This window comes from Misgurnus anguillicaudatus, chromosome 17 (assembly GCF_027580225.2).
Source record: "Misgurnus anguillicaudatus chromosome 17, ASM2758022v2, whole genome shotgun sequence".
NCBI lineage: Eukaryota > Metazoa > Chordata > Actinopteri > Cypriniformes > Cobitidae > Misgurnus > Misgurnus anguillicaudatus.
The window spans coordinates 32,588,470-32,649,417 of record NC_073353.2 but is presented as its reverse complement, the minus strand read 5'-3'; the positions used below and the strand labels follow the sequence as shown (position 1 = coordinate 32,649,417).

The window sequence follows — 60,948 nt, the reverse complement described above, 5'->3', positions numbered from 1 at the left end:
CATACAGTACGCATACACAAAATTGTGTCACACTCATTGTACACGGATCCTATACTTTTGCCTTTAGTTAAATGTAATGTGTGCGGAAAGCTTAGACGAAAAGATTAAATGGCACTCGTGCTCTTGTGAAATATACGAACAGTGTTGAAGACGTGTAAGCAAGTAATGAAAACTAGTTGTTGAAAATGATAAAACCTTTCAAGAATATGGCACCCCGACTAAAAACAAAAATTACAGTAAGCATTACAGTGCTACAGTAAAAATTACAGTAGTGATCATTTTACGACCATTATGATTATATTTCTTTTTTCCATCCCTAATTCTTGTTACTGTAATGCCAACAAAAAATTACAGTAATGAAAATCGTAATTGAGAATGAGAGGAATGGGAAAAAAATGGGGATGGAAGTGTCAAGATGGATTTGAGTACCATTTGGTGCAGTATACTTTTGAATCTTAAAAATACTGCAACGCAAAAAAACGGTGCTTAAACCAAGCTTCATTTTGTTTGTGCAAAAAATCTGCTTTTGAGTTAGGAACCGGACATGATTTTCTGAACTTTATCCTACTATGAACTCATCACAGAGATCAAAATGTGTCCTCGGTAAAATTGATTCGCTCTGATTCTGCCAATCGTCTTGTTTTGTTTGTGCACACTATGTGTTTGAGTCCCCGTGTGTCTTAGGTCGTCCAGCAGCCGCAGTTTTCCAAAGCGATTGTGCAGTCATAAGTGTGCACGTCTCATTTGCGTCCCCACTTGTGGCTCCGGAGGATATCCTACGACGTCTGACCGTTGAGGCATTCCCGCCGCAAGCACTGCGCAGGTTTCCACCAGTCTCCGCTATGGCATCGACAGATGGTGCAGTCGTCCACCTTCACTTCGATGCCAGCTGGGATGATCGTCGTTCCGGCAAAGCAATTTGGACCTGTCACATGGGGAAAAAGAAGAAGTTTTTACGGGAAGGAGAAATGAGAGCGCTCTCGGGAGCCACTTTTGGAGGAGGTGCTGAAGTGACTCAAGGCTCAAGGGAGTTTTGAGAGCGGAACAGACGCGTGGATGTTTTTCACGGTCATGCACCGATGGGCTTGTTTTTGTAACACTAAAGCTCTTTTGCTCCTCATTCTGCCTCTACTTTTTGGTTTCTCTAATTCCCTCTCTCTCTCTCTCGCCCATCCTCTCACTGGGATGTTTTGCATTCTAATGTGCTACAGTCTTGCTGGCAGTATGCATGATCTAAATGCACTGTTCTGTGTGTTGTATTAAGGCTTTTCATAGCCTGGACCAAGTTTGATTTCAATCTTTGACATGACCTTATGCAATCAATATTAAGATGTCATTGTGTTATATTATAGAGTATATAGTAGAGAGTGTCCCCCAAAAATAACAACCTCATAGGTCTTTTGTGCAAGCACCTTATTACGACGTAAAGTGACGTATTAAGGGATTGGTGTCTTCTAGCGGCAATAGCATACAACCTGTTGTTATGTTTTAAGGTTTTTGCCTTATCCATCAGATTAGACACATTTAATTTCATGAATTTGTAAATGTAGAAACGGTTTCATAAACATTATTGGTTTTAAAGATATTTTGGAGCATCTAACCCCACCCAAACTTACCCTAAACTCAACCACTTCTCAATCATATAAACCACAACACACAAGTAAAAGTACAGTCGCGGGTATTGCATAAACCAGTTTTTAAAGTATTACAAACCATTTGCGTGGCAAACCTTGCGAACTAAAGCCATAAGATTACTTTATATGAAGAACTTAAAATGCAGAGTCAGATCTCATTCAAACATAAACCAGCATGACGTAGTCGGTCACAAGAGCCAATAGCACTTCACATTCTAAGCTAACGTAATGATGCAATCGGTCACGAGACACATGAGAGCCAATGCCTCTTCACAATCATAGATGACATATCATAATTTCTTCTGGTGGCAGTTTTTGAATCAGTGTACTTCAGATCTGATATTTACAGCGGATTGTCATCACTTTTGCATCTTTTCTTCAAATAAATCGATCTTTTGACCTCGGTACATTTTGAATATTTAAAGTACATTTTCAAAAAGTTGTGACTGTTTTGTATGCTGTGTTTATATCATACACTGTAAAAAATTTGCTGTAAATATGCAGCTGGTTGGCAGTAACTTACTGTAGATGATAAAGACTGAAAATGTCTCATGTTCATTTAACTTTTAACAAACTGTTGCCCATAAATAACATAAATGTAAAATCTACAGTAAGTTACTGGCAGCTAGTTGCCAGTAATACCCAGTAATACTGTAATTTCTACAGACATTTTTTACAGTAAATAAATGGGTATGTTATTTGCCCTAAATGCCGGAATAGTGTAATGTGTAATAAAATACAATTAATCCTGGCTGTTCAAATTAAAAATCTTATCCCAGTACATGTCATCATAGCAAAATTATACCCCAAAATTTCATTTTATACCCCAATTTTATTAAGTTTCACCTGCTGCCGGTAGAGGCACAAATTTAGTAAAATGTATTTGGTAAAATGGACAAACGACCAAAGCAATCGTATGGGTTGAAGAATTGGTTGTTATATTATTATAATTTCTGCAATTCTAATTTGTGAGACCGCTGGCACATAAATTAAACACCTTTATATAATATACCCTTTATATTATTGAAATTTGCTTGATGTTCATGAGGCTAGTACTAACTTCCCTGTTTAACTAAACCATCAAAAACATTATTTTGCACTTGTAAGATTTTCTTACACCCAGCGCAATGCACGACGCAAGTGTCTTTTGCTAGTTTCCACCCTGCGCAATTAAAATTTTCACATTTAGGGCCGCGTTGTTTAAATAGCAAATGCATTTGCGCCCCCTTTTGCGCCTATGGGCGTTCGGGTCTGAAAACGAGGTGTGTTCAGGTGCATTGTTGGCACGTTGCTATTTTGAGGCAACTAAAATAGACTACGCCATTGACCAACAAAAACCCGCTCTAAAGTCAATGGCGCAATATATTTTTTGTTATTTAAAGAGCGCATTAGTAATATGCGCCTATAAACGGGACGACAACACAGGTTTGCTTATCACATACATGAATGCGCAGCAGCACAAAAACGCTTTTAAATATGAAAAATTAAAGGATTTAATGTAAAAGATTATTATTGAGTCTCTTGGACATAAATGAGCACCGATTATGAGATGTTAGAAGACGCAAAGAGCTGCTTCACCTGTAGCCTGGTAAGTAAATAAATGCTTTGCTTTAAACAAATGCATATTTTTAAATGGTACCTCACAGATTTATTGTATATGATGACTCTGTACCTGTGGATATGGTGAGATGAGAAACATTTTTAAGTAATGCTTAAAAAAACGTGTGACGCTGTCCAAGTGCTGAAACGTGCGGATAGCCGTTTCATTTTTCCCGTCGTTAAATTAGCAAAAGTGGATTCGGACACGCCCATTTAGACGTTGCGCTGTGCGCTTTAGACAATGCGCTTAGATCGTTAAAATAGGTCCCTTTATCCCAGCTCTCATCTATGACAACAGCTTTGTTTTATGTTCAGATCCGTTTTGAACAAAGCCCCCCCCCCCAATATACAAACAACATGCTGCTGTAGATGAATCCCAAAGCATTCGGTTAGATTGCTTAGCAACTATATTTCCATATTTAAATGATCTGAATCAAACCAAAGGTTGAATATACAGGGTTAATGTATAGGAATGTACAGTGTTACAATAACATCCCTGGGATGACTTTATGGGACTGTAATGCCTTTTCAACCATAAAATGAAAAGCTGAGGGCAGGCACATTTGTCTGAACGATTCTGCTGTGCCTTGCAAGCAACTGACATAAACACATCGCCATGGGATTTCTGACAACACTCATTAGCATTTTAAACAGATTATCATTAAATATGTGTAGAACGACATTTTTATAGTGTTAACCCAAACTATATCTTATGGTGAGAGACTTGGTGGTAAGTATAGACTGACATCAGGATATGCTGGCTATGATCTAGTTTGTATGTGTAGGTTGTGGGTTTGATTGCAGAACCAATTGTATATATATAAATTAGATGTAATTGTATAAATTGTATATAAATTATTTTGTAATTATTTATGATTACATCTCTTATATGAAACTTATGTTTCTTTTCAGCTGACATATGAATACATCCCTCCATCCAAGATAATGGCCACTTTTACATTTTACAGTCACTGGGTGATAAACACACTTTTGTTCTCGTCAAATTTTTTTCAGGCAAAGTGGGTCAAAAAATCACTTAAAGTAGACCTTAAGTGCACTAATTTGCCATGTTGTAACAACCCCATGCTGCAATTTTTTTAAAGGCTAGGTTGTTTCAACCCATGGTTGGGTTAAATTTGGAAACACCTAACTGTTGGGTTGAAGTAACCTAGAACATTTTATTTTAATTCAACCCAGAGGTTAGGTTTGTCCCTATTTGACCCAACCATTGCAAGCAGCATTTTAAAGAGCGTATCTAGGCAACAGATATGTAAGAACAAAAATGGTTTGTTCACATTATGTTAGGTTAGCAATTAAATCAGACAATGATAGTATCAGAAATTTTGCTTTTTTAGTTCGAACATCAGTAAAAACGTCAACATCCAGCTGATGTGTAAAAGTGCCTCTATCAAAGGCAATTTGCAGTTTTCTTTAGCCGCTTTACTGATTTCTCCTAAGTGGTCCATCTCTTCATGTCTTTGGTAAAAGCACTTGACCTTAGATGACACGAGAGGACTAGATATTATACAAAAATCCACAACGATGAGCAAGGTCATGTAGCATTCACTGTTTCAATCAACATAATCTTAACACTTATGCCAGAGGTTTATTCTTATTGATCTCATGTTAAAGATAAAATGTTACAAAAGTTACCAAAATGCTCTGAATTTATCCAGTTGTTAATTCAAGTTTCACCATAAGCAAACGATCAAGATCCATTGGATGAAATGGGAGTCTGGAGTGTCTGGACTAAGGTGATGGTAAAGTTGTCATGTACAGTTCTTATTTTTATATGTAATATTGTAGTGTTTATTATAAATGATTTATCTGTGCACTTCATTATTTAAAAAAAATTCATATGCCCTCATAATCTCATCCCCTCCCTGAAACGAAATTTCTTTACTTCCTGTCATAGGGTGACCAGACGTCCCGAAAAATTCGGGACAGTCCCGAAATCTAAGCTAGTGTCCCGAATCCCGAATCCTGCTCTAATTGTCCCGAAAATCATACTGAAGCAAAATCTTAATCCCGAATCCCGCTTTAATTTCCCCGAAAATTATACTAAAGCAAAATCTTGAGTAGTAGTTGTCTGATAAAACATGAGCGAGGAGGTTAAGTCATCCTGCAGCCAGCCCCAGCCGGCTGCTCATTGGCTGCAGCCAGCCGCCGCCAGCTGCTCATTGGTTGCAGCCAGCCGCCGCCGGCTGCTCATTGGCTGCAGCATCTTGTTTTTATACTGTAGGCTCTCATTGTGCTGGCAGCAGTTAAAACCTCCGCGAAATATGCTGACGTTGTATTGTTTCTATTAATTTATCTAATTCATCTATATGCACAAAGACAATAGGACCTTTTTGTTTTATAGAGTTGATTAAGAGACCGAAAGTTGCAGCAACCGCGAGGACAGTTGAAAGTGCAGGCAGTGACAGTCAGTCGCGTGAAGGAGTCAGATTGGTCGAGGGCATGCAAAGCACTTTGTTAAAAAATACTTCTTTACATATTATATATATTTATACGCATATGTACTTATATTAATAAAAATATGATTAGTTCAGTAACTTCAGTTTGAAATTCCTTGTTTTTATTATTAAGTGAAATAAAGAAAACTATTATTGTATGAACTATTATTGTATAAAGTATAAAATACTATACGTATTATATCAATTTAATTAAAAGCATATGTACTTATATTAATATGATTGATTCAGTTTGAAATTCATTGTCTTTTATTATTAAATAAAATTAATAAATAAAACTATTATTGGATGAACCCCCCCCCCCCGTTACGTCTGCCCCCCCCCTGTCCCGAATTTCAGCCAATCTCATCTGGTCACCCTATCCTGTCACGAGGGCGGGGCTATCGAAGACTTGTTTCCGCCCAGGAAAATATTGCAGCAATTAGCAACGTGGCCTAACTTCCAACGATCCAATCAGTTGATTGACTAAATCAAGTCCAGCTCTACTTGATTAAGTGTACTTGAATATACAACCTGTCAGAAAAAAGGTGATACTCTCAAAGGTTAATTTTTGTACCTTTATGGGTTACAACACATCGAAATGTTGTACCTTAAAGGGTTCTTGGTAGCGATGCCATAAAAGAAAATCTTTAGTTTTCTTACAAACCTTTTGAGTGAAAAATAACCTTTTCTTTTTTTACACTTTTATAACCTGAAAAGCAACAGAAAGGTTATGTGAATGTAAAATGTCCTTTATGGAACCATACACCTTATAAATGTCTAGGGTTGGGTCAAGTGCCCCCTGGGCTATGCTGGGTGGTTACAACTCAATGACCCAATGTTGTGTTGAAAGTAACCCAGCATTTTAGTGTGTACAGAGCAACAAAGACTATTTTAGGAACCTTTATTTTGTTCTTGTTTATGATTTATTTGATTTGTGGTAGAACATCAGCAGTGAAGAAGTGTGTTTTAAACTTTGAACCCTATACAAATTGAACATTTACATTAATATTTCATCACATACGTAGGACTGTTCTCAAAGACAAACTCCTTGAAGAGGACTGTGGCAGTATTTCTTGAAATATGATTCTTAATCAGTGTCAGTAAAAGTCAGTGGGGCTTCACATTCAGAGAGTTCAAGCATCGTGACCTCTCTCTACTGTGGAAAACAACCAGATTGGTATTTAAAGACATCGTGACATGCTAATAGACTTGAACAGGGCGGCTGGGTTAGCAGTGCACAAATTGTTTTACAGTCAAGAATATTTTAGAGACCTCAAGGAGCCTGACACGCTCCGGAATATTTGATTTCCATCAGTAAAAATTATAAGCACTTGGCAAAAGTTAGAAAGTCAAAGAAGGGAGGAGATTACAATAGATGTCTGACTACAAGCCAAAAGCTGTAGTTCATCATCCAATTGAATATACTGTTGCATTACTAGCTCAAGGACACCCTGGCCAAGTGTACACGTTTAGTATGGATTCCCGGACAGGATTTAGATTAATCCAGGACTAGGCTCATGAATCCATCTTTAATGTACCAATTTTTCAGAATATTGACTGTTAGGGATGCTCCGATCAGGATTTTTGCAGCCGATACAGATTACAGATTTATTATCTTCTTGATCGGCCGATACCGATTCCCATTTTTTCAGCTGATATGATGACTGTAACTGTTACATTTTTTTTCTAAATAAAGTAATACCACAAATGTTGCCTTAGTTATATTACCTGCAATAATTAGGTATATTATTGTGTTAATAGAGAATCAAATAAATAAGCACAACAAATGTTTCTTCTGCAAAGAGATAATATCTCTTTAAAAAGGTTTATGTCTTTTAAAAGTAATGAAAATTAAAAATTTCACAGTCTTTGGGTCATTGTACAAAAAAGGTGAAAATGCTTGTCCCTTGCTTTTGCAGACCCCTTAATCATTTAATTTGACCCAATAATCCCATAATGATATATATTTAATAAATATAGACTGTCCTTAAAATGATGAGAGAGTTTAGTTATTACATTTTCTTTTTTTCCCTTTTTTAAACTTTTTTTTTTAAATGTCTGGTCCTGAAAATTGCCATGTCCCTTTGATCATACACGGAAGTTTAACTGTGTACTTATTATTTAAAACCATGTTTTTTATAAAACAAATCTAATTTACATTTACCTGTAACTCTGTATGAATTTACTACTACACTGAAATGGTAAATATACACTATTAATATGAATAATATCAAATAAATATTTGTCCCCCAAATTTATGTCATTGTTACCCTACCCAAAGCACTTTTATTTTGAAACAATGCATCAGCTCTTTGAAGTTTTTCAAGGGTCAAGAGGTCAGTGAAAGAAGTGCAGTGGAGGAAGGCAAAAGTTTTGTGAGATGTCTTACCTTATTTGTCTAAAATATCATGATATATCTAAGAATTTTGAGACAAGATTTTTTGGATGTCATTTTTGTATGTTACTCTTTTTTTTTATAGCTGGGAGTGTTAAGATCTTTACATCAAAATACATTATACTGAATAAGTATGTGATTGTTACATCTCTCATGAAATAGCACATGGCTAATGGCAGCCATTTTGTTAAAATATAATTTTTTCTGTAAATTGTCATTGGTGTTACCATCATTGGTGTTACCGTCATTAGTGTTACTCCTCTAATGAGTACTTCCTAAGCACTATTCCTTTAACTGACCAACATAAAAGCATAAAAACAAAACAAGATGTAAAATTTTATGAAAGTTTATAAGTTGTATCATATTCATTATCTATTATTATATTCTAATTTTGTCATTGGTGTTAAACCAAGTTTTGGTGTTATGAATGTATTTTCTTGTACTTTCTAGTAATATTTTGTTGTTAATAGGGGATGTAAGACATTGTTGATATTTCAGTCTTTGCATCAAATACTTTTTGGTTGAATATTTTTGTTTTTGTTGGTTTTAAAGAAAAAAGTCAAACTGAGAGTCAAATAATTTCATGCAATGCTGGGTAAAGATGAAGAATTTAACTAAACAAATTAATAATCAATTATTTTTCTTGCTGTTATCATTCCTCTACTCAACCTTTAACTAAATACACAAGCTGTAATGAGAAAAAATATTTTGTATCAACGTTAATGTTGTTTAAATCACAGGTAACACCAATGACAAATAAATGCTCACGGATTCTTTATTAAAATGTATTAAAAAGTTAAAAATAGATTAAGCTCCCCGTTTTGCGGATTCATTGATTTGACAAGTTAATTAATGCTATTAAAGAAGTTTTGGGTATGTTGAAAGAAGTTCATTTAAGCAAATTTCCATCACCCGAATTCCACCTTTTCTGTAGAATGAATTTATATACATACTTTATGAATTAAATATACACACATTTGAATGAAGTATAACAGTTCCTTAGTCAAGAGCAGAGAGTGATTTTATTGAGATAAATAAGGTTACTGTAGCTTTAAGACGTGAGAGAGATCGCTCTGTTCACATGCACTGATGACAGGCTGCTGTGTGTGTGCGCGCGTCGGATGGACGCAGACAAAAGCTGCTGTGAGGAAAAAGAAAGTTTAACGGTCAAAACTTTAAAATGCATGCAAATAATTAACTTTTGGCATGAGAATGCAATTGTCCTCGATAAATATGTGTTATATACGCTGTTTGATGGGGATGTGAAGATGCGTCACACTATTGACCGGAGCACGTCCTCATAGACAATACGCATATCTCTGTAAAGGCAAAAAGAGAAATCCAAATCTGCACGTCGCACGTAAGCAACGTTTTATAAAAATGCTTGCTCTACGTAAAAAATTGTCTCTAATTGCATCCGCATTCAGGAGCCCTATGACAAAAGTTAACAGAAAGATCGGTTCACGAGATCGGCAAATTTAGCGAGTACCAATCGAGTCATTTAATGCCATTATCAGCCGATAGCCTACCGATCGGCGGCCGATCGATCGGATCCTTATTGACTGCACACATTTTTCAAACCAGCGTTGGGTCAAAAAGGGACGAACCTATCCGTTTGGGAAATTAAACCCAGAAAATGTTCACGTTTGACACAAGAATCAGTTAAAACAACCCATTTTGGGTTGTAAGAACAATAGGATAAATTACATCCCAACAGTTTGGGTTTGTCCATTTCTGTGCTGGGTTGAAAATAACCCAGTCATTTTTTTAACAGAACCACAGTATTCGACTACAGAGACCAAAAATTATGCTGCATTGGTTGGGTCAAAAATGGACCAACCCAATTGTTGGGTTCTATTTTCAACCCATGTTTGGGTCAAATATAGACATTATATGTTAATTTAACCCAGCGGTTGGTTTGTTCTTTTCTGACCCCACCATAAAATAACCCAGCATGCTTTATACGACTAGACTTGTGAAGTGTGCTGTGAATACATCCTACATATTTATTTAATCAAATCACATTTGTAGTTTAATTATCGCATTAGGCCATACTGCACGTTTTTATTAAAAATAACCGTGCCCTAAAGTCAACTGTTCGCTTCTCACTAGTTGCAGATCATAGGCGTCAACATAATAAATCTGTTGCTTTGAAGGCCCACATCATTGCCCTCATAGTAGCCGGCAACCCACAAGCATCCAATTACTATGGTAACCACTAAAGCTACTGAGAGATGATTGCCCACGATTGGCTCACCCACATAGAAACACGGCCAATTGTCTTTCCAACGTTGCTTAAACTGAGATCAGTATTGCTGTATTAGTCCACATTAAAAGTCTGTCTCAAGTGCCACGCTGTAAGTTTAAGTGATAATTTAGTAATTAGCAGTCAGTAGATGTTAGCTATTAAGCCTGGACCTCACTTTCTTTATAATGTTAAGGTTTTTGACTTAAAAAACCCCCACAAAAGCACAAAATAGGCACAAAAGCCCTGTATTACTGCAAGGTTTATTAAAGTGACTGTTCACCCAAAACATTTTGTTCTTTATTTCCTCATGTTGTTGTAAACCCCTTTATTTCTTCTATAAAACATAAAGGAATGTTTAAGTATGTTAAAGAAATTAAATCCTGTCATCATTTATCCACCCTAATCTTGTTCTAAACCTGTATGAGTTTATTTTGATAAATGACAGTAAATACACACCCCAATTTTTTTTGGTTATTTTCAACCCCAATTTGGGTCAAAAATGGATTTGCGTTGGGTTAAGTTAACCCAGAAAATGTTTAAATTTGAGCCAATAATGGGTTAAAACTAGGGCCAGGACTCGATTAAAAAAAGTAATCTAATTAATTACATTTTAATCACATATAAATATTTGACCTGAGAAATATTTTTTCACATGGATTTTTAGTATACCATGAATAATGACTGAATACATAAGCTTAAGCAACAAATTATTGTTTATTTTTGTTCAACCAAGTCGTTGTACTCGGAGTCGGGCTAATGTCCACGCTAGCTGCTATATGTTTTGCATTGAGATGATACTTGAGGCTCTATGTGCTGCGGTGATATGTGAATTCCTTGTTGCATAGCTTACACACAACCATGCTCTTATCGACGCTTCCATCCATTCGTTTTTTATAAAAAAAATTCCCATCCATGGGACCAACCAAAGCGATCTCGTCATCTTTTTCGTTCATGTTCACTGTGGTTTGTTGTTGTCTGAAGTCAAGTTGATGAATGCTAGTTGGTGCTCCAGTATAATCGGTCCACCGAAACTCATCCAATGAGAAATGTTCCGCGGTGCAAAAATAAGTGCGATTAAAATGCGTTAAAAATGTTTAACCCTAGTTAAAATCAACGCTATCTCACCAGAATTTGTACATATTTTACGAGTTTGGCTAATTCGTATTAATTCATACTGTACGACCACATTCGTAAGTTTTGGTACGATTTGCCTTGACCCCTGTGACGTTGGGGTTAGGTGCGGGGTTAGCGGTTTGGTTTTCGTACGTTTTTGCAAGATTAATTTCATATGAATTCTTACGAATTAGCCAACTCGTAAAAAACGTACGAATTCTTGTGAGATCAAGCTGGTTAAAACAACCCAGCATACGTTAAATTACAACCCAATGGTTCTTGACCCAGTGCTGTGTTGAAAATAACAAAAAAAATTAGGGTGTATTCTTTTGTGGTACCCACTGGCTTCCATAGTAGTTATTATGTCCAGCGGCGGCTCGTGACTGCTCTTCCGAGGGGCGCAAATTCAAAATAAGTGTTGTGTGTTGCTCGTGTTTCAAAATATGTGTTTGTTGCGTCATATGAGCCATGTGCATCACTTGTTTTGTCAAAATAAGTGCCTGCTGCGGATGGGTCAAAACCGTTTATGATAAAAGAGACGCTCACGTTCACAAAATACATGCAAGACACTCCCTTAACAGTAAACTCTGATTACGCTTGAACAGGGCTTGACATTAACTTTTTTGCTCACCAGCCAAAGTGGCTAGTTGTTTTCCAAAGTTACTAGCCACTCAGCATTTTCACTGGAGTATGCACGCACTTTAAATCTCTTCAATCACTTCCATGCAATTGTTTTATCTTTCCCAAAGTGTACGTGTATGCGCTCAGGCGGCGTCCTGTACATTCACAAATCCATTTTGCTCTCGCGCTCTCTCTGGTAAAAAGGTGGCGCTTTGGTCTGCAACGCGAGCCTCCGATGATTGCACTCATCTCAACAAACGGTCTCAGTACGTTGCGCTGGGTGCAGAGAGTTCTCATGGGAGTTGTAGTTTTCCAGTGTCATTGTGCATTGTTTATTATTTCGCATAACTTTTAAGAAAACTACAATAAAAAAAGAGGGATTGGCTGAAATCTACCCGCATTTGACGGGTGTTAATGTCAAGCCCTTGAGATTATGCGAGTATCTGCCAAACGCGAGCGTCTCTTTAATCATAAACCCTTTAGATGCATCTGCAGCAGGCACTTATTTTGACAAAACACGTAATGCGCACAGGTTCACTCGGCGCACCAAACACATATTTTGAAATTACGAACTGAATACATGACGGGCTACATACATGTTGTGACGAACTTCACATCATGTTCCTCACCGGCCGCCACTGGGTATGTCTACTATGGAACTCAATATGTACAGTCCACTATGTGATTACCATCATACAGTAGTATAACTCTGCAAATTTATTTCGTTAACACTTTACAATAAGGTTGTATTTGTTAACATAACATTAATTCATGTATTGGCCAAATAAACTAACAATGAATAATATTTAATCTTTTTTTCCTAATGTTAAAAAATATAACTTTATTGTGCAGTGGAATTGTTATTTCTTCTTAAAATTATAGAAGGTCCCTTATTTACAAAATGGCTTTTTGATTATTTTAATTTACTCATAATCATTTATTGATAATGGTATCTGCTTTTATTTTTACTTTACAGGTGAACTTTCTGAACACATACAATAGTCAAATGAGGCTACAGGTAGAAGTGTTATTGCATTCGGCTTTTCAATTTCAAAATGTTCACTGTCACATTTTTGCTTTGGTTTCACGGATACCGGCAGTATTGCATCTTGTGGGTAAGTACAGAAAAACAACAGCTTTTCAATAATTACTCGGATTTGACTAGGGAGGATGTTTTGAGTTTTGAAAGTTACAGTATGTTTTTAAAGTACATTGAACTTTTTAATATAAAAAGATCAAGGGAAATTTGATTCTTCAGGATATGACCCCTTTACTGATGTATGAAGCAGACTCGGCTATATCCTTCAGGGGATGGACTCTTGCGCAGCCTCCCTGAAATGCCACCACCACGAGCTCATCACGACACCCTGTCTGTCTGGATTAGTTCTCTTTTAGCCTGTAGGGCACGCTTGTGTATCTGCGTGTATAAGGATAAAGGCACAACGAGTCTCTGTTTAGCATCTATACCTTACACCACCGTTCTGATTGTAATGTGGATCCTGAAGAATGTAGGTCAATGTGTGCCAAAAGGGTACCAGACGGGGATTTCATAGGTTTAAAAGTTGCAGTTAGAAGATTAGATGTGATTTTTCTTTACTTTAAAGCATGTCTTTGGAGGCTGGCTGAAGTCTAGCAGGATTTCTGTTTAAGACTGAAACTTTGCTGCAGTCTGTAGAAGTTTCATTTCATTGGCGAATCCATCACGCCAACGATAAGGTTGTTTATCGGTCACGGTCATTCATTTACTTTTCTTGTGCAAGAATGGTTTTCTAAATCAACTCTTCATCAACTGACCCAGTCTGTGAAAACCTAGATGAAGTCATTTTTTTGATTTACTGTTTTCTATAAAATCATCTTACATAACATTCTTTGAAAATACAACCTTCATATCTTTAATTATCTTAAATAAATCAGTGATTGAAATCAAACTTTTATGCTCCTAATCTCATTATTAGATTATCAGACTTTAGGCTGGATTTCGCAGACATGGTCACATCTCAAACACATTCTCCTGGCCATACTGTACATACCTATTTTACGAGCTGGCTAATTCATATTTATTTGTTTGATCTCAGTTCCACCTGCTTTCACCCGTGTGGCTTTGGGGTTAGGGACAGGGGTTCATGGCATGCTTTTTTTTAAATAATCAAGTTTTATTGCAATTCACATTGTACAAATTCATATAAAATCACTGCAATGTGAAATGTGTATTTCCTGTGAGATCAGGTTGAATATATCAGTTAAGAAAAAGGATGTTTTCACAATGAAAATGAAAAAGTTAACATTTGCATTTCTAGTACTGTACCTGCCAGGTACAAGATTAATAAATACATTTGCAATGACTTATTTGCAATTCATCTGAATAATTAACAGGACTATTGCATAATTATTTAAAAGCACTCATCAAAATATATTATTAATTAATTGATCTGTAATATTCATTTTTGGTTTAAAAAACAAACGTTAAACACTTTTCCACTACAAAGATCATTTTTTGAAACAGAAAACTTGGATGTTAAAAGTTCTTTATGAAACTATACAGCCAAAAATGGTTTTTCTACATGTAGCCAAACATATTTTACCCAAGATGTATCACTGCCATCTGCTTAAGTCAAGTCTGACATCACATGCCACAACTTCCGGGTCCAAACCATAGACTGTAAAAAAGATGGATGTAGTGTCTGTGATGTCACCCATAGTTTTCTGAAGATCGTTTTTTTAAGCTTGAAGTAGGCGGAGCCTACCATCGCCACACTAAAAAAACAACTTGTAAAATTTACTTTAAAAAATCCTCTAATTTGCACAAACTTTTTAAAAGTAAAATCTACTGATTTTTTAAGTACAACTACTAAAATCTTAATAATATATTATATTCATGCACTATAAATATAAATAATGCATTATTTATCAATAATGCATTATAATTATTTTTTTAGAATTTAGATTTATTTTGATCAGTTAGGTAAAGTTTTTTGTTGTTGTTGAAAATTGAAGCACTGCTGTCCTAAAAATATTGAATAATCGTATTTACTGTTTGTTATTTTCTTTAACATAGTTCTATGGACTTAGTTATTTTTAGTGTTATAAATGGCATTCTAACACAAAATTCATGACTATAAGTCAGTCATTGAATAAACTTGATTCTGAACGGAAATGCACACAAACTGCGTTTTTGACACGCATTGTCAGCACTGTGGAGAGTAATACAATATTAATGTTTTGAACAGGGTTCATGTAAAGAAACACTGATCACCTGAACGGTGACTTCACAAAATTATCATTTACAACAAAACAACAGCAATAATATAAGAGTTTAAACCTTTATGACATTTTATTAACAAATATTTAAGTAGTTAAAGTTCTTATCCGTTCTTATTCTGTGATAAAGCTTAAAAAAATTAAAATATTCAGGCGCAAAGAATTGTGGGTATTCCTTACAACATGTGCAAATAAATTTAAGTTAATTTTACTTAGATTTTTTTAGTTTAATAGATTTAATATTCTTAAGTTAAATTAACTACGATGTTTTACTTGAATCTGCTAAAGATTTTGATTAAATTTACTTAATTGTTTTAGGACTATGTGCAGTGACTATAAAACAGTTAAAGTACTATTACTATTCCCACACAGTTCATTTTGAACATGAATTAATTGTGTATTTATCATCATTTTACTTGGGAAAATCTAATTCTCAACAAATGTTAATATTACTATTTAGAAATTATGAGGGTTAATCTAATATATATATTACTACACCAAAAAGTTAATTTTTTCAGTGCATCTTGGCCGCGCTCGCGGATATCCAAAAATGGGTAAAGAGGCGGGACGTGGGTGAAGCTGAGGTGACTAGTTGCTGAAACCACGCTCGCCTAGGTCTACTCCAGTGACAGCAGTGGCTGTTCAACCATCAATCAAGTGACCACACCCTTAATTATGCAGAACTTTAAAGCTTAATATAATTTAAACGGATGAGTTACAAAAAAAATCACCCCTCTCACAGTTGTCATGAAGGGCAAAATTAGCTACTGTAGACCAAAAACACTTTTTGTACCACGCTGTAAACATATTATTTTCTACTGTTAACTTGGCCATTTTGACATGGAGGTCTATAGGGGTTGACTCCCTTTTGGAGCAGGCCCCAGCGGCCAGTTGATGAAATGCAGTTTAAATCCCTTACGTATTGGCTTCATCAGAGGCATCAGAAGGTTGCCGCTCTGTCCAAATGCTCCCTCAGATGCCTTAAAGGAATATTCCATTTTCCTAAAAGAAAAATCCAGACAATCCACTCACCACCATGTCACCCAAAATGTTGATGTCTTTCTTTGTTCAGTCGAGAAGAAATTATGTTTTTTTGGGGGGAAAACATTGCAGGATTTTTCTCATTTTAATGGACTTTAATAGAGCCCAACATTTAATACTTAACTCAACACGTAACAGTTTTTTCAACCGAGTTTCAAAGGACTATAAACAATCCCAAACGAGGCATAAGGGTCTTGTCTGGTGAAACGATTGTCATTTTTGACAAGAAAAATAGAGATTATCCACTTTTAAAGCACAACTTCTCGTCTAGATCCGGTTCTGATGCGCCAGCGTGACCTCACGCAATATGTCATGATGTCAAGAGGTCACAGAAGACGAACGCGAAACTCCACCCCAGTGTTTACAAGTGTGGAGAAAGAGGACCGCTCCGACGTTGTTGTATGTCAACTGATACTAATTAACGTCTTTGTGTCAGTTTATTGTTTAAAATGGTCCGCAAATGTGCGTTTTATATATGTAACACGTGACCTCCCTACGTCACTACGCATTTACGTTAGGTCGCGCTGGACCGGACCTAGATGAAAAGTTGTGGTTTAAAAGAGCATATTTTTTTATTTTTCTTGTCAAAAATGACAATCGTTTCGCTAGACAAGACCCCCACGCCTCGCCTGGGATCGTCCACAGTCCTTCGAAACTCCGCCGAAAAAAACTGTTACGTGTTAAGTATTAAATGCTGGGCTCCACCAAAGTCCATTAAAATGAGAAAAATCATCAAAAAACATAATTTCTTCTCGACTGAACAAAGAAATACATCAACATCCTGGATGACATGGTGGTGAGCAAATTATCAGGATCTTTCTTTTAAGAAAATGGAATATTCCTTTAAGCAACAACAAACATTACTAATACACTCACGGTGCAGTGTAAAACTACAGAAAAATCGCTATCCTAACCTTTATCTCCATACTGAAATCCCTGATGGCAAGAACGTAATAAATCTTTTATGAACTGTTAAAGTTTTGTTTTCTGGAATGTTGTGAACTTGGAAAATGTACTCTATACTGCAAGTATATATAGATTACATTTGTGATAAATAGAGCGGCTGTTGAGATTGTAGTTTCATATGAAGCGAGTGGAGGCTTGGACTCAGAATCCTTACATCACGACTTAAGATTGCTAAGAATGGAGGAGATGGCAGCGGTCAATATTGCTGCTATAAAAAGGAAGTTCCGCCTTCCAGTAAAAAGATCCAATCATCAACCATTAAAGAGTGACGTCCTATAGGTAACGACTCTGTACAGCCTCGCCCGTTCTTTGCGTCAGTCTCTGCCGTTGGATGCCAACCGCCAATAAAAGTTAAAGAAGAAGAAGCCTTTGCCAATTGTTTGTGCATGCACAGTAGATCTGACAGGACTTGCAAACATGGTGGTGCATTGACGCGACTTCCTTAAAAAGACTTTGATTTAGCACCTTTATTTTTAAGAGTATATAACCAAAATGCCGATCAGCATTCTCTTCGATTGACTGGTTCCCTGAGCTTGTGTTTGTGAGAGGGAAACATGCCTCCGTGTCAGGCTGACTCAGGGACATCTTCTGCCCTTGGCCATCTAGTGAGCCATCGGAATCCAATAATTGTAATTTTGGGATCGGGCCTTGCTGACTACCGCATGAACACACGAGAGAGAGAGAGAGGTGTCCCCACTGGCCAATTAATCCATCTTAGCATGGTCTTAATCAAGGGGACGCTGTTTATTTGAACCAAATTTCCCTTGTAATTGAGCGGAGAATTAGTAACCAGAGCTTGTTAGTAAGAGATTCTCGCATTTAATGGAAAGATTTAGTGGATTTAAAATAGCCTGTTTGTCAAATTTTCAGTTTATTGTTATTTTAAACATACAGTAGATGCAATTTTTGCTAAAATTTCAGCTTTTGTAAAATAAATATGTCGTGCTTTTTAATTAATTTTTAACATTTTTGCGTGGCTTGAAGTACAAATGCCTGTGTGATCTAATTGTTTAAAGTTAAAAAGAAAGATAAAGAAAATGTTTGCATGCGAGTTTGGCATAATCTCTTATAAGTGCTTCTTAAGCAGAGAAGCAATTAAAAAAGTAAAACCTGATTGATTTAAGTAATGATTTGTTGAAGTAAAGTGAAATAACCCTAAGAAAACTTTATGATGTTCATGACTCAAAGATTTATGATATTTATGAAAAGCATTTTTTACCTTGAAAAAATAATAATATGAAGTCAAGTACACTTTGCTTAAGTGTTTTACTTCCTTTAACTTGATGATTGCAGCACTTATACATTTACATTAATGAATCTGGCAGACGCTTTTATTCAAAGTGACTTTGCAATTGCTATAGATATTTATGTTTGTACTTTAGGAATCAAACCCATGGCTTTTTAATGCAATGATCTACCAATTGAGCTGCAGGAACCCTTATTATGTTGGACATCCATAAATGTCATTGACCCTTGTGTCAAAACTATTACACCCATCTCACGGCTATGTCATGAACACTGATGTGTGCCAGGCAGCAGAACAACAAGCTTTCTTCTGGGAATATGAGGCAAGTACTTCAAAATACACCTGAAGCTATTTTTGTCTTCTCTATAAACCTATAAAAAGATAAAGGTCGATCTTACCGTTTTTACAGATGGGGCAGCATTGCTCTGGCTCGTACACCGGGTTGACACACTCAGGTACTGCACAGTCAGCAACCACGCAGTGTACTTCGTTATTTGGCTCGCAGCGACACCATTCACAGGGCGAGGGCTGGAAGACAAAAATACTGTTAGATACCATAAGAGACACTACATAAAATCAAAATACAGTTTACGTCTGTAATGCACATTTGCATTGTTTCTAAAAGAATTTTTGTTCTTTAAATATTTGTAATCTATAATATGTAAAGCTTGCTCTGCCTCTTAAACTGATTTCCTTTTAGGCCAATGTTATGAATCCCTTTTATAACCACAACCTTCTGACCTCCTTCATCTATTTTTGTATCACTTACTTTTACTGCAATGTCACAGAAAATGGTTAAAATATGTACTGTACCCCAGCTGTCCTTGGGGTAGTACCCCTCTAAAAAGTACAGCTTTGCACCTAAAGAGTACATATTAGTTTTTTAAAATATTTTTATTTCAACCTGAAATAACATGAAATAATTTTATTTCATTTCTTACAGAAAGTTGTGTTATAGTCACGCAAAGTTGTATCATTTATTCGTGTTCATGGCACAAAATCCAGCTTTTTGTGCCTTGAGCATGAATGTCTTTTGCACAAATTTCCTTAAATAGTTTTTCGTGTCATTTTACGTATTGTTTTTTTATTTTTCCCCCTATTTTTAAATCACCGTCGCTTGGGATTGGGGTTAGATTTTATATGTTTTTCTTCCTTTTTAAAACTATTCTCACCTTGAGTTGGGGTTTGGGTTAGGATGTCTAAAAATGTAGCAGAAAGTAATTCTAACCCCAGCCCCAAGCGACAATGGTAAGAAAAAAGAAAAAAACAATGAGAAAAAAATACATAAAATGAAACGAAAAAGAAAGTCGTGCCACGGACACGAGAAACCCCCTATAGAAAGAGTGTCACGAAAAAGACATCCGCGCTCCAGTCATGAAAAAAAGCTGAATTTTGTGTCATGGAAATAAATGAACAAAATAACACGACTTTCCATGAGATCAGGCTGTTTTATTTATGAAAATAAATTATGAACCACAGGCTTATATTTATTATTCAGGGTATTAAGCTATTTATGGTAACTGTTGGAAAATATATGTATAGCAATATAACCAGTCCTACTTGAGTGAAATTCAAACCGTTCTGGGGTCTCATTTATAGTGCATAGGATCCTTACTAAAAGTCTACGTACGCACAAAAGCCAAAAATGGCATATGCCAAAAAATATTAAGACTTATAAAACAAAGCAATGTTCCTTTTATAAATCAAAGATCACCTGCAAGTGTGCCTACATTAGGGATGCAAAATATATATCGGCCGACATATCGTTATCGGCCGATAACTGCTTATTTTTAATATTATCGGTTATCAGTCTGATAGCAAAATTAGGCAGATAAATGAAAGCCGATAAATGATAGATTATTTTGGTTTGTTGAACCACTTCACTTGCTCATTGCTGGCCATGTGGAGTTTTGATTGGTGCTTTCTGTGACATAGCACGAAGATGACACGTGTTGCGGGCTTAAGAAGAGTATGCTAGTCTAGCGCAAAGACAAGATGCCCGCGGTCTGGGAGTTTTTCATTGTGAAAATAATATAAATATTTATCGGCCTATATATATCGGTTATCGCCCCCCAAATATAAAGAATTATCGGTTATCGGTATCTGCCAAAATTTCCATATCGGTGCATCCCTAGCGTACATGAATCATCCACAGATCCCACCTTGCAAGCTCATTCTCCCATTAAGTTTATAGATCACAACCTTTGCATGGAAACTGCCGTACGCACGTTTCCAGCCCCGTTTTGTGCGTACGTGCACTTTATAAATAAGACCCCTGGTCTGGCATGAGAGTCTGATGCTCTAACAATGAGGCTATGAGCTTTAAGGTCTGTCGCTAGAGCACTTCTTGAGGTTGGCGAGTGAGGTTTACTTTTACTGACTAGCTGGCCTCTGTTACAAAAACTTATACAGAACCTGAACTGTACATTCCAGAATGCATTCCTTCTCTATGCTTTGTGCCAGACATGCAAAACACTTGATTATAGTCATAATATTTAATACAGAAAAAAGCAATGCACAACGTACTCTCAATATAACAATAAATAGGCTATATGCCTTAGTCAAGACATCAGACGAAAACATTGCATGGTAGTGTTTTTACTTATATTATCTTTCTTTTACGCCATTTATATGGCCGTTTGATGACCATTAATCATGGCGGGGTAAATTTTGTCCTCACCGGGGATAAAATAATTCATCAGAGGCAGGGATATAAAGACCAGAGGGGGATAATCTCCCTATTCCCCCAGCAAATCGCACCCTGCTAATGGTACATATTCAAGTCCCATCTCGCATTAATTTTCTTGCTGAAAATCCTGTTTTACACCATGATTCAGGCACTTTTGTTAGCTCTAACAAAACTTTTATTAGCAATATTCAGTGGAATCTTAGCAAACATAACATAACAAACACATGTTAAGCCCAATTCATAGTCGTGCGTAAGCTCTACACCGCAGCTTTTCCGTAGCCTCTGCAAAGCTCTGCGTGCACCTCGCAAAATTTTTAACAGCGTGTCAGTTCTACACGGACCACAGGCGCTGTGATTGGTCCACCAGAACCCCTCCCGTCAGGTAAAAAAAAACTGTGTCATAGGTATTTCCGTTTTGTGATGGTAAAAACAAAGATGAGCCAAGTTGAGGAGTGATTTAACTCAAACTGCAACAAAAGTTGTTGTTTATTTACTTCTATTATTGCTGGTCTTCTCAAATCATATACAAGTTGCTGTTTCTTTTTCGTTTGCGGGTTAACTTGCCAAGCTGCTTCTTCATTGATGGTCGCGCTGCTACTGTGGTTACACGCGTGGATACTGCCTACCAGCGGTCTGCGTGTATGTTTGCACGTGAACGCGGACGACGACGCAAAAGTATAAATGAAAACCTTCATGAAAAACTTCAAAAGTGTTTTCTGTGGCATAAATACTCTACAAACTGTCAGAAAAAATTGTCCCAGTCTTTTACTGGTGCAGTAGCCCTAAAAAAAGGTCCTAACATGTACTATTTAGCTATAGATATGTACTGAATACATTTGCTATCAATATGTATCTCTCTTTAGCTGCAAACCCTACTGAAAAGTCTGGCTAAGACCAGCATGAGCTGGTAGCTGGTTTAAGATGGTCCTTCCAGCATGGCAAAGCTTGTGGGTCCAGCTAGACCAGTTACTACACCAGCAAGACCAGCTAAAACCAGCTCACCAGCTTATGCTGGTCCTAGCTGGATTTTTCAGTAGGGAAGGTGTATTTTATCAAGGGGTATCACCCCAGTGACAGCTAGTCAGCTAGTTATATTGTATCCATTGGCAAACCCCCAATCTTAGCTTCTTTGTAAGTACTGTGTCCAGATAATCAGTACTGTACTGAGGTCCTATTAGGTTTACTAGTACAGCCTCACTTCATCCTGAGCTACTTAACTCTGTATAGCTCCTTCAAAGTGATCGATAGCCTCTCTGCAGCTTCTCTCACAGGTCTGCCTTTTGCTCACACAGAGAGTTTTGAGAGACGACCTTTTAGGGAAGCATCTGGGAGGTTTGATGTAGCTTTCACTTCCTGATAATTGAACCAGCGTAGCCTACTGGGACATCCAACCCTCAGGTAACATTTCATACCTTTCTTCTAATGTATGTATTTGTAGTAACTTTTACTCCACCAATTCTGGAAAGTTCTCAAAGTCTTTATTTTCACAGCAGTGTTGTACAATAAAGATCCCTTAACTGTGGGGCTTCTGTTCTGAGTCATTTAATGATTCACAGGTAATGGCCAACTGTAGGGGAATTGAGTCCTTGTTACAATTGTTTCCCATCTGGGCAAAGTTAGAACTTATGCTACACGAGTAGCATAGATCATTTTATAAATCCCAGCATGAGAATATGTTGATAGAATTGGCTAAGAGGCTTAATACTTATGTGACACTGTATGATATAAAACAGCAAAAAGGCATCAAGTTATATTCAGCCACGATATATGGCACCTATAGACGGTTTCATCAGACGCACGCACATTGTCTTGGTTATACGCCTGAACCGAAGTTAACTTCCAGTATGTAATTATTTATTAGTCTCGCTAGTGGCTATACTGATCTCTGAAACAAATACCTTTAAAAATTTAAGGACACCGTAGCTAACATTTACATACATTTTACACAATAACATTAGCTCAATGTACACTAACCTAAATGATTATTAGGAACACCTGTTTAATTTCTCATTAATGCAATTATCTAATTAACTAATCACATGGCAGTTGCTTCAATGCATTTAGGGGTGTCGTCCTGGTCAAGTCAATCTCCTGAACTTCAAACTGAATGTCAGAATGGAAAGAAAGGTGAATTAAGCAATTTTGAGTGTGGCATGGTTGTTGGTGCCAGACGGGCCAGTCTGAGTATCTCACAATCTGCTCAGTTACTGGGATTTTCACGCACAACCATTTCTAGGGTTTACAAAGAATGGTGTGAAAAGGGAAAAACATCCAGTATGTGGCAGTCTTGTGGGCGAAAATGCCTTGTTGATGCTAGAGGTCAGAGGAGAATGGGCCGACTGATTCAAGTTGATTGAAGAGCAACTTTGAGTAAAATAACCACTTGTTACAACCGAGGTATGCAGCAAAGCATTTGTGAAGCCACAACAGGACAACCTTGAGGCGGATGGGCTAAAACAGCAGAAGACCCCACAGGGTTCCACTCATGTCCACTACAAATCGGAAAAAGAGGCTACAATTTGCACAAGCTCACCAAAATTGGCCAGTTGAAAACTGGAAAAATGTTGTTTGGTCTCGATTTCTGTTGAGACATTTAGATGGTAGAGTCAGAATTTGGCATAAACAGAATGAGAAAATGGATCCATCATGCCTTGTTACCACTATGCAGGCTGGTGGTGGTGGTATAATAGTGTGGGGGATGTTTTCTTGGCACACTTTAGGCCCCTTAGTGCCAATTGGGCATCGTTTTAATGCCACGGCCTACCTGAGCATTGTTTCTGACCATGTCCATCCCTTTATGACCACCATGTACACATCCTCTGATCCTCAGGATAATGCACCATGTCACAAAGCTTGAATAATTGGTTTCTTGAACATGACAATGAGTTCACTGTACTAAAATGGCCCCCACAGTCACCAGATCTCAACCTAATAGAGCATCTTTGGGATGTGGTGGAACGGGATATATATATAGTGCTATCAAATAAGCATGTGTATCATCACATGCATCATGTGATATTCATGATATTCCAATAGAAAAAGATATAGGGTGGGACTTGACTCTTCCTAGTGGGATTTGATTGTATAGTTCAAATCTGTCTGTGCATACCATGTTCAAGTTTAAAACGATGCACAACGTTTTGCTACAGTTTCCCAGTTGAACGACATGTTTCCTGGAAGCAGTTTTGAGATACATTTTCTCTTGTTTGGTGAGTGTGTCAGAACTGCAGTCCAATCAGCAGCAACATGTAAATAAACCATGTGGTACTAAAGAGTTACAATAAGTTCAACTTGGAATGTTTTCTTTCATTCTGGATGGCAAGGGCAGTGACCGTAACATTAAGCGTATTTTACAGTATTAAACATGTATTTATAAGGAATTCATCAGGCTCCAGAAACATTTAAAAAAGAACACAAAGCATGGCCTTCTCAGCTACCGTAGTTGCAACTCTTGCGTCATCACAACGGGGTGTTCAACGCATCACCGTTTCTGTTTAAAAAATGTTGTGCAACATTTTGTTGGGGCTGAACGCAGCCCAGAATAGAGCAGAGTAAAGTGTTTGGAGGAATTGAAATATCCCCTTGTTTGACGTCATGCACCGCTTCCGTGTCCAATCAATCTCAAATGCCATAGGGAAACAACAACAAAAAATCATGCTAATATACACTCGTATCATTATGCAAAACTACCAAAAAACACCCGATCCTTATCTTTATCTCCATAACAAAATTCGAGATGAACAGACATGGACTCATGGACATGGATTTTTTATGAATTATTAATATAGACCAGTTCAAATGATGTAAACAACACTGGTCCAGAAACACTTCCTGTTACAGTTTGTGACAGTTATTTTTTATTTTACATATATTATTATCTTTAAGATGTTTGTTTAACTTCAGTTAATTCAGGTTTATATGTTCTGTTGGTTTATTTTATCCCAACGTTTATCTAGTGTTAAAAAACGGAAACAGGAAGTGCTTCTGGACCAGTGTTGTTTACATATTTTGAACTGGTCCATATTGCTGTCTGTGATTCTTGTGAGCTTGGAGATTTCTGTGAACGCTGTAAGTTTATAAAATCTTCACTTAAATGTGTAATATGAATAAAAAGTGCTCATAAACTGTTGTTTAAATAATATCCTCTATTGAAATGAATGGAGTCTTGGACCCTGAAACAGTATTCCTTACGTCATAACAAGCGGATTGTTTCAATAATGTTTCTTTTTGTTTTTAATTAGAAAATTACAATCTCAATTGCACTAAATAAGAAGTTAATTGTAATGCCATGTTGACAGCAAATCATCTGGATTCAATCAGATTTGCTCAATGATGTTTGTATGGCTGTCACTTTGTGTGCAGCAGGCGTCTTCTAAATAGGGTGAGTAGTTCACATCATTATTTAATTTTCCTTCGTAAAAGCCTATGTTGCAAAAGATCGAATTGATAAACGGTTTTCCGGTGCATTTTTTCTGCTGACTTCAGCATGTGAAAACCCTACTCGCTCAGCCTGTCAGTTTGAATGCTGAAGCGGTGTAAAACCGTTCCTATATGGTAGCACATTGAAAACTTCCTTGAAATCCATTTAAAAACAAATATAACTTGTTTAATTCATTTATTTCAATTATTTAAAGAGGTGACATGCCGGCATGGGTCAAGCACGAAAGTCTCGGGGATCAGACCACATCCTGACATTGTCACAACAAAATTTATGCAATAATTTCAGAGTGATAAAGAGCAATTTGATAGAGATTGCAATTTTCTTGACTGATTTCAGATTTTTCTGTAGGTGTAACCTGCCCATACCGTTTTTTTGGCTTTTAACTGGCTGCATGTGTGATAAGTAGGGATGGGCACAAGTGGGTCATTCTACAGAAAAGGTGGAATTCGGGTGATGGAAATCTGCTTAAATGAACTTCTTTCAAAACACCCAAAACTATAATAGCATTAATTAACTTGTCAAATCGATGAATCCGCAAAACGGGGAGCTTAATCTATGTTTAATTTTTAATACATTTTAATAAAGAATCCATGACGTTGTATCTTCAATACCTGACAAAATGAGAATATAATAAAACATAATGAATATGATAAAACTTATAAACTCAACATTTTTTCCATCTTGTTTTGTTTGTATGCTTTTATGTTGGTCAGTTAAAGGAATAGTGCTTAGGAAGTACTCATTAGAGAAGACGGTAACACCAATGACAATTTACAGAAAAAACAAACATTTTAGCAAAATGGCTGCTATTAGCCATATGCTATTTCATCAGAGATGTAACAATCACATACTTATTCAGTATAATGTATTTTTATGTAAAGATCTTAACACTCCCAGCTATAAAAAAGAGTAACACTAATGACATCCAAAAAAATCTTATATCAAAATTCTTAGATATATCATGATATTTCAGACAAATAAGGTAAGACATCTCACAAACCTTTTGCCTTCCTCCACTGTACTTCTTTCACTGACCTCTTGCCCCAAGAAAAACTTCAAAGAGCTGATGCATTGTTTCAAAATAAAGGTGCTTTGGGTAGGGTAACACCAATGACATAAATTTGGAGGACAAATATTTATTTGATATTATTCATATTAATAGTGTATTTTTTACCATTTCAGTGTTGTAGTAAATTCATACAGGTTTAAAGGTAAATGTAAATTAGATTTGTTTGATAAAAAACATGGTTTTAAATAATAAATACACAGTTCAACTTCCATGTATGATCAAAGGGACAGGGCAAATTTTCAGGACCAGACATTAAAAAAAAGTTTAAGGAAAAAAAAAAGAAAATTACATAAATTAACTCTCTCATCATGTTAAGGACAGTCTATATTTATTAAATATATATCATTATGGGATTATTATTGGGTCAAATTAAATGATTAAGGGGTCTGCAAAAGCAAGGGACAAGCATTTCCACCTTTTTTGTAGAATGACCCAAGTACTGTACTCTGGCACTCAAACTTGGGATCAACGATCGACCACGAAAATAGTTATGGCGCCATCAGTACCATAATTCAAAAGCAAGCGGAGAACTCCAGGCCGGGTCTGCGCAACGCTTCACACCTCAAATATCAGTCTTGATACAACATAAGTATATTATACACTGTGCATCTATTTGCACAACATGCAAGAATTCAAGAATTAGTAAACTAATGATGTTTCACCTGCAAGTGTGTATGTGGCTGTGACGTTATTGCTTGCGCCAATGGCAACAAAAGGAATGAGAATGCCGTGAGACCGACTGGGCGGTTTCCGGTCCGACTGAACAAGCGTCAAACGGTGCATCTCTACAATTTGCTTAAAAAAAGTTTATATAGCTGCAGTGTTAACAAAGTCTGGCTTCGCCCCTGTGGTTATGCCCTTTAGTTTCTGCACGCTGTTTGTAAGAGGATCGGAACACTAATAATCTTTTGTTCTTCGTTTATGGCAGCATCCTTTCCAGTGGGAACAACAGAGCTTGTAAACTTGCTCATTTCAATCATCTGTAAATGTGCCAGATTCACTGTAGGAGCAGACAAAGAAAGATACAATGCAACAGTGAGCAAGTGTCTGTGTTTCACAGCTTATACTATAGACTAGAGATTGCGGAGATTAACATTTTTGCTTAGGAATGGAAACTTAGCTTAAAACCTGTTAGAGAGCACCTGAATAATAGATTATTATGAGATTTAAAGTGTTATACTGTACCTGCACTAATACTGAAAATTTATCTATACAAGCATTCATTACATTTATTGAGTACAGGGCAAGTGCTGCATATGTTGTACCGCTGGGAAGACTCTATGTATCTACTTCTTAATCTACATCTCTGTTATAATAAAGGTTTTACCTTTTTTTAGATTTACTCTTTTTAATCGATTCATTGTGTTAAATAGTGACAGTATACTCTTAATATAAAGGTGCTATGAAAGGTCCTTCACAGCAATATGCCATTGAAGAGCCATTTTTTATAATAAAATAATAAGTAACATATACATGCTTGTAAGAAGACATACTTCCCATGTACTCTCAAAACAATTGTCAGTGCTGTATAATGAAATATGTGACATATTTTTTATATAGTGGAAATTATTTAAACGGGATGATGGCGGGATAGAATGGTAAAATATGGGAAAACCCGGGACAACAGGAGTGTTGACAGGTATGCTATAAACACAAATTTACTAAAAGCCATTACAAAAGTGAGGTAAACCATGAGCTACAGATATTTTCTGCAGCTAAGCGTAACCAAAGCCAAAGATATTGGATGAAACAAGACTAAGCACTCGTATTACTGTGAATATGGACAATGCATCGCTCAATATGGCTACTCTGGCACAGGAAGTCCTGCCTTCCAGTTTAAAGAACCAATCATCAATCGATTAAGACTGATGATTCTCTGATAGAGGGGCTCTATACCAACCTGTGCACATGAGCTGTAGCTGAAACGACGCCAAAAAATATGTTTTAGTGCAATTTGAGCTTAAGAAACTAAAGTTATGTCAGGTTTAACTGTTGGTCAGACATGTTGTTTAGTTGTGATTTAACGTCTTTAGAGACATTTGTCTTTCTCTATTCAAGTAGATAGGACTTTAGTTTTGCATGACTGAAATAACTCCCGGAGGCGTTGCAAACTTGGCAGCCTAATGGAGTGACTTCCCTAAAGGGACTTTGTTGTAACTAAAGTTCATGCATGTTCTTTTCTGTCCAGTTTTATTGATTACTGCATGGTTGATGCGGTTTAAAACACACGCCTCTAGTATTAGGAAGAGTCGGTTAATTTTACACCTGACCAGTTACATTGTTTTGTAGACCCTGTATGGGTCAGTATAACGCTAATGGTTTGTGCATGATTCTGTCGTTATGTGAAGAACAGAGACCATTTTCCTTGTTTTATTCAGAGCAGTTTTGTTTTCATATCACTGCTTAAATAAACTTTGATGAGCTTTATGAAGTGCTTTTTAAATGGCCCTGATGAAGCATTTTAACGTTGGTGACAAAGATGGAGCGCTATGCAGAAATGCTTCATTTGTGGGGCAATTTGCAGCCATTGAGCAACAGTTTCCCATTTCTGTCAAGCAAATTACAGAACAGTCAGTATTTCTGAGTATATTGTACTTGGTATACGTGACTTCATTTCAATGTGAAGCTGGAATGAGTGTAAAGCCTGATTTCATTTTTTTTACGGTAAAGGACTAAATACTACAGCATGCTAGTCATTTCAGAGTCTTCCATCATAATACGTTTTAAAGGAACAGTTCACGTAAAAATGAAAATGTGATAAATAAAGAATTCTTAGAAACTTTTAGCTCTATGTATGTTTTACATACAGTACACTCTTAAAAATAAAGGTGCTTCACAATGCCATAGAAAAAAAGAAAAAAATTTCTGGCTAAATGGTTCCTGATTATAAAAAGGTATAAAAAAATGGTTCTTCTTGATTGTAAAGGACACTACACTTTAAAAAAAATATTATTTTCCAGCTACCCTAGAGTTAAACATTTGATTTTTACCGTTTTGGAATCCATTCAGCTGATCTCCAGGTCTGGTGGTACCACTTTTAGCATAGCTTAGCATAATCCATTGAATCTGATTAGACCATTAGCATTGCACTAAAAAATGACCAAAGAGTTTAGATTTTTTTCCTATTTAAAACTTGACTCTTCTGTAGTTACATCGTGTACTAAGACTGACGGAAAAATAAAAGTTGCGATTTTCTAGGCCGATGTGGCTAGGAACTACACTCTCATTCTGGTGTAAAAATCAAGGCTTTGCTGCCGTAACATGGGTGCAGGAGGCGCAATAATATTACGCAGCAGCCAAAAATAGTCCCCTGCTATTGAAAGTAACCTTGCTAAAAGTGTTACCGCCAGATCGGGAGATTGGCAGATTCCAAATAAGTAAAAATCAAATGTTAATGGCCCAATCCCATTTCTCTGTCTTCCCCCTTCCCCCTACCCCTTAGTTTTGCACGTTCACGTGGAGCTGGAAAAGGAGCATATTTTCAAAAAAAGTGGAGTGTCCCTTTAATGGTTCTTTGAAGAACCAAAAAAAGGTTATTTATGGCACCACTGTGAAGAACCTTTTAAGCACATTTTTTAAGAGTATATATAAGGTTTATATAAACCGTGGTTTTATTAAGCCCCAAAATAACAACAAACCCTTTCCAGATCTTTCCAGTAAATTACCTACAGTAAATTTCAGTCTGTTCTCACACAAAACTATGATATAGATAACTTTGTATACATTATAAAGATTATTTTATGGCCCTTTTGTTGTTTTCTGGCTTGACATCTGTGGTCACCACAAAGTGTTGGATGGATGAAATATGAGCCGTGTAAAGACTCAAAATCGTCAGAAATTCTCTTTCTGTGATCCGAGGGAAAAATAACACCACGGGGCTTTGGATCGACATGAGGGAGAATAAACAATGACAGCGTTTTAATTTTTGTGAACTATTCCTTTAAGGCATCTAACACACTCATCAGTGAGCTTCAGCACCTTTGATGTTGTTAGTGCAACCAGAGATTTGTGAGGCCATGCAGGATCTAAAGTGCTTTATATCTACTGGCGGTGCCACTGATGGCTGAGCGTGGTTCAGATGCACTCTGGGAAAGATAGTTTCAGGTATAGGATTGATTAAAGACTCATGCTCAATGCATTCACAAAATGTTAAAAGTGGGTTGCAATTTTTTTTCAAAATATGTACCCCAGCTGTCACTTGGGCAGTACCCTATCAAAAAGTACTCCTTTGAACCTAAATAGTTCATATTGGTACCTCAAAAAGTATTGGTACCAATGAGAGCTTATTGGTACCTCACAGTTTTTTATTAGTATCTCAAAGGTACATATTTGTATCAAATTATGTTAAGACATTTTAAACGGGTACTCCCCCAGTGACAGCTGGGGTACATATTTGACAATTTTTTCTAACAGTGTTCCTGTGTCACTATAAAACAACACCAGGATGGGAGAATAATGTAGAGAGGATGGTGAGAAAATCAAGAAAGGGATGTGACCACCAATTTCAACTTTAAGCATTTGGAAGATGAGATTCAACTTGCTGAAACCAGTTCTCATACCGTAGTTCTAGTTTCGTCTGGCCTACTTGTTAACTTTTAATCAGTGTATTAAATTAAAAGTATGCTTTTCCTCAGGCACTTACATTGGAAAATCAATTAAAGGAATTGATTTCAGGTGCTTTTTATAGTCGGTTTCTCTCACAGGTGTGTACGGTTACGTGTACAGCCACTAATTACAGCACAATGTTGAATATGCAGGTGAAAGGACAACTTAAATTGATGTGTATTTGTGTGAGAGAGAGAGAAACAATGAGGGCGAGTGAATTTAGTATTCAGACATTTCTAAATGCTAAACAGATTAGCCTACTTATCGGTTTTAATAAAGTTGTGGTCCCTTGACGGTGATACTCGCTGGAATTTAAATTGACATCTTGTTGGTGAATATTAAGCCTGAAAAATGCACCGCTGTCGGTTCTGAGAAGCTAAACAATAGCGGTGCACTGTGCATCTGTCGAAACGTTGAGCTCTACTCATGACAAGACAATAATAAACCCTGAGGAGAGGAGGGTGTGATTCATTTGAAAACATGGTTTTCTTTGGGATTCAGCAAGTAAAATCCATATATATTCCTAGATGTGAGGATTTGTAATAGGATATAGTTTTATTTTGCGTATGTTGTATATTAAAAATCTCTTAAAGGGACTGTTCACGCTAAAGTAAAAACCTCAGTAATTATTTACTCAAACTCATGTATTTTCAAACCTCCACTGTAAAAAATCTTTGCTGCCTTAATTTTTTTTGTTGAATCAACTTAAATTTACAAGTCATTTTAACTTAATATTATTTATCTTGAAAAGAGATTTACTTATAACTTATACAATGAAGTTGACTTCTTTAAAAGTTATAACAACTCATAAGATAAATAATAAAAGTTAAAATGACTGTAAATCTGAGTTGATTCAACAAAAACAAAAGGCAGCAAATCATATTTTAAAGTGTGTATTATCTTGTCTTGTGTGAAACACAAATAAAGGAATTAAGCCAAATGTCCAAGCTGATTTTATCCACACAACACTGTCAGAAAAACGTGGTACTTAGCTGTTGTTATGCCAACTTGCTTTTGCAAGTCATTTCAACCCACTATTTTAAGTTTTGATATAACTTATAAATACAAGGTAAAATTGTTTAACTTAATTTGTTAATCCACAATGTTTGAAAAACGCTTTGGAAAAGGAGACGGGCCGACTACCAAAACACACTTATAGCCAATCAGCAGTAAGGAGCGTGTCTACTAACCGACATACTTGCCGTGTTGCGTATGTGTGGGACGGGTCTATCAACAGAAGGTCCAGATTCTATTGGGGTAGGGGCGTGTTTGTTTAGGTGATTTCAAATATCAACATTGGCTTTCAAACATCATGGACTCCGCCTTTAAGTTAAAGTAACATACAAATATTTGTTGATTTAATATAATTTTTACAGTGTACAAAAGTGTACATATTGTTACCAAATGTATACATATCTGCACTGTAAAAAATGCTGCATTTTTGTCAAATAAACATATATTTTTATGTTACTTTAACTAAACAAATTATGTCAAATAATTTCAACTTGTTTTTCTAAGGTATGCCAACAAAACTTAAAATAGTAGGTTGAATTGACTTCATGCTAGATTTGTTTTACATATCTGTACCTAAATGTTACATATTGGGATCTTTTTTAAGGGTACTGCCCCCACTGTAAAAAAATGCAGCATGAAATTAAAACAACTAATTTAAAGTTTTGACTTGTGATAAGTTGACATAACTTAGAAAAACAAGTTGAAGTTGTTTAACTTAATTTGTTAAAGAGACACTCCACTTTTTTGAAAATATGCTCATTTTCCAGCTCCTCTAGAGTTAAATATTTGATTCTTACCGTTTTGGAATCCATTCAGCTGATCTCCGGGTCTGGTGGTACCACTTTTAGCATAGCTTAGCACAATCCATTGAATCTGATTAGACCATTTGCATCGCACCTAAAAAATAACCAAAGGGTTTTAATATTTTCCCTATTTAAAACGTGACTCTTCTGTAGTTGCATCGTGTACTAAGACCGACGGAAAATTAAAAGTTTTTAGTTGTGATTTTTTAGGCCGATATTGCTAGAAACTATACTCTCATTCTGGTGTAATAATCAAGGACTTTACTGCCATAACATGGCTGCAGGAGGCACAATGATATTACATAGTGCCCGAAAATATTCCCCTGCTATTGAAAGATACTAAGGGGACTATTTTCGGCTGCTGCATAATATCATTGCGCCTCCTGCAGCCTTGTTACGACAGTAAAGTCCTTGATTTTACACCAGAATAAGAGTATAGTTCCTAGCCATATCGGCCTAGAAAATCACAACTTTGAATTTTCTGTCATTCTTAGTACACAATGTAACTACAGAAGAGTCAAGTTTTAAATAGGAAAAATATCAAAATACTTTTTGTTTATTTTGGAGCGTAATGCTAATGGTCTAATCAGATTCAATGGATTGTGATGAGTTATGCTAAAAGTGCTAGCGCCAGACCCAGAGATCAGCTGAATGGATTCCAAAACTGTAAGAATCAAATGTTTAACCCTAGGGGAGCTGGAAAATGAGCATATTTTCAAAAAAGTGCAGTGTCCCTTTAAGTTTAAGTTACATAAAAATAAATGTTGATTAGACAAAAATACTGCATTTTTTTACAGTGTTATAGGGATAATTTTTCTGACATTGAAGGAAAGCGGATGGCAAACGGGGATGTGTGGTCACTATTTACTTTCAATGTATGAACACAAGAAGATTGTACATTCTTCTTGATAATCTCTGTAATCCACACAAGAAAAAAAGTCAGTTTACGTTCAACACCAGAAGTCATCAGTTTTGAAATGGCTTTAATGAATAACATCATTTTTATTTATATGTGAACTATCCCTTTAAAACATTACTTAATTACTTATCCTACTCTTCTCATCACTTCCCATAGGTATTCCCATCCCTGGTGATCCCAGGCACACAGACGGGATCGTTCTGAGCTCATATCCCAGCCCTAAACTTTCTGCCTGGGATCTGAACTCACCCTATCGTTCCGGCCTCTTGCTTGCAGATGAGCATTGGCTGGGGGCGCGGCGGTGAAGTGGCTCCCTTCCACGGCTGCTGGGGAACCCTGTAGGTGAAACACCTACTGAGGGTAAGTTACAGAGCTATTTGGGTAATATAACACAACAGCAGAAAAGGAACCACCACCCCCCAGAGCCCCAAACCCACTGCCTTCCTTTATTTACCCCTTATAATACCTCCAATATCTCCATTTTACCACTTAGCATAATAACAGTACGGCTTTCATTTGATCACTTTATAACCAGTCTTATGTACAGTGTGCCCTTTAAAAGCTATCTGTGCACTTAAATGACACACTTAAAAAGTATGAATTGCAATGCACTTGAAAAAAGAAAATAAACTAAAGGGCCATCTGCAAACAAATGTTGCCAGAGACAATTGTGCAATTATTCTTTAACCAACTGGGATCAGAATGGAGCACACACAGGTATCATGGGTGTAGTTAATCACGCTTACACATTTACATTTAAGCATTTAGCAGATGCTTTTATCCAGAGCAACTTACAAAAGTGAGAAAAACAACAAAGCTATTTGTCTAGGGAGCTAATAATATAAAAAATGCTATTCAGAGTTAATTTCAGCTTACATTTCTTAGAGACATTTTTGAAGACATCTAGACAACCAAGTTTCCAAACACACCTCTTTAAAAAGAGTATTTGTGCACTTTGCCTTAAAAAAGCACTTGGTCTGATAATATTTCACAAAAATTTTGATGCATGTGATGCATAGGAGATGTGTCGAATATTGCCAAGTAGTTTGGTGTCCCTGTCCAGCCACCCCACAATTCATTCATGGAGCGAAAAGGTTGAATGAGGTAGGTTTAAATGTTTAATCTCTAAGGTTTTCACTTGACAGAATTACATGAACATACTTCTCATTAAACATCAAATCATTTATTGCATGAGCTAATGCATGCTTTAGAATAGTGGCGATGAATTCTGTTGTGTCTGTCTAACTCCTTTCAATCACGCTCATATATTAGGAATGTGACATTTAATAAACTACATAACCGCACAGTTCAGGCGAGGTAACATGACGTGCATCGCTTAGATGTTACATTTCAATTCAGTAATCCGTCGCTCGACTGTTATCTCCAGTGATTAGTAACAATAAAAAGCTTTGACCGACTGATTGCTCTGCCCAATTCCACAGCCTCTCTCCGCGCCTGGAAGATTCGGATCTCTGCAGGGCTGCTCCCTCTCCCACTGAGCCAAGTAAATACACTGTTCTGCAAGAACAGCTTGGGAAATGCCAATCTGGCCCGCACCAAAGGTTACCCTGTCGGGTTCTCTTAATTGGATCAGCTATCAAGAGCCGTGATGCCCTTTGATTACCATTCACAGCTGGACCTCACTGTTTGCTTTTTAATTCAAAGAGATCTCAATAGACGCTAGTGAGCATTGATGCATGTTTGGTTAACGCTCAACACAAAATTCAAGAATTTTCACTAGTTAGGAATAACTTTACTTGTTTTCTGAGTTTACTTTCATCAAAAGCATCAAACGTGCTTTTAAAAGTATTGAAAAGCTTGAATTCGAAGATTTATGTTTTTGACACTACTAGAACGTGAAGATGAGATGATGCATTGATGCTCGCAATGACAGGCTTTGCTTTTAACAGAGATGATTTCAAAAAAATCTAAAAATCTTAAAATGCTTGAAAATCGCAAGACTTGGATGCCCCCTATAAAAGATGTAATAGTTATTGCCCAACCAAGTGAAGTAGTTTACCTTTGATTGTTTTTGCTGTATATGAAGCAGACTGATCTCGCGGAAAGTCTTGTTATATTCATAAAACATTTGATAAATTTTTTCATATCTATGGCACGAAATTCAGCTTTTTTGTGCCTTGAGCACGAATGTCTTTTCGTGTCACTCCCATGAATTTCTATAAATAGTTTTTCGTGTCCGTGGCATGACTTTCTTTTTTGTGTCATTATGTATTGTTTTCTCATTGTTTTTCCTATTTTCTTACCATTGTCACTTGGGGTTGGGGTTAGAATCACATCCTGTTAAATTTTTAGACATCCTAACCCAAACCTCAACTCCAGGCGAGAATAGTTTTAAAAGCAGAAGAAAAACATGTAGAAAACAATACATAAAAGTACATCCTAACAAAACCCCCAAATCTAACCCCAACCCCAAGCGACAATGATTTAAAAATATGAAAATTAGAAAACAATACATAAAATGACACGAAAATAAAGTCCTGCCACAGACACAAAAAAACTATTTATAGACATTGTACGAGCGACACGAAAAAAAAATTGTGCTCAAGGCACGAAATAAAGCTGAATTTCGTGCCATGGACACAAATAAATTGATAACATTTATAGCATTGATAACGCCACCTCAGACAAAAATGAGATTATGATATTGACCAAATGCTTTTGGCATATATTATACGTTCATCGGATATTTTCGCTTCAAATCTGCTTAATCCCAGCTTTAGGCCATTTAGAAAAATGATTGTTGTCAGAATCTGTTAAACGCTACAATGATTTTTCAGCGAAGTCAGCTAAGTGACCAAAAAACAACTGCGTGAATGGCAGCATGCGTTTGTTGGATTTCAGTTGTCGAGATGCAAGAGTTTTTTACCTGGTTAAAGGAGATTTACAGAAAATATTAGGATATTGACCGAATTTTTTAGCCTTTTATTTAGAAAGAACAGTAAGGAGTGCCTGGAGAAAAAAGCTTGCATGCACTTAGAGGGTTTTGCAGCGAAAGACAGTCCAATTTGTCAAATGCCAACAAAATGACTGTAGTGACATTTGTGAAAATATTGCATTACAATTACTGACTAAAAACCTTTACAAGAAAACATGTCAGACGCACTTAAAGGGACACTTCACTTTTTTTGAAAATATGCTCATTTTCCAGCTCCCCTAGAGTTAAACATTTAATTTTTACCGTTTTGGAATCCATTCAGCTGATCTCCGGGTCTGGCTCTAGCACTTTTAGCATAGCTTAGCACAATCCATTAAATCTGATTAGACCATTAGCATTGCGCTAAAAATAACTTGACTCTTCTGTAGTTACATCATGTGCTAAGACTGAGGGAAAAATAAAAGTTGCAATTTTCTTGGCAGATATGGCTAGGACTATACTCTCATTCTGGCGTAATAATCAGTGACTTTGCTGATGTAAGATGGCTGCAGCAGGCGTAGCTATATTACGCACTGACCGAAAACAGTCCCCTTGGTTACTTTTAATAGCAGGGGACTATTTTCAGGCAGTGTGTAATATCACTACAATGTATCAAATGTTTAACTCTAGGGGAGCTGGAAAATTTGCATATTTTCAAAAAAAGTGGAGTGTCCCTTTAAAGGGTTTTCCATCTGAGGTCTTGATATTCTCTTTTTGATTCTCATCTATATTTATTTAAAATCCTCCTAGCAAAAAATACTTATGTCTTGTTTTTTCGGAGATTGGAACAGAACTTAGCTTGACACCTGAAGGACAGCACTGTGTATTGCAATAAAATCCTGATTTTGTTTGGCCTGTCCCAGGTTGATACAATAGAAATGATGAGTGATAACATATAGGATGTTGCCAGATGGGAAATTTATCACTCGGTGTGAGTTTCTCAGACTCTACACCCCACTGTAATCCTCATCTTAAACATGGTTTAGGCTATGATCTGTAGGTAATAAAGCCAAGGATAATAATCTTTACAATGCAATTTAATGTCAGGAGACAGGCTGCCAAAGAGACAAGGCCTGGATTTACATTATCTAGAGAATATAGTGGATGACTCGGATGTAAGCATGAGATGAATATTAGTGATATTCTGTTCTTTCAAGTAGATTCACGATACAGGTATGCAATACAAATTCAATCATGATCTAAAACATCAGGGTTAGGATTATAAACAAAAATCAATTCGGCCAAACAGCCTTCTAAAGTAACTCAGATACACTGTCAGAAAAATGGTCATTGGGGCAGTACCCTTTAGAAACATACAATTTAGTATACATTTGGTACCAATATGTACCTTCGAGGTTCTAATATGCACTCTTTGGTACCAGTATGTACCTTTGATGTACTAATATGCACTCTTTGGTGCCAATATGTACCTTCGAGGTACTAATATGCATTCTTTGGTACCAATGTGTACCTTTGAGGTGCTCTTATGCACTTCTTTGGTACCAGTATGTACCTTCAAAGTACTATTATGCACTCTTTGGTACCAGTATGTACCTTAGAGGTACTAATATGCACTCTTTGGTACCAGTATGTACCTTCGAGGTACCATTATGCACTCTTTGGTACCAGTATGTTCCTTTGATGTACTAATATGCACTCTTTGGTACCAGTATGTACCCTAGAGGTACTAATATGCACTCTTTGGTACCAGTATGTACCTTCGAGGTACTATTATGCACTTTTTGGTACCAGTATGTACCTTTGATGTACTAATATGCACTCTTTGGTACCAATATGTACCTTCGAGGTACTAATATGCACTCTTTGGTACCAGTATGTACATAAGAGGTACTAACATGCACTCTTTGGTATCAATATGTACCTTAGGGGTACTAATATGCACTCTTTGGTACCAGTATGTACCTTTGAAGTACTAATATGCACTCTTTGGTACCAATATGTACCTTAGAGGTACTAATATGCACTCTTTGGTACCAGCATGTACCTTCTAGGTACTAATATGCACTCTTTGGTACCAATATGTACCTTAGGGGTACTAATATGCACTCTTTGGTACCAATATGTACCTTAGAGGAACTAATATGCACTCTTTGGTACCAATATGTACCTTAGAGGAACTAATATGCACTCTTTGGTACCAGTATGTACCTTTGATGTACTAATATGCACTCTTTGGTACCAATGTGTACCTTAGAATTTCTAATATGCACTCTTTGGTACCATTATGTACCTTCGAGGTACTAATATGCACTCTTTGGTACCAGTATGTACATAAGAGGTACTAACATGCACTCTTTGGTATCAATATGTACCTTAGGGGTACTAATATGCACTCTTTGGTACCAGTATGTACCTTTGAAGTACTAATATGCACTCTTTGGTACCAATATGAACCTTCAAGGTACCAATATGTACCTTAGGGTTACTAATATGCACTCTTTGGTACCAGCATGTACCTTCTAGGTACTAATATGCACTCTTTGGTACCAATATGTACCTTAGGGGTACTAATATGCACTCTTTGGTACCAATATGTACCTTAGAGGAACTAATATGCACTCTTTCGAACCAGTATGTACCTTCAAGGTACTAATATGCACTCTTTGGTACCAGTATATAAACATTTGAGGTACCAATATGCAGTCTTTGGTACCAATATGTACCTTAGAGGAACTAATATGCACTCTTTGGTACCAGTATGTACCTTTGATGTACTAATATGCACTCTTTGGTACCAATGTGTACCTTAGAATTTCTAATATGCACTCTTTGGTACCATTATGTACCTTCGAGGTACTAATATGCTCTCTTTGGTACCAGTATGTTCCTTTGAGGTACTGATATGCACTCTTTGGTACCAATATGTACCTTTTAGGTACTAATATGCACTCTTGGTACCAATATGTACCCCTGAAGTACTAATATGAATTCTTTAGGTACAAAGAAAGAGAGTGTAGTGTATAAGAAAACTTGTTGATTGTTGCTGAATCTAAACAAACTTTACTAATCAATGTCCTTGTATAATTTACAGTGATAAAGCTGATCAAGTAAAAAATCCTGAATGATACAGAATTAGTTCAGATTAATCGCTGTGATGTTGCCAAGAAAGATGAAATCCATAATTGATAACAAGAGCTGGAAACAATCTAAAGGGTGTTCCGGTACGGTCGAGTCCAAACTACATTTGTTTGTGATGATTTATTGCTTTGCCCTTTGTAAATATCTAAAACTTAAATTACAGTTTGCAGTAAAAAAAACAGATCACTTTAACCTCAAACTTGGTAATTGTTTAAGGCCATTTGTTGTGATCTCATCAGTCACAATAAATAAAAGTGTTGATGTGATTACATTGTGTTATGAAAGTTAAGTGGTAAGATCTGAAATGTTCACCCCTCCCAGTAAGGGCACTGTGGACACTATGAAGTTACTATATGGCATGTTTCATATAAATTATATACATTATGTGACCCTGGACCACAAAAACAGTCATAAAGGTCATTATTTTGAAATTGAGATTTATACATCACCTATAAGCTGAATAAATAAGCTTTCCTTTGATATATCGTTTGCTAGGATTGATACTATTTGAATAATCTGGAATCTGGGGTGCAAAAAAAAAATATATATTTTTTTGAGAAAATCGTCTTTAAAGTTGTCCAAATGAAGTCCTTAGCAACTGCATCCATACAAAATATAGTTTTTATATATTTGCGGTAAGAAATTTACATAATATCTTCAGAGAACATGATGCTTTACTTAATATTCTAATGATTTTTGTCATAAAAGAAAAAAATGTATGTATTGTTGGCTATTTCTACCTGTGTGACTTGGTTTTGTGGTTCAGGGTTACATATTATTATTAGAGAAATATTAAAATCTGCAGCAGCTATAGAAACAAACCCAACAGCAAAAGAACCCTGTTGATTTTTGGTATCTTGTTTGTGTGTCTTCTTCAGTAAGAGCTCACACAGAAGTCCTGATAAATTTGTTTGCGAAACGAATCTCTCGTTGGCCAGGTATGACTTCATGCAGAACAATATTCGTGTACCTGTCTGTGGCTGATGAGTCTTTATAGAAACGGTCCAGGCATTGTTGTGTGATTGATTGGTTTGCGTTCTTTCTCCGATCAATATAAATAACCTAAATCTAAAGTCAGGAGAAAATGCACACTGATGCACACTAGTTTTAAATGGATTGCTTTGTCAAGTGGATGGTTTCTGTGGCACAGCTCTAATCAAATTACAGTTGATAGTGATGGATAGAGCTGATCATGATAAGCTTCTAAGAGTAGAAAAGAATAAAACTTTAAGTAATCCCACAACATCCAATATTGCTCTCGTGCACAGACCCAACCACCCACACACTCATAAACGCACACGCATTTCAGGACTGAGTGTGTTAGTGTGTTGTAATGGAAGTTCCTTCATGAACTACCACCTACTGTAAAAGATGTCTCTCATTCCCTATTTAGTGGACACATGATGCAACAATTCAAAAATGTTTTGCACATGCAGTCATACAGCCAGACTTTTGAGCAATCTAAATAGTACACTATTAGAAATAAAGGTGCTTAAATGTTCTTCACAGTGATGCCATAGAAGAACCATATTTGGACTGTTTACTCACAGAACCATTTTTTTATACCCTTTTATAATATAAAGATTTTTTTCACTACATAATATTTTATTTTTAAACAGAAAGGTACTTTAGATGTTCACAGTTTTTTATGGAACCTTCTATGGGATCGTGAAGCACCTTTATTTTTAAGAGTGCATTTCTGGTTCTGGTTCATTTTCTAACTAAATGTTCTTAAAAGAGACATTTCTTTCTTACAGTACATCTTCATAGTCTGTCAAACCTTTTTCCATTACAAAGAAGCTTTTATGCAATATATAGGATCTGGATCTTTATAATGCCCAAAGAACCCTTATAGTAATTGTAGAAGTATGCAGTGAACTTAAGTACAAACCGTGCACATCCATATACACTCATCAACCATGTAAGTCACCTGCAAGTGTTATAGAAAAAATAACATATGCATATGCCTTATGCATGCTTCTGTCATATATAAACATATAGGCTACTGATAAAGGTGAGGCAGCATAATCCTACCTTGAATTCCTCCAGGATTTTATAGGTTTTCCCTCTATATTCACAGAAGTTTTTGACCTCCTTGCATTCAGGGCAACAGCCGTTGTGTTCCACCTTGGTGCACTTTGGGTGTATTTTAGGGCACTCGGGTTGGTCGCAAACGGGTCCGTCCTCCGTGCACACGCACGGGCAGTTCGAGTGGCCGGGGAAGAAGCGTTCCCCGAGCTTGTACACGAAGCCACTGTCGTCCACGCAACCTTTCCCTCGGTAGTCATCGAAAATGATGTCATTGTTGGCAGTTTTCTCGGCCTCGTCCGCGGCGGGATAGTCCTCAGGGCCGACAGAGGCCGGCGAGACGGCGGCGTTCAGGGCGAGCAGCACGACGCAAATCGCCGGGAGAAAAGGGCCCATCCTTCGCCGCGGCGGTCTTGACGCATTCAAGGAGAGTGTCTCAGGTCCCTTAAGTTGTCAGTCTCCATGCTGCAAATACGACACCTTAAAGGAAAGAAATGTAAACGACGCGCGCCATGATAATAGTGCATGCGTTTTATTTCATTTTTTTTCTTCAAATTATACAAATGGTCATGGTTTAGTGTAGGCCAATTAAATAAGTGAGGTGTTATATTAACAAATTATATGAAGGCTACCTAACATATACAATTATGTTGTGGAGCTGCTGTATAACATTGGTACTGGAGTCACACTTTGCATAACTATGTAAGGAGGACCAGACTTGCACCACATGTGCTAATCTCTTGTAAAGTTATCCACAGATATCCTAAAGAGTTTGCTCACAGAAAGGAGGTGTGTGTTCCTAAGATTAGTATTGTATTCTCTGTGCGTACTTCTGTATCATGATATATTACTTTCATGCGTTTAATAAAAAACGGGTGTGTTCGGGGATATATTTCCAAAAGAACAAAAGTATAATAAATTAAAAGAAAAACATATAATCACAAACATATACTGCTAGATAAACTTAGCTAAAGATGCTCTCATATAGATATTTGATTTGTCTCCCATGCGTCTGTGCGGAATGTAAGGACAACAGGTAGCTCTCCAGCTTCTTCCCATTGCCCAGAGCACTGCAGATAGATGTGAATTGACCATGTCCGTACATTTCTACGCTTTGAATTTCATCTACTCCAAGAGCCCCGAAGAAACGACACGGTTTCTGTGTCATTAACGAGTGCGTAATGGGCTTTGGTCCAAATGCTTTCTCACTCGTGAAAGCAAGAGAAATGAACCATAAAACTGCACACTGGCGAAGAACGGTGTAAGATTCTGCACTTAGAAAAGCATTCAAGCTGACTTTCTTTTAATGCTAAAAGATATGCAATATATATGTTAAACGATTGCCCTATAGCATATCACATGCATCTGTAAGGAGATTGCTTAATTTAAGATAGAATGAATGTATTTTAAGTGATTGCTTGCATCAATGTTACTGTTACTGTTCGTATTGCATTGCAAACATGAAATATCCCATTATTCAAGAGACAGGACTAGACTTACCGCGTTGAAATGTCTGGTTTCAATTTGTTTTGATCGCAATCAAACGAGACAAGTGGCTTTGTGGCGTTAAGTAAAATGAAAAATCATTCCAGGTAGAAGAGAGTTGGTGCAAAAATGTGCTTACTCCAACAAAACCGATAATCCGAATGTCTTTGCTATAATATTTACACACCGACCATGCCTCTGCCCCGCTATTTTGCCTCCGACTTCATAGGTGACATATCCAGAAATGTAATCATCCTTTCGCGATCATTACGTGACCACTCACTCTGTTGTACGGGCAAGGAAAAATATCCAAAACAGCTGTTAAAAATGTACTTCCCTCTCGGGTCTGCGTCTGATCATCTAGTCATCCGCGGCATTTAAATCAACTCCCAAATACTGCAGGTGGATCAGTAACGCGCTGTTTGGTCTTCAGAATCTCCACCGAAAATAACCCCTGAAGTAATAAACATAAAGATTCAATATAAAAACGTTTTCCTAGTGCTAAAGTAAGTTTGTCTACACTGGAGATGCTCGCGTCTCCCGCGCACCGTCAGAGCAGACAGAAAAGCGTCGTACGAGAGTGCGCTAGTAAGTTGAGTGCGGAGAGGAATGAGAACAGAGGAGCGTTTCATCTTCAATAGGGCGCCTCAAATAAGTTCAGCACCACGGACAGCGCTTGATTCAGCACCACGGACAGCGCTTTGGTTCAGTACCACACTTGAAAAAATGATTTTATTTGCTTCTCTAGACATAAACAATGATATGTGCAACAGGACCGAATCTGAAATTCTTTGCAAAACGCATCCTTTACACAATCTTACAGTATTTGTATGTGGGAAAGAAAGTCATTAAACGTAAACCAGTTACTAACAATAAGACCTACAGTAGCAACAATCAAATATTACATTGAGTATGCATACTGATTAATTGCAAACTAAAACTAGAAAAATATGGAAACTTGCCGTGCAAAAGATAACCTATAGGGGCCACTGCATTACTGTATTTGATCGCTAGGTGAGTGTGGGCAAACTAGGCATTATTAATTATAGATGCTTCGAACCGAATTAGTACAAATTATACAAATGGATTTTGAACAGATCTGCATAATACAAGCACTCCACTTTAGCTTGCACATTTAATACTATTCACACTGTCTCATTACAGTAATGGTCAAATGGAAACAATTACAGCTTTTTGTTGTTCACATGGTAACACACACAGCTATGAAATTGTCTAAAATTAAAAGTTGAAACATCAAACTGTGTAATTATTTTTTTTTATCGAATACGCACAAAAGCCTAGCACCAAAGTATTCAGTTTAATAAAATTGAGTCATTCTGTCTCCTTGGTCTGATGTTCTTCATGAATGAAGCATTCGATATAATTTCCAAAGCTCATAAAATGGATCCAAACCAAACAAACAATAACGTAGGAGAATTAGCTATTGACATAACCATAGTCATTGACAAAACAATACAAGTGCATTATGTAACATCTCTTGAAGCACACATAATGCGTGCAAGATTGGTCGATCGGAACAAGAGTGGCCTACGTCCGTCTTAAATGAGATTCCGACTTAGACCCATCTTAGACACATGCTGTTCACATAGTTGGGAAAATCAATAGGTTTCTAAAGGTGAAGACACATGCTTTGCTTTCAAATGCGAACTTTCAGCTCTAGGTTATATGCCCCTGAAGATACATTAGACCGGTTTCTGAGCTGTATGTATGGGCAAAGCTAAACATGAGAAACTATCTCTTAGAGTCTTCTTCCCAGTGTGACTCTAATCGAATAAGCATAGCTCAGAGGGAGATATAGTCTACTATGTCTTTGGCTTAACCTTCACTCTATCTTACTCCTTTAAATCTCTCTATAGAAGAAGGAAAGTACTTTAATCGTATCTAAATGTGAAATGTGCAGTTTGGAAAGCCACTGAAATATTTTTTGTCGTGAAGCGTATGCCAGTTCTTTCATGCCCTTATGCTGTGGTCACAGAAGCCAACACATTCGTGCTGGGCATCCATCACATCATTTAAGAATCAACCAGGCTCTGACATCATCGCCTGGTATTTGGGGCATGTTTTCTCAGTTCCTCGTTTTGAGGGTGTCATCATCTGTAAGCGATCCCGTCCTAATTGGCCCCTCCTGTGTCGTGACGGGTCATTTCAGGGTCATATATCTCTTCGCAGACATCACAACACCAGCTCATAAGGTTTTATTAAACCTGGCAGGGGTCACTGGGACATTACGTGATTTTAATATAACTGATGTTTGTGAAACCGAGTGTGAGGATGTAATGTTTTAAGCTTCAGTGGTGAGAAAAGGATCCGGGGTTTTACTCAGGCGGCGTAAAAGCCATTTAGGTTCATAGTTTATTAAAGAGCAGCGTCATGCGGACATTAAAATACAATTCACCTACAGCTAAAACATAAGACTTGAACTGCTTGAATTAAAGGCCATGCAATTTTTATCAATTCGATTTTTTTTAAATAATTGAGCTATTTAATAATACGAAGCAGAACTGGAGAACAGTGGTATGGTAGTGCTTAAGTATGTGTTACATTATTTACAGTCTGTTTGACTGACCTCCTTGTACAGTAAACGCATGATTAAAATGTAATGCAATCTAAATGGCCATACATTCCCATAATGCAGTACTACAGATGCACTAAATTACGCACATGTAAGTGTTTTATTAATTGATGTCATTGCATTTGTCACTTGAAGCTATTTGAATGGATATTATTTATAACAAATAGTTTTTGTTGTTGCCATTATTATGATTTGTGGATTAATGGTTGAGGGTCAATGTACATGTGTCTGAGAGGAAACGTTAATGATGTGCTTACTACCCGGGTGCCTGTACAGGACTGTGCAAAAGTTTTGTTGATTTGTTGTTTTTGCAATGGTATAGTGACAATATATAATTATTTCTCAGTCTTTTTATTAGAATACAATCAGAAAATATAGAAAATTTTATGTGGTATTGCAAATACAGAATAAAATCATAGGCAAAAGTGTAAGCTAATGTAAACATAAATGAAATTAAATCCTAATTTCTAATCTCCTCAAAAGAGTTCAAAATGTGCCTAGTCCCAAAAGAAGTCACACTAAATGCTGACTTTTGCCTGAAGAAGCCATTTTGATCCGAAAGTTGTGTATTTTCTGTTTGCATTTGGGTGATTCTCACGAAATCCAGATTTAGAAGGTGTCCAGCATCAGTTTTAAAAGGCCTTTGATGCCATTTTTTTTGCACATATAAGATTAAGATCTGAACTTACTATAACCATTATTTTTAGAGGATTGGAAAAATATTTCCTATAGAATTATTTAGATGTTTTAGATTATCATTATCAAAAATTATCATGACCGCAACATGATATTACATAAATATATGCATTTACAAACTCATGTTTCGGTAATGAGAACTAAAAGGTTGTCTAGGTACTATGACAAACAAAATTTCAACTTTTATCTGGCGAGAAAAACACAGTCCCTCCAGAAAAACGCGATTATGCGATCGCGTGATTTATCGCATAAGCATCCATAGTCATTTATTTATATGGGGGACGCATTTTAAAAAAAATATGCTGCAATTTCGCAGCATAAATTGCAGATTTTGGTGCGCAAAATATGCGAGGCTTGCATGATTTCAAAATGTTGCATTTACCTCACACAAGCGCAGCCATGTCCCCTGTTTCCATGGGAACGTTTTGAAGTGACGTGATTATGTGACGTGAACAACATTGAAAAGCTGCACAAGCTGAAAACAGTTTTTGCAAGTTCCCGCAATTTTTGCAAGTTCACGCAATTTCATCGTACAAAATTGCATAAATATCCCGCATATTCCATCGCATTTTTAAGAAAATGTGCCGCAAGATCAAGGATTTTTGCCCGCAACAATCACAAAAAACTCTGCAATTTTCTGGAACTGCTTACCTGGTAGCCATCTTGAGTGTCACAGTCAATTATGTCCCTTCCAACAATTTTTTTTTTTGGAAAATGTTAGTTCCTTGAGGGCTTAAACAATGATTGAAAATTGTTGCGGAGCATGAGAAAATTGGTCTTGGACACATTTATATTCCTTATTATTGTCTCTACATTTACCAATGATCACCAAATACCACATGTTTCTTTACTGTAAATGTTTATAGTATAACATGCACTGAAGTGTTTTTCTTTTAGATTATCATTATCATTACCGCAACATGATATTACAATAAATATATGCATTTATAAACTCATGTTTTGGTAATGAGAACTAAAAAAGTTCTCTAGGTACTATGGCAAACAAAATTTCAACTTTTATCTGGAGAGAAAAAATATGAACTGCTTACCTGGTAGCCATCTTGTGTGTCACAGTCAATTATGTCCCTTCCAAAAAATTTTTTTTAAATGTTAGTTCCTTGAGGGCTTAAACAATGATTGAAAATTGTTGCGGAGAATGAGAAAATTGGTCTTGGACACATTTATGTTCCTTATTATTGTCTCTACCTTTACCAATGATCACAAAATACCACCTGTTTATTTACTGTAAATGTTTATAGTATAACATGCACTGCAGCTGTTTTATTTTTTAGATTATCATTATAAAATATATCATTACCGCAACATGATATTACATTAAATATATGCATTTACAAACTAATGTTTCAGTAATGAGAACTAAAAAAGTTGTCTAGGTACTATGACAAAAAATTTCAACTTTTATCTCGAAAGAAAAAATAAGAACTGCTTACCTGGTAGCCATCTTGAGTGTCACAGTCAATTATGTCCAACAATTTTTTTTAAAATGTTAGTTCCTTGAGGGCTTAAACAATGATTGAAAATTGTTGCGGAGCATGAGAAAATTGGTCTTGGACACATTTATATTCCTTATTATTGTCTGTTCATTTACCAATGATCACCAAATACCACATGTTTATTTACTGTAAATGTTTATAGTATAACATGCACTGAAGCTTTTTATTTTTTAGATTTTTAATTATCAACACAAATCTATCATGGACATGTTGTGGTAATGAAAATTTCCCCCTTAAATGTGGAAAAAACAACAAAATTGGTTTGTATGATGTCATTTGAAATGATGTACAATGAATACATGAAGAGATGTTTCTTACTTTATGCTTCTTATTTTGATACTCGTTCTTTGCATTTTTTTTAATCAAAATGTTTCATGACACCTCTTAAGTCTAATTTCGCGAGAATCAACCCTTGGATACACAACAAAGCTGGTGGTGGCCTAGACTTATGCACAATACTGCATACAATATAACCAATAGGGTGGGCACTGAAAACCCCCAGTCAAATTCTCAGTTACAAAGATGCGTTTGTGATACTTTTGCTAAGAAAAAGTTTGAGGCACATCATTGCAGGAAAATGACTTAGTTTTTGTGGGTGAGTAAAAGAAACTCATTGGTCAAAACTATGAGAGTCAATTCGGTAATCCAACATGCTGTGTGTTGTTTGAGAGTCAGCGAGGCTATTAACTCTGCAGGGAGTGAAATCACTGGGGCTGTTACGCCCACCCATTGAGAGAGAAATGGCCGTGTGCGAAAACTCCCTCTGATTCTTGGACGACTTTATAAACGACACTTATATGACTGAAAATTGGCAAGTGGGATGTCAGATTTTACTCTAGGTTAAAAGAGGTGGCTTTATGAACAGGAACAAGAGGACATTAATCATTTTTTTGTCATCTTGCTTGCCTCTCTGCGGTTCTTCAGCTCTGCACAGTCCTGACACTGTGGCTATTGCAAAACATGAGCTGCTATCCATTAGCTCCTTCGCTGTTCCTTGCTGATCCATTAGCTCTACTACCTACCCTAAAAATGAGGAATTACTGTTTTCGCAGACTTAAGAGCGCTAAAACGTAAAGGCGTATCATCCATTAGGGTCTTTTCAAATTCAACTTTCATGTGTACTGTATATCTACGGCTCAGGAGAGTTTAGACTCTTCTTCTCTTGTTTGTTATCCTCAGAGTGCTAAACAGAGACTATTTGCGTCTGATCAAATCGCTGCTGAAAGCATCAGGGAACATCCACAGAAACCATTCGGATTCAATTAGCTAATGGAGCAGTAGCGTATTTCCTAAAGGCTTTTTTTTGCCTTGGCAAAGCATTTCACAGTGAGGTCTTCAACATCGTTATAATGGTTTAGCCATTAGGGCTCCATTAATAGACCGCTCACAACTTTACAGCATTATATTTGGTTAAGGCAGTTCATAGTTTCACAGTATAAACGGCAGAGTAAGACATGCCTAAGGGCAAGGTCTCTTTACAAAAATAGCTGCATTGTCTTTTTTCGTACAGTAGATGTGCTTGTTGTCTTGCTTGTCTGCTGATGTGGGGTTGTAGTTTCACCTTTCGGTTAGAAATTTAATTAAAGAAGAGCAGAAGTATTTTTACTGTGGTGTAAAGTATGACCTCTCGAAATTTCACAGTCCCATGTCTTTCATCTGTAGCAAATTCAATTCTGTAACAGAGGTGTGAGAGTCCCCGGAGATGAACGAAAGCTATTCATTACACTTTTCATTATTCAGTAGTTTTATGGAGGAAAACATATTTTCTTCATCCCAAGTTCACCTTCTCTTGAGAACTTGCTGTTGCCTTCAATAGCTTAAAAGATGTTATATATTATACGCTGTAATTTACACTACTGTAAAAGTGTAAATGTAAAATACATGGAACACATTTTATGAATAGTTGAACGCGTTTCTGAACTAAAGTATATATTATTTCTATAAATGTGTAAATGGATAATTAGGAATATCACCAATATCACAATCAACCTATTCTCCAACCCAGTGGTTTTCAAACTGGGGGCCGCGAGATGGTTTCAGGGGGGCCCCCGTTTTATGACATTTTATAAAATACATTAATTTATCATGAATTCTGTGTAATTAAACCTAAAAAATAATACCCCAACTAACCAACGGCACTACTAGGTATAATTTAATATGTTTTGTTTAATTCAAATATTACATTTTATAACAATTTTTGTCATAAATTTTCTTTCGGGGGGCCGCGAAAAAATGCACTGTACACAAGGGGGGCCGCACGCTGAAAAAGTTTGGGAACCACTGCTTCAACCCATACGATTGCTTTGGTCGTTTGTCCATTTCACCAAATACGACCAATAGATGCATTTACTTAATTAGCACTTCTACCGGCAGGAGGTTAAACTTAATATATTAGGGTATAAAATTATGCTATGATGATAAGATTTTCTATTTAAACCAGCAGGATTAATTGTATCTTATTACACATAACACTATTCAGGCATTTAGGGCAACTCACGTACCAATTTTTTATTATATAATATAAACACAGCATACAAAACAGTCACAACTTTTTAAAAATGTACTTAAAAAATTCCAAGTGTACCGAGGTCAAACAATTGATTTATTTAAAGAAAAGATGCAAAAGTGATGAGAATCCGCTGTAAATATCAGATCTGGTGTAAACTGATTCAGAAACTGACGCCAGAACAAGCGATGATACGTCATCTATGACTGTGAACAGGAAGTCACAATCTTAACTTCTGTATTGTGACATATTTCGAGTGAAATAAAATATCACATGAGGAAAATAGCTGGCATGGCTTATGTTTTCCACTGTGAATTCACTGGTTATAGAAAGTAGGCGTTTCATTCAGAAATGGAACTCGCAGCAAATTAACAGTTGGAGGGGGTGGGGTTAATAGATGCTCTGCCTAAAGGGGCGGTCACACTACACTTTTTGTTCCAAAGTTCAAGTCTGGTGAACTCTGACCTGCAAATTCGTATCACATGAAGACATGTGACCATCGGAACATCAAGGTGTGACCTTTCTCTATACTGAAAAGCAAATATGGACGAAGCAGATATTTGCATGCTCAAAGTCTAGTGACCACACCCTGAGCCATCAAGTTAATGTCATTAGAAAATGATCGCCCGAAGAGGCCGGAAGTACATTTTCAGATTTTAATTAAAGTTAACGAGGGCACATGATTAAAAAATTATCCACACATATTCACATGCTATTATTTTTTAACTGCTTAATGACACCTTAGAGCACTATTGGTGTTTTAGTGTCAGTTACATAAAATCTGCATTGAATTTGGACCTTTGTAAAAGAGGGACCTTCTTTAAAAGAAGAAATATGAGAATGCAGCTTTGTAATAAAAACACAAACAGTGTGAAAAAAATGACAGTATTTTTGTAATTGTACCTGTACTTTACCCTTAAATTTTTTTAAATCAGCTTTTTAGCTTTTTTGTGACCAAAGCTTTTATTCTTTTTTTAAATATAACAAACAAAATAATACAGACAAACAAAAATAAATAGTTAAAATAAGATAAAGAGGGGGGGAGCAACATACATAATAGCAATAATTCACAACTTAAATCCAGAATTTAAAAAAAGTAAATAAATAAATAATGCACAAAATATTGGTATTAACAGGACCATTAAATTTCTTTCAAATGATCCAATATTCTGAAAGAGAAACAATTCCTGGCATCAATTTAAAAGGTTTTTCCTTGTTAAGTCGAGCATTTACAGGTCACTATTTTATAAAGAAGCTTTTTAGCTTTAATGTAAATGCAGAATAATACAGAGTAAAGTCTGTCACATTAACAGACAAGGCGTATATGTGTATATTCATAAATTTGTGCATAAGTTTGCTAATTCATATTAAATTGTACGAAAAGCTACAATTGTTAGAAAAAAATGATACCCCACCCCTAACCTTGCCCCTAAGCCCAATGTCACGAGGCAAAAGCAAATCGTACAAAAACATACAAATTTGGTTGTACAAATTCATACGAATTAGCCACCTCCTAAAATACGTACGAATTTGCCATGAGATGTGTTGGAGTATGTTTGTGCCTGTGAGGGAGGGAGTTACAATGTCAGAGAGAGATTGCACTCAATCAGTTAGATTCACACAGCCAGTACCGAAGGTCATTCGTCATGGGTTTAATGTATTCAATATAATCAGCTCCAATTACAGCTCTCCTGTTGCACACGCACACAAAGCTGTCAGGACCCTCCCGTGAATCAGACTCCCTGTTGTCGGCACATTGTCTTACCTGCAAAAAAACAGCACTTTAATGACAGAAACCACAGGGTGCTTTTCTAAATGATACCAGGTATGGTCCTGTGTCATAGGCCTTGTAATTTAGCATCTCAATTTGAATTATCCTTCTTGTTTAAGGTCAATATTTTAGAAAGTAATTGTGAGTAGAGTGACCTGCTGGTGTAATCCTCTGCTCTGAAATTATATGATAACAAAACACGTGTTCTGCATGGTGAGCAAATATTTGTTTATCTAAGGAATCATGGGTGAAGGTTAGTTTGGAAATTTCAAGGCTTCATTATGTGTGTTAGATACAAAGACACTCAAAGACTAAACGTACAGTGTATAACATGTGACCCTGGACCACAAAACAAGTCATAAGTAGCACAGCTATATTTGTAACAATAGCCAGAAATGCATTGTATGGGTCCGAATTATCGATTTTATATGTAGGGCCTACACAAAATATTGATTTACACTCACCTAAAGGATTATTCGGAACACCATACTAATACTGTGTTTGACCCCTTTCGCCTTCAGAACTGCCTTAATTATACGTGGCATTGATTCAACAAGGTGATGAAAGCATTCTTTAGAAATGTTGGCCCATATTGATAAGATAGTATCTTGTAGTTGATGGAGATTTGTGGGATGCACATCCAGGGCACGAAGCTCCCGTTCCACCACATCCCAAAGATGCTCTATTGGGTTGAGATCTGGTGTCTGTGGGGGCCCTTTTAGTACAGTGAACTTATTGTCATGTTCAAGAAACCAATTTAAAATGAATTAAGCTTTGTATCATGGTGGATTATCCTGCTGAATGTAGCCATCAGAGGATGTGTACATGGTGGTCATAAAGGGATGGACATTCCAGAAACAATGCTCAGGTAGGCCGTGGCATTTAAACGATTCCCAATTGGCACTAAGGGGCCTAAAGTGTGCCAAGAAAACATCCCCCACACCATTACACCACCACCACCAGCCTGCACAGTGGTAACAAGGCATGATGGATCCATGTTCTCATTCTGTTTACGCCAAATTCTGACTCTACCATCTAAATGTCTGAACAGTCTTCAACTGTCCAATTTTGGTGAGCTTGTGCAAATTGTTGCCTCTTTTTCCTATTTGTAGTGGAGATGAGTCAGTGGGGTCTTCTGCTGTTGTAGCCCATCCGCCTCAAGGTTGTGCGTGTTGTGGCTTCACAAATGCTTTGCTGCATACCTCGGTTTTAACGAGTGGTTATTTCAGTCAAAGTTGCTTTTCTATCAGCTTGAATCAGTCGGCCCATTCTCCTCTGATCTCAAGCATCAACAAGGCATTTTCGCCCACATCACTGCCACATACTGGATGTTTTTCCCTTTTCACGCCATTCTTTGTAAACCCTAGAAATGGTTGTGCGTGAAAATCCCAGTAACTGAGCAGATTGTGAAATACACAGACCGGCCAATCTGGCACCAGCAACCATGCCACGCTCAACGTTGCTTAAATCACCTTTCTTTCCCATTCACACATTCAGTTTGGAGTTCAGGATATTGTCTTGACCAGGGCCACACCCCTAAATGCATTAATGCCATGTGATTGGTTGATTAGATAATTGCATTAATGAGAAATTGAACAGGTGTTCCTAATAATCCTTTAGGTGAGTGTTTATCATTAGCTTATATGTTAGAAATGTAAACCTTCTTCCATGAGAAAAACCTGTTTCCTATAGCAGCTTTGAGCTTAACAAGTTCAAAGTTTAAACACGTGACCATGCATTTCGTTTTATCATTTGTTAATTGAATACTATTCAGATGTCTTGCAGTACCTGGATAAGGCTGTATTATTAGTATCAGGTGGTCGTTCGGGAATAACAAATCTCAGAATGTCGCCACTGGAAAATTTAAATCAAGCATGCCATGTTATATTTTTAGGTGAGGTTTCTTGCAAAAAAACCTTTGTTAACCTACAGTAGAAGCAGTTTTAAAAGGATCAAACTAAATCACAATCTAATTTCGCTATTTGACCCTTGGCTGGTTTTGCCACTTTTTTAAAACATATTATTTGAGTTCACTCTATAGATGGATTTTTTTAAAAAGCACTTTTCTGTGACATTTAAATCAGTGGTTCTCAAACTTTTTTGGCGTGTGGTCCCCCTTGTGTACCGTACATTTCTTTGCGCCCCCCCCAAAGAAAATGTATTACAAATTTGTTCTAAAATGTAACATTTGAACAAAACATATAAAATTATTCAAAGTAGTGCTTTTGGTTTGCTTAATTACACAGAATTCATGATAAATTAATGTATTTTATAAAATCTCATAAAACTGGGGCCCCCAGTTTGAGAACCACTGATTTAAATGATACTTTGAATCATCTCTTGTAACTCTAATACTGGTGATCCCAAGTATAAATTTTACAGAATTACTAAATCCACCTGTATTTCCACAGATCATTCACAGTACTTATGTTTTTATAGAGTAGACTTAGTTTATGAGACCATTATACGGAGTGTAAGTGACACTGGGATATAAAGTCTTGATTTTCAAAGATCTAATGGGAAGAAATAAATCAAATAATTTCTGACTTTGTCAAATTTAACTCGCAGGGGGTTAATCAGACAGCCAGTCCATCTCTCATTTCTCCAGTAATGGACTATCACACTGCCTGACCGCTGCAGTCGTAATGGGGCAAGCATACAAAATGGTAATTTATAGACTCATACTCGAAGCTGCTGATGTGATTTTCGTACCGAAATGACAGAGTGCATTCAAACTGATGTTTTGCATGCTGAGGCGGGCCCGATGACCTCATTAAAACCTGTCAGAGACAGATCAGATGGAGGAAGGTTACCGTGGATACGGTGACGCACTCTGCCTAAAAAGGCCCTGCGATTACTGCGTGAAGTATAGCCGAGCACCCTCTCTCTTCTTCTCTCACAAAAGGCACAAAATGAAAATCTGTAGATAGAAAGCATTTGTGATTAAGGAGAATTATTTTCTCAATTATGCCTATTTTTAAGATGATGAGATGTTGCCATGACCATGCGCTCTTTAAGATGAATGAACTTCACTTGCTATAGATCCATGATATTAGTCATACGTCAACAGAAACGTGAAAAAATAAAATAGTCAAAATGGACTATTGCATGCCAATTATCTTGTTGTGCATAAAATATCAATGCACTTCATTAAAAAGAAAACTAATTTTACCTTTAATATGTCTTCGCATTTCGGCTGATGTCACACATATATTTCTTAAGCCACGCCCCTTCAACATAATATGAAATAGGGACATAACACAGGTCACATTTAAACCTACATCTGTAAAGGCACAGTTTTAAAGGTATAGTTCACCCAAAAAAGAAGATTGTGTCATTATTTTATGACCCAAATTTTGTTCTAAACCTGTATGATTTCCTTTATTATGTTGAACACTAAAGAAGACATTTTGCTAAATGATGGTAATCACACAGTTGATGGTATCCATTGACTTACATACAATTTGTTTTTTCTACTATGGAAGTCAGTGGAATCCAAGTGTTAACCAAAGGACAACGATACAAAACATTGAAATGTGCGATATTTCTGGAGACTCAGTACTACCTGGCTGTAGTTTATTGTCAACATCTTTCTTTTCCTGATGTGTCTAGCACTCTCTGCCACGTGATCCCTCCCCATAGCAACACAGTCTCTCTGTTTACCTGTACCTTTCAAAACAGCATTTTGCAAACACTCTGTTGCATCTCTCCGTGTGGCAGTGGTTCTCAACTTGTTTAATCAAGAACTTGTCAATAAAACAGCAAAACGTGCTTACGGGTACGTAAATAGTCAGCCTGGTCTCATTGTTAAAGGGGACAGTCCATTAAAATCTGACTTTTTCCATGTTTAAGTGCTATTATTGGGTCACCAATGCTTCTACCAACCCAGAAAACATGAAAAATACCAACTTTGTTTTGGGAAGCCTCTCTCTGCAAGCATGTGAAAAATAGGTCATTTAGGCTATGTTTACATTAATGCGTTTACCTTTTAAAACTAGGGCTGTCCTCGACTAAGGATTTACATATTCGAATCAAAATTGTCGAATCTTTTCATAGTCGACCGATAGTCGAATCATCTATGTGTGTGTGCATGGGTTGGGAGGGGTCAGACCAGGTACAAATTAATAACTTTTATTTTCTTTCACAAGCAGCACACATAAACAAGTTTCTGATAAAGTGACCAAAACTGTCTTTCAAGTGATGAACGAAGACAAAACTGACGATGCATTTATATATTTTTAAGGTAAAATGTAAGGCAACATTTGTTTAATTATTCCTCATAACATTTTAAAGCCACGATCTACAGAACATCACACATAAAACATTTTGAAAACTAAACCTAAAAATATAACAAAGGTGATCCTGCCTTGGAAACCTCGGCTAATTCAGTGTTTTTATTTAATTTGGAGATTAAGCGCGTCAAAGCAGTCATGACCAAAAAAACGACTAATGAGAAATGACAAATAATTTGTGATTGTTACTGCAAATTATAAAAACTAAGCTTTATATACAATTCATAAAAACACTGAAATTAATGATTTTATAGACACTACGCGTTATTATTTAGCACAGAAATGCTTGCTTTCACTTTGATCATCTCCATTCACTTTAGATACAGAAACAACTGATGATATTATTTATTTCGGAAATCTCTTTTTTATCATTTGAAAGTGAACACCGACCATAATATTAAATCACAAGAAAGACAGTCGTGTCAGGCATAAATATAGGTTTCGGTGCAGATATTTTCTGTTTCATCACCGAAATTTAAAGAAACGGCTAGCTGTTTTGCAGTTTAACTTTTGACAAGATAACCACTATGTTTTAAATACATTTTAAAAACTTATACCCGTCGAAAACATCAGTTTTTTATGTTTAGTTTGATGAACTTCTAAATATGACACGAAGAGCCCCTAACACGTTCGGCTAAATTGGATGCGCAAGCATGGCCAGCACGAAATAGTGCAAAATCTATACAACGAATGCAATCCAAAATGTACAGACTTAAATTAGATCAGAATTTACGTTTATAATAAATACATTTTTTTTTTAATAAAATAAGGTCAGAAGTAACAACGTGCAGAACAAATGTGCAAAATGCCTCAAGTGCACGGAAACAAAACACTAGCCAAAAAGATAAATCAGATAACCCAGAGTGATTTATAAATAAAATAAAATAAAATAAAGAAATTATTAAAAGAATGAAAGTATAGCCAGAATTGCCAGCTTTTTCTTTTAAATGGACCTCTTATGGACGTGTAGCCCGGTCACAGGGGTTGCTGGATTTATTAACGCATTTTAAAAATATTTATTGAAAGCTGATACTTCACATATTATTTGCAGAATTATAATAATATGCTGTATATTAATATATTGGGAGAAAGCTGTTATATGTGAAATCAGATTTGTGCACAGTGCACCCATATACGGCCAAAATTTAAGGATCCTCATTTCATAACACATCTGCGACGATTTGACTGTGAGATTGGTAGTCAAATCAGGCTTCTCCTATCGATGCATCGAATCTTCGAGTATTACTTTTTGCATTACTTTTGCCATGTTTACGCCTTTCATTTACACTACGCCACCGTTTTCGACCCTCGAAAAGTCATATAGATGGTTTCAGCAGTAACAACATAAACAAGCAGCTTTCGTGGTCAACACGTAAATTCTGGTAAACTCCGCTAAGAACAAATTACAATAAAGTACTTTAAACCTAGTTTATTTATATAACAAGCAAAATAAACAACAGGTAGATTACCTAGGAAACCAAAACATTTGTTTTTTTCGAAAAGGTATTTGCTCAAGAATTCAGTTTAGCAACTAGTCAGCCCATTAAAAAAATTGAAACCGGAAGTAAAGTTTGGACCAGACGCGTATCGCGTCACCGCACGTGTGTCCGATGAAACCGTCTATATATCTTAGCAGAAAGTTGAAAAATGTTGCATTTACTTCACACATGCGCAGCCATGTCCCCCGTTGTCATGAGAATGTTAGAAAGTGACGTAATTACGCGATGTGAACATCAATAAAAAGCTGCAAACAGTTTTTTCAAGTTCCCGCAATTTCATCGCATAAAATTGCATAAATATCCTGCATATTCCAGCGCATTTTTTAAGAAAACATGCCGCAAGGATTTTTGCCCCCAACTAGGGATGTAACGATTAACCGTGCAAATGCGCGTTTCCTCAATGAATGAATTTGAATGAATTACGGGGAAATCCCGGCACATCCGAACGCCAGGGGGCGCTCTCATGCAGAAACTCCCTTTGTGCCACAGAAGAAGTAGCGTTACAAACGCTATTCCAGGAAATGTCTACAGGAATATTTATATCGCTGTTCTTCAGATTGTTTCAGGTATTTTCATGATAATAAAGAATATTATGAATATTTTTTTTTACGAGTGTTGCTTTTTTAAATGCACGTTATAAGCGACTCCGACTTATAATGATCTTAGATTGATAAGGACTTCCTACTGACCAAATGCCGTAGTACACGCACAAGCTGTGCATGAAACACATAATCGTGGCCTTGCAATTTAGAATCGGTTTCAGACAGGCATTTTTAATGGGACACACGATTAAACAATGGGTTATAACAACCCAGCATAGGTTAAATTCCAACCCAACAAGTAAGGTTCGTGTCTTTCCACCCAACACTGGGTTGACAATAACCCAGCATTTTTAGAGTGTATAGTTAATAACATTTTCTCGTTTGCAGTAAGCATTGTTTCCTATCCCCAATCTTATCCGAACAGACCTGCTATCTATATTTGGGCCACAACTCAGCAGTGGAAAATCACCAGATCTGTTGTATTCTGTAGGCTCTCTGATATGAATCTTAATGTCTCTTTCCCCTGTTTTTCATCTCAGGTGAAACATGCAGAGGCAAAATCTATTATTAGCTACACTGTATGGTGAATCAATCTATTGTGAACGGCTAGGTCTAGGTGAGAGGACTCTGATCTTCTCAGTCCCTCTTTGACTCCAGCTGGGCTCATTCACTGAGCCGTAACCTCTTGCTCCTCGCTTACACTCTTCCATGTGAGTCATGCTTAGGGACGGTCTGGTTTGGTATGAATCAACCTGACAGCAGGAGGTCTTCAGTACAATGTGGTCTGTGTGAAGCTTGCAATAGGGCTCTGTGCATTCATGTGATGCTTACATCTTTATTGCCTGCATTTGGGAGTCAACATGGATAAATGTGTGTAATTAATATGCAACATTTAAAAAAAGTTCATTCTTTTATACTTGATCCTGACAATTCTCAATGCTAAACTGCTAGACCTGCAGGCATTAGTCGGTCTTTCATAAGCCCACTCCGCTGTATCTCAGGGGGCTTGTCCTTTTCTTATCATGGTCCACTGCTTTCTCTCATTAAGGTCTGCAAAGTGCTCAGCATCTGTCTTGTTTTGGCCTTGTAAAGGCTTTCGCTCGCTTGCTAAACCAAAATACTTGCAAGTCAAATGGAGAGCAGTCATGTTAGTTTGAGCAGCTATGGGTTATTCATAAATGGCTTGTCATTTTCATCTGGCTCTAAAGCGACTCTGGGATGGGAAAACTGCAGATTGCTACACAGCGTTTTATGGCATTTTATAGCCAGCCAAACATAAGGCATGTACTGTACCTGTAAGTCAAATAAAACATTGAATTGCAAATCCATATACTGTAAATATTGTGCATGCATTGCAGATATATTTACAAGCAGTAAACACACTGAATAAAATTGGTTGCTGCACTATTGCTTACTGCACAATTAACAAAAAATAGATAATAAGAAATATTGTCCTACAAAAAGGACTTTTTAATCTAAATCTTTATCTGTATACTTACCCCAAGCAAACCCCAAGCACAATTTCCATTAGTGCACAAAATCTGAGGATGTGGTTTTTAGGTTTAAAATAGAGATTGTTTTCTTTGTGACTGTAATAACATATTTTGCATAAAACATATTACGAAAGATTGAACAAAATATCTCCAGTCCTTCTTTTAACTGAAGAGCTTCTTTTGATGCATTAATAATACATGGGATTTAGGCTCGGCTAATGAAAACTTCCTCAGCTCGTGACGTGAATGTTTTAGTCAGACACTGTCCAAAACAACAATGCATTTGCAGATTTGAGATTCTTTTTGTTAAAGAATGCTTTCTCCGAATTTCACATTAAAAAACTACAGGCTACATTTGCATATTTTCATAGTTTTACA

General features: G+C 36.6%; 1 protein-coding gene across 2 annotated transcripts; it reads right to left on the bottom strand.

Annotated features, from left to right (window-relative positions):
* Positions 1–263: 263 nt before the first annotated feature.
* vwc2l (von Willebrand factor C domain containing 2 like) lies at positions 264–44,341 on the bottom strand. 2 transcript variants are annotated; one of them, XM_055216137.2, is made up of 5 exons: positions 43,680–44,341; positions 42,186–42,659; positions 34,367–34,468; positions 18,976–19,105; positions 264–925 (listed from the first exon to the last, which is right to left on the bottom strand). In XM_055216137.2, the coding sequence occupies exons 2-5, from the start codon at positions 42,573–42,575 to the stop codon at positions 777–779; spliced, it is 771 nt and encodes a 256-aa protein (XP_055072112.1). In that variant the 5' UTR covers positions 42,576–42,659; positions 43,680–44,341; the 3' UTR covers positions 264–776. The 2 variants fall into 2 exon arrangements, with proteins under 2 accessions (XP_055072112.1, XP_055072113.1); XM_055216138.2 differs by lacking the exon at positions 34,367–34,468 and having other exon boundaries at positions 43,680–44,335.
* Between the last annotated feature and the right edge of the window lie 16,607 nt (positions 44,342–60,948).

Bases quoted from the DNA above. Each gene is read 5' to 3' on its own strand.
- vwc2l (XM_055216137.2), bottom strand. From the start codon at position 42,575: ATGGGCCCTTTTCTCCCGGCGATTTGCGTCGTGCTGCTCGCCCTGAAC. The intron at 34,469-42,185 runs GTAGGATTATGC...TACCCTCAGTAG, and splicing joins AAATCCTGGAGGAATTCAAG to GTGTTTCACCTACAGGGTTC. The intron at 19,106-34,366 runs GTGAGTTCAGAT...TTTGTCTTCCAG, and splicing joins CAAGAGGCCGGAACGATAGG to CCCTCGCCCTGTGAATGGTG.